This window comes from Bufo bufo, chromosome 11 (genome assembly GCF_905171765.1).
Source record: "Bufo bufo chromosome 11, aBufBuf1.1, whole genome shotgun sequence".
NCBI classification, from domain to species: Eukaryota; Metazoa; Chordata; class Amphibia; order Anura; family Bufonidae; genus Bufo; species Bufo bufo.
The window spans coordinates 100074475-100146563 of record NC_053399.1 but is presented as its reverse complement, the minus strand read 5'-3'; the positions used below and the strand labels follow the sequence as shown (position 1 = coordinate 100146563).

The window sequence follows — 72089 nt, the reverse complement described above, 5'->3', positions numbered from 1 at the left end:
GATGGAATTTCGATTGGGCTTAACCCCAGCTGAGCCCAGCTGGCATGCAGGTCTTTCGGCGACCGAATGGAGATCTGGCGTCCGTTTCTGAGGACCGCAATCCCGAACGGGTATAGCCACCGGAACGGGGTAGCTGCAGCTCTAAGGGCATCTAGAAGCGGCTTGAGGATGCGCCGTTTAGCAAGCGTGGACGGGGCCAGATCCTGAAAAAACATGATCTGCGTACCTCCATACTGCAGCTGCTCCTTCTCTCTGCCGGCTCTCATGATCGCTGCGGTGTCGATGAAGCTGAGGAGGCCGCAGATGACATCCCGTGGGGGTTCTGTATTCTTTGGCTTAGGCCTCAGCGCCCGGTGAATCCTCTCAATAATTATTCTCTCCGCTCTCTCAGGGCCCAGCAGGTCGGCGAATATCTCCTGCGCCACTTTCTCCAGCGCTTCGCTGGCGAAGGATTCTGGGAGCCCGCGAATCCTGAGATTCCTCCTGCGGCTCCGATTCTCCTGGTCCTCGACCCTCAGGAGCGCTTCGTTGAGCAGGTCAGTGTGGGAGCTGATCGCTCTGTAAGATTTTTCTTCTCTCTGAAGAGCCGCCTCCTGCGCGCCCTCCAGGTCTGACACCCGGTGACCCATGCTCCGGAGATCTTCTTTAATCTCTGATAAATCACTCTTGATCGGAGCTAAGGCCGAGTTAAGCACCTCCAGGAGTGCCGCTTTTGTGAATAAGCCCCTCTGCCTCCTCGATTTACAAGTGGAAGCATCTGAGACACTCCCGCCATCTGTGTCTTCCTCCATGTCAGATGCCTGGGCTGGAGCGGGCGCCATCTTGGGGGTCTGAGCCGACCGAAGCTTTGCATGTCTTTGCAGGAATTGATCCATGTCGGGCTGTCTAGATTTCACAGGAATAGGATCCGCTTGATCCCTGGAACGATCTTTGCCCGTTTTGCCCATCAGAGCTGTGCTGTTAGCTTAATATAGGGGTTAATTCGCCGGTAAGGATGAGGAGCTCAGCAATCTGCAGCCATCCAGCTACACATCCAGGCTCCGCCATAGTAGTTATATTCTTGTACATAGGAACAGTATTATAGTAGTTATATTCTTGTACATAGGAGGCAGTATTATAGTAGTTATATTTTTGTACATAGGAACAGTATTATAGTAGTTATAGTCTTGTACATAGGAACAGTATTATAGTAGTTATATTCTTGTACATAGGAGGCAGTATTATAGTAGTTATATTTTTGAACATAGGAACAATATTATAGTAGTTATATTCTTGTACATAGGAGGCAGTATTATAGTAGTTATATTCTTGTACATAGGAGCAGAATTATAGTATATTTTTGTACATGGGGGCAGTATTATAGTAGTTATATTCTTATACACAGGAGCAGTAATATAGTAGTTATATTCTTATACACAGGAGCAGTAATATAGTAGTTATACTTTTGTACTTAGGAGCAGTATTATAGTAGTTATATTCTTGTACATAGGAGTAGTATTATAGCAATTATATTCTTGTACATAGGAGGCAGTATTATAGTAGTTATATTCTTGTACATAGGAGGCAGTATTATAGTAGTCATATTCTTGTATATATGGGACAGTGTTATATTATTTGTTTTAGCCTTTAGTGCATTATATCTGGACAAAATTTATAATAGGAGATTAAACCTACGTCTTTCCCTCTCTAGTAGGCTTTATGTATTGTTCTTATTGCTTCTGTGAGCTGTCTATCACCCTTCTCTTCCCTCTCTATCCTGCTCTGTAATTCTTGTTATTTTCTATCACTCCCTGCAGTCTACATAATGTTCTACTTTCCTGTTACTTTCAATTGGACAATATTCATTGCTGTTCTGCATTTGCTTTGTAAGCTATTTCAAAGAACATATGCGGTTACGCCGGGGTCTACATTTTAGTGCACTGTGGTTAACACGTTATAAGGTGTGAAATGACATGTATCTTGTTGAACATCCCGCCAGCTGTCACAGGGCATCATGGGCACGAGGCGGGCGATGTGCTTGGGTGTGTGGTCCGCCTGCCTATCAGTAACATCTGTAAATTGAAGGTTAGAGGTGAATTTTAAGCTCTGTCCATGTCATACAGCCTTGCTAAGCATGAAATACACACGGACAGAGAAGGGTATAGTACACTGGCTCTGGTCTGGTCACTGTCCATCACCACCCATCTTGTACCCTGGCTACCAAGCTGGTTTGTATTAATCAGTTGCTATATTTACTCTATATATTAATTGACCAAACGACTGTATGTGAATAGAGACCTTGGTTGGAATGTAACATCGTTTCATTTGCGACTTTTCTCCTTTTTCTGACACCCCCAACACTTTTACAAATAGCGGGTGGGACACAGACAGGGTTTTCATGGCCTGACACATTAATCACCCTTTCTGAAGCAAGTCTGGATTATCAGCTGTCCAATTAAAGGAATTCTCCTGTATACGTATACATTCACCAGACGCTTCCAGCTGTGCCCTTGCAGGTGCGTCCTTGTCTCTGCACATCTCGCTGACGCTTACTGTGATATTGTGTCACTTGTTCATTTCATCCTATTTAGGAGGTTATAAGATCCTGTACAGCTGTGCCAACAAACATGAGGCACAGCCAAAGGGCATGTGTGGTGCCTACTCTTCCATGTGCCACCTGTAGGGGGCCTTGTGCCACTCCCAGGTATAGATGAAGTTCTGATTGCTATCAATCATTGGCTGCTGCTGATGGGGCAGCCCAGCCCCCTCAGCACTATTGGCTCCTTACCTGGTGACACCTAAGAATATCACCTGCGATCTGAGGACCACGTTAAGGACTAGATGTTTTGGGTACAAGAGAAGCAGAGGACGATGTCAAACATACGAGGTATGACCCAGATCAGACTTAGCTGCCACCCTTCTCTATTCATTTCTGCTGTTTTATCTGTAGTTTTTTTTAAGTAGGATTGTTATTAATATCAAGCAAAATGCAGGAATAATTGTAAGATGATGATAAATGTCAGGATGATGGGGGTAATGTATATTTCTCATACACACTTTTATATCATATGGCAATAAAATACTAATGTGGGCCCAGGCAGTCCAGGGGGCATCTCATGGAGACGGACTGTGCTGAACCAGGAGGACAACCTGTGGCTGCATCGTGCTGTAACCATTGATTCTTATTATGGGGTGTGACGGAGGAGGATTCAGGGCCATATAATGGATCCTCGCAGAACTATACAAAACCTGACAACTCTCATCAGTCCGATGCAGGTGATACATTTCCATTACTATCGTAAAAATATATGTTTATATATTATTATGATAGTAGCAAAAATGTGGATAAAATGCAGGCAGTATCCAGGGCGAGACGTGAGAGGTGACGAGGGGCTTCTATAACATCCCTGGACTGTAGCATCAAGCTGCACATAACACAAAACTGTAACTAAGTGACCCCCCGATGTATTACATATCCTGCTTCTGAAGACGAGGTGTATAATAGTCAGTGTCATCCAGTGACTATCGGGTCCTGTACACACAGTTATTTGGTTCTGTTTTTAGGCCTCCTTGGGTTTTGTTCCAGATTTTTTGGTTACTGTTGACGGATCCTGATCCTAATTCTGTCCCCAGGGTTTCCTCGTCGATCAGGATCCGCTTGTTACATCCTTTCTCGGTAATATCGCACATTATAATTATCAAGACAATCAGTTGTCTTCACAGGATCCCACCGCTACATAGTAATGACATGTATGTACACGTCACAGAACACAACAGTGAGCCGTGTACAAGACACTACTCCATCCCATGTGTTATCTGTGCTGTTACATGGGACTGCAGGCAGCACATGCTGCGTTATCTCTACTAGGAGATTTATCACCATTCAAAACATCGGGAAAATTACCTCTGCTACATCTGTATGGACCAATATCTATCTATCTGTATATCCATCTCATATCTATCTATCTATATATTATCTATCTATCTACGGTATATATCTATCTATATATTATCTATCTATTACCTATCTATATATTATCTATCTATCTATTATCTATCTATTATCTATATATCTATCTATCTATATATTATCTATCTATCTATTATCCATCTATCTATTATCTATCTATATATTATCTATCTGTCTGTCTATCTTTCTAATATCTATCATCTATCTATTTTATATCTATCTAATTATCTATAATCTATCTATCTATCTATCTCCTATTTATCTATCTATCTAATATCTATATATTGTCTATCTGTCTGTCTGTCTATCTGTCCATCTATCTATCTAGTATCTATTTTATATGTATCTATCTTATATATAAATATATATCTCTCATATCTATCTAACACACTAGATGAGGCAGCACTGCAGCTCTGGTGAAAGCTGGGAATACACAGGTGACCCCCTTACTTCACCAGACCTGCAGTGCTGCCTCATCTAGTGTTTTTGGATTTATCAGAGGGATTGTCTGACTGTGCTGCTGTCTTTTTTTCCTCCTATCTATCTATCTATCTATCTATCTCCTATCTATCTATAGAAAATAGATGAGCAGCACACAAATCTCAGACGGTGCAATTCCTTGAAACGGACCACGGACTTTGATCCAGCTGAGTATATGTGTCCAATCAATATTACAAGAAGTAGTAGATAGATAGTTATAGATAATTATACATATGAGATTGATATATGATAGGAATATACTATAGATAGATAGATATGTAAAGAAGAATCCAAGGCAGCACACAGATATCCGTGATAAAAAGGCTATTTTATTCACCCATGTGTAGACAGCCATGTCTACACATGGGTGAATAAAATACCCTTTTTTTCACGGATATCTGTGTGCTGCCTTGGATTCTTCTTTACCTATCTATCTATCTATCTCCCTACCTACCTATAGTATATTCCTATCATATATCAATCTCATATGTATAATTATCTATAACTATCTATCTACTACTTCTTGTAATATTGATTGGACACATATACTCAGATACACTGACGGTCACTGGTCTGTCCTTCTAGATAATGATCTTCATATGTCAGCCGTAGACCATGGACACAAAGAAGATTTTGTTGAATATAGACTATGGACTATGATTTTGTGTGGAGACAGGGCTAGGAGTCCTTGTCTTGGTTCACATACAGTATTTGAGTTAGGCCTCATGCACACGACCGTTGTTGTGTTCCGTGTCCGTTGTTCTATTTTCCGTGATTTTCTGCGGACCCATTGACTTTTAATGGGTCCATTGAAAACTTGGATAATGCACCGTTTGTCATCCACGTCCGTGATCCCAGTCTGTCAAAAAAATATGACCTGTCCTAATTTGTTCACGGACAACGGTTCGCGGACCCATTCAAGTCAATGGGTCCGTGAAAAATCACGGAGGCACACAAGATTGTCATCCGCGTCCGTTTTTTTCCTATCATTTGCATGGCAAGCTTGACTTTTTTTTTTTCACTTTCCTTCATGTCTGGTGATCCTCCAAAAATCAAGGAAGACACACGGAAACAAAAACAGAAATGGATCACGGAACAACGGAACCCTGTTTTGCGGACTGTGAAAAAATATAGCGGGGCTGGGTTAGATTGTCAGCTCTTCAGTGACATGTGCTGGGCTGTAGCCGTCCTCACATCACCTGTCCCTTTGATGAATAGCAGTTACACTTCGGCACCTGTGGCTGCGGTGGTGGGTGCTCGGCTGACACACTTTATGGCTGCTCTCAGCTTCTACCTCAGATAACTGCACATGTGTGTCATACATGACCAGGGCCTAATGTATTACATGTTCTACACATGTTTACATCTATGTAAAGCGAGGTGTAAAATGTGGGAAATTGATGAAAGGCTTTTCTGTAGACACTGTATACGGCGCCGGCCAGGAGGAAGCGCAGCATGTCCACCACCAGCTGCGGACGTCACTGACCACCTACCCTTACAATCTAATTCTGCTTTCAATTACATTTTACTGGGATGAATTTCTACATCAATATTTCTGAATGGATCTACGGGGTGTGCTCCTATACATGTTTTCATATTTCTATGTCAAAACATAATAAAGTATATATTTAAAAAAAAAAACGATATAAAATTTGACTTACCAGGGGTTGTGATTTTCATACCCCACGGACTGCCTCCCCTCCTGATCCATACTCACTGTCTGAGGGGGGTCACGAGCCAGGATATCCGCTTAACTGGTTCAGGGTAATTTCTGTCTTTAGGACCAGACACAGTTTACCCATTTTTACCACGCATTAGTTTAACCCCCTGTACATGTATGGATCAGAATGAAAGCTCCTGCAATCATGTGATAGCGGGTTGTCTCAGGGGCATCAACAGACCCTGATCACCCCGTGTGTTTCCCCTGGGACTTCTGTGGATGCGCCAGTCACAGTGGAAATAATTCAAAAATAACACGTCAGTGTCCCCCGGGGGTCTTTTAATGACCTCTTGGAGGGCATATTATGTGCCAAAAATAAATAAAAAAAAGAAAAGAAATTAATTAATATAATAAAATACAAATAACTGAAAAAAATTAAAACAATTTAAAAGCAAAAAAAAAATATAAAAAAAAAAATGAAAACAAAAACCATCGCCCTGTTCACACAAAATGATATATATATTATATAACAAAACAACCAACACTAAATAAGGGAACCCATTTTAATATTTTATTTTGGTGTCTGTTTAAATATTTAAAGAATAAAAGAGCTATATTTAAAATAAAATCTTTTTTGCACCAGTTTTCCAATAAAACAAAAAAAAGAAAAGAATTGCTAATAAAACATACAGTACTACTAAAGAGCCCGATATCTCAAGATGTGTCAAAAATTAATATGTCAAAATTATTTTGGTAGTCCACCATATAAAAAACGTACAACCGTACGAGCCGCCACTTGTAAAACGGTGTCTGGTCATTAAGGCATTTTCAGGTCTGGCCTTTAACCACTTAAGGACCACAGGTTTATACCCCCCTAGTGACCAGGCCCTTTTTTACAAATCGACACTTCACAACTTTAACGGTTTATTGCTCGGTCATGCAACTTGGCACCCAAATGAATTTTACCTCCTTTTCTTCTCACAAATACAGCTTTCTTTTGGTGGTATTTGATTGCTGCATTTTTTGTTTTTCTGATATTAATCAAAATAGACCGCAATTTTCTCAAAAAAAGTGTATTTTAAACTTTTTCTGGTAAAATTGTTCAAATATAATTACATTTCTATACAAGTTTGTGTCAGAATTTATTGTTCTACATGTCTTTCATAAAAAAAAAATGCAATAGGTGTATATTTATTGGTTTGCGCAAAAGTTATAGCGTTTACAAACTATGGTACAAAAATGTGAATTTCCGCATTTTGAAGCAGCTCTGACTTTCTGAGCACCTGTCATGTTTCTTGAGGTGCTAGAATGCCAGGATAGTATAAATACCCCCCAAATGACCCCAATTTAGAAAGAGGACACCCCAAAGTATTCGCGGAGGGGCATGGTGAGCTCATGTATGATTTAATTTTTTTTCACAAGTTAGCGGAAAATGACACTTTCTGAGGAAAAAATAAATAAATAAAGTTTCCATTTCTGCTAACTTCTGGCAAAAAAATAAAAAATCTCCCACGGACTCACTATGCCCCTCAGCGAATGCCTTGGGGTGTCTACTTTCCGAAATGGGGTCATTTGTGGGGTGTGTTTACTGTTCTGGCATTTTGGACGGGGCTAAATTGTGACCACCCCTGTAAAGCCTAACCCCGGGTTCACACCTGAGCGTTCTGAAAGGAGCGCTCTGTATGCGCGATTGTACGGGCGTTTACAAGCGCGCATACAGAGACAAGCGAACACACATTGTCGCACGTTCCCGAAAGTCTATGTACGGGAACGCGCGACAAACGCCCCAAAAAACGCTCAAGTACTTGTAATGAGCGTCGGGCGTTTTATAGCGCGATCGTACGCGCTGTAAAACGCCCAGGTGAGAACCATTACCATAGGGAAGCATTGGTTTCTCCTTGTTGTGCATTTTACAGCGCGTAGGAACGCGCTGTTAAACGCTCAGGTGTGAACTTAGGGTAAAGGTACTCATTGGACTTTCGGCCCCTTTAAGCACCTAGGCTGCAAAAAAGTGTCACACATGTGGTATTGCCGTACTCAGAAGAAGTTGGGGAATGTGTTTTGGGGTGTCTTTTCTTTTACATATACCCATGCTGGGTGAGAGAAATATCTCTGTAAATGACAACTTTGTATAAAAAAAATGTAAAAAGTTGTCATTTACAGAGATATTTCTCACACACAGTATAGGTTTATGTAAAAATACACCCCAAAACACATTGCCCAACTTCTCCTGAGTACGGCGATACCACATGTGTGACACTTTTTTGCAGCCTAGGTGCGTAAAGGGGCTCAAATTACAACGAGTACCTTTAGGATTTCACAGGGCATTTTTACGCATTTGGATTCCGTGAGGGGTATGGTGAGTTCATGTAAGATTTTATTTTTTGTCACAAGTCAGTGGAATATGAGACTTTGTAAGAAAAAACAAAAAACAAAAACAAAAAAAATTCCGCTAACTTGTGCCAAAAAAAATAATCTTTGATCTTTATAGCGCCGCAGCGATTTTACGGTGTTTTTGCAGTGATCAGAAAATAAATAATTTCTGTCACTGCGGTGGGGCGGACTGAACGCAAGTGTGCGCACAAGATCAGGCGAACACTGCGTTTTTTGTAGAGCCTATAGAACATGTCCTATTCTTGTCCGCAATCGCGGACAAGAAAAGGCATTTTCTATATAGTTCTGGCAATGTGCGGATCCGCAAAACACATATGGACGTCTGAATGGAGCCTTCCAGGGGGGTGATCAGGGAGTCTATATGGGGTGATTAGGGGTTAATAAGTGACAGGGGGGGGGTAGTGTAGTGTGGTGCTTGGTGCTACTTACAGAGCTGCCTGTGTCCTCTGGTGGTCGATCTAAGCAAAAGGGACCAGAGGAGCAGGTAGCAGGTATATCAGACGCTGTGAACAAAACAGCGTCTAATATACCTTTCTGGGGTTAAAAAAATCGCATCTACAGCCTGCCAGTGAATGATCGCCGCTGCGATCCTGAGAACGCGCGCTCCTGTGAGCGCGCGTTCACAGGAAATCTCGGCTCACGCGAGGAGGAATAACCCGGCCGCCCGCAGGACGCATCCCTGCGTTAGGCGGTCGGGAGGTGGTTTAGGGGTTAACGGTTATAACTTTTTTTTTTTATCATTTGAAGTGATACGGAACGGGTATCTTTCCATATCCATCGCTTTTTCGATAATTTGTAGGTTTATAGTTTGAAAAACTGAAAAAATATGCTTTCTTTTACATTTTAGTCCTTGTAATAATATGGTATTACCCCAAAACGGGTTATTTATGGCATTCATCACCTCCCATACATTTTGATATATTATACGTCTAATCAGGTCCTGACTAGCGGTATGATACGGGCAGGGCTGGTTCCTATGAGTGTTTTTTATTTGATTTCTATTAGTTTTTTCTACATTTCTTTTATATACTCTCTCAGAGGTCAGAAAAGCCCATTCGGAGACATTATTGTTATTTTATTATTTTACTCTATAACTGGGCAGCTGCCTTCGTAAAATTGGCATCCTGACGATCATGTGATCAGTCACGTGAACGCTGGAACCAGCAGAAGTAGCAGCAGTACCACCAGGGGCGGGCTGGGAGCTTATATAGTGGCCCTGGAAAAAATACGAAAAGTGGCCCCGTTTTGTAGTTGGGTCCAAACTGATGGAAGACAGGGCCAGCAATACCGTATTGTGGCCCATTATACCGCCTGACAGAGCCAAATACCACAGTCCATCACAAAACATTGCCTGCAGCACAAAATACATCCCCAAAAACTTCCACCGGCCGGCCCCCTGGGCATCGGCCCACCGGGAAAGTTCCCTGTAAGGTCTATGAGTGCCGCTGCTTTACAAAATCTGACCAAGGGATTGTGTAAATTGCTGCTTGTATGTAGACTGCTGCTGGTACGTAAATTCTCCCATAAATTGGTGACCAATTTGAGAAGGTGTCAGAAACAGGGGGACAAAGCTCCGCCATCACAGAAGACTGCTACACGGGTATATTGCCTGGCACTGGCAGCTGGGGCCAGTCTGACCTTTTTTGGGGTTCATGTTCCCGTCAGGACGAAGCAGATAAAAGGGAGAGTTACCGTCACTTCAGGCTGTCAGCGGCTCCTGAGTAATAACTGGCCGCAGGTCGGCTCTGCTGACTAAGAAGGAAATCTATTCTGTCACTTTGGTGCTTCGACACCCACAGGAAAAACCTTGGCTTATTACACGACTGTTCTAGGGGGGTTGAGTTGTGAAATATCCTGTCCAGGGGCCGCTGCTCTATGTAGTGATTGGAAATACTGCTGTGTACCTGAATGCAACGAGCGCAGTGTGAGAAACACGCTTACCTTGTCCCAGGTAGAGCCGCCTGCAGTCTACAGAGATTTATACAGACTTAGGGTTGTAATAATGTGGACATTTCTCTATGTGCACAGTTTTTAGCCAATTTTTGCAATTAATCCATATCAATTATTTATATGCAGATAATGCAGGAAAAAGATTCAGCCATTTTTAAGTCTTTGTTGACTTTTGCAGCTAATTGTTATCGCTCTAATGCATTTAAATGAGAAACAACCCTACAAATAGTCTATGGCTCCTATGCAGACCTATGCATCTCCATGGTAACAGATTTTTCGCCATATAAGACGCACTTTTATTCCCCCCAAAGTGGAGGGAAAATGTCAGTGCGTCTTATGGAGCGAATACTAATGAGGACGTCGGCGCTCTGTGACCTCATGCTGTACGGCGTCGGGACACAGCACATTGCAGCAGGAAGAGCGCTGGATCCCCAGAAAGGTGGCAGCGTCTGGGGCAGGAATGGTAAGTCTGATATAGAGGTCTGAATGGGGGTCTTAACATTGGGGGTCTGATCTGAGTTTCTGAATGGGGGTCTTATTAACATGGGGGTCTAATCTGAGCCCTGACTGGGTGTCTTATTAACATTGGGAGTCCGATCTGAGGTCTAATTGGGGGTCTTATTAACATTGAGGGTCTTATCTAAGGTCTGATGAAAAATATTTTTTTTCTTATTCTAAAACCTAGGTGAGTCTTATAGGTAGGTGCATCTTAAAGGATGAAAAATACGGTAAGCCCTGTGTAGTCTGATCCAGATGCCATTGGTCCAATACTTCTTAACATACACCTGGTAAATCAGCAGGAATCTCAACAAATAGTAGGGTGCATGACTGCAGGATCAGACTACACAGGGATTGTTTGTAGTCTGTTACCGTGGAGATGCATAGCTCTGCACTGAAGCTGTAGACACAATAGGAAACTTTTAATGATGACTTTTTGAAAAATAGCTTTTTTTTTCCATTCTAGAGGAATTGGAACACAAAATGTACAATTGTAAATGGATACCTTAAAACGTAACTTTTAATCTAATTAGAAGATAAATCCTTAGATGCATCAGATAAACACCACTCGCTGCGCCACTGGTAACCAGGAGCTAGGGATAATGGGGAGACTAGTACTGGGTCTCTTACAACTAGTCTGACCCTACAATGGATATACCCTAAGATGGCGGTCAGAATATCCTCAATAGAATCCCACAGCTGCCCGTGGACACCTAACAGGTCCTCCTTGTCCCTGCGCAGCAATGGAGACTGCCCAGCTTCGTCACACTGTGGTGGAGGGCCCTGTTACCAATTGAAGTATTAGTCCTTAGTTAACGTCCCAACGTGTTTCGTTGGACATTAGTCCAACTCATCAGGGGACCAACAAATTATGATCCCAGTATCTGAGGCCACAGTCAAGTGCCGATAACCGCACAGACCCAAAACAGCCTCTTCCCGCTGGGTCAAAATAAAAACACAGATCAGATAAAAAAGGGAGAGTGGGTCCCAATATACTGATCCATTAAATTAGATAAGAATAAATACTTACTTAGCCCCCAATGTCTTGGTCCACAAGGACACGCCAGAATACAGCTGTATCCTTGAGGACCGAGACATGGCGGGCTAAGATAAGTATTGATTCTTATCTAATTTTTCTGTCGATGTAGCCATAGGAGTGCTTGACTTTTTTGCATATGCTTTCATAGAACCATTTTAAGGTACGTATACAGTTGTGTTGAAAATAAAGCTCAAAATCCTTCTAATAGCTTCTATTTTCATCCCCACAAATGCATTGGGAACACTACACATTCTATTCCTAATCAAAACATGAAGAAAAATATCAAATTTGTGTTGTTCCTCTAAAAAAGAATTAAGAAAAGTGAATATTTCAGTTGTATACCCGCTGTCTCTGAGAACGGCTGGACGTCGGTGCTGCTCGGAGTCACCACCTTCTGCCCCTGTGACCAGGTATTCCAGCCCAGGATGATTGGACCACATTCCACAGTTCTTCTCTATTTCTTGGTTTTGCCTCAGACTGCATTTTTGATGTCACCCACAAGTTTTCTATTAGATTAGGATCCGGGGATTGGGCCGGCCGCTCCATAACGTCAGTCTTGTTGGTCTGGAACCCAGATGTTGCCCGTTTACTGGTGTGTTTGGGGTCGTTGTCTTGTTGGAACACCCATTTCAAGGGCATTTCCTCTTCAGCATAAGGCAGCATGACCTCTTCAAGTATTCTGATGGATTCAGACTGATCCGTGATCCCTGGTCTGTGATAAATAGGCCCAACACCGTAGTATGAGACACATCCCTATATCATAATGCTTGTCCACCATGCTTCACAGTCTACTGGGGCTTGGATTCAGTGTTTGGGGGTCGTCTGACAAACTGTCTCCGGCCACTAGACCCAAACAGAACAATCTTACTTCCATCAGTCCACAGAATGTCTCTTCAGGCCGTCAATGTGCTCTTTGGCAGATTGTAAGCTCTTCAGCACACGTCTTGTTTCCAGCAGTGGGACTTTGCGGGGGCTTCTTACAGATCGCTCGGCTTCACATCGGCGTCTTCTCATTGTAACAGGACTCACAGGGAACTTTACACCTTCTTTCATCTTCCTGGAGCGGATTGTTGGCCGAGTCCTTCCCATTTTGGCTATTCTTCTATCCATTCGAATGGTAGTTTTTCCGCTTTCTTCCACGTCTTTCAGGTTTTCGTTGCCATTTTAAAGCATTTACGATCATTTTAGCTGAGCAGCCGATCATTTTCTGCACTTCTTTATATGTTTTCCCCTCTCCAATCAACGTTTTAATCAAGGTGCGCTGTTCTTCTGAACAATGTCTGGAACGACCATTTTCCTCAGAATTTCAGAGAGAAATGCACTGTAACCGGCATCTACAACATCTGCTGCCTTCCTTCCTTAAATAAGGGCAATAATTGCCACCTGTTTATCAAAGAATGAATGACCTCACTCATTAAACTCCACACTGCTATTATTTTGAACATGCTCCTTTCAATAAGTGATTAAATTACAGAGAATCAGCAGCATGCATGTCCTGACTGTTGGGTCTGTTGGGTTTCTATTACTCTACTACACCTGATAGTAAATTATTTGCCATGTAGAAATATCATTTCTACCAAAAACAGTGATTGATCAGGTTAGTGAGGTCTGACTGCTATTATTTTGAACACAACTGTAAATTATTGATGAACTTTTATTGAAAAAAAATATTTTGCCATTGGTTTTGCATTTCTTATGTCATTCATCGTTAACTTTATTATATGTTTTTACAATTCCAGCTATACCATATACCAGTATGTGTTTTTTATACTTTTGTAAAATAAAGCCAATAATTAAAGGAAAACAAAATTATGTACCGTATTTTTTTCCCATAAGATGCACTCTTCCCCCTCCCCCAAAAGTGGGGGGAAAATGGCAGTGCGTCTTTATGGGGAGAATGCTGCCATTTTACATCGATAACACTGATACATCGCCGGCTGCGATGCTGCACAGCGCGGCGATGTATCAGGGGGAGGGAGAAGAGGCTGGCAACTGTTGGAATCGCTGCGGGGCCCGGGGCAGTCACTTTACTCTCACATGGGCCCCGCCACTCACAGCAGTATTCATATGTAAACTGTAATCCTTAACCTCTTCTTAACTTTAGTTAAAGTAGCGCTATCCCATGTACTGCTTCTTACTATCAAGCTCCCGTACCGTAGCAGGCAGAGCGACCAGCAGCGTAACGTCACTCATGTCACGTGTCTGCTCTGCCCGCTTCATTAATGAAGCAGGGGGAGCAGGCACGTGACGTGAGTGAGTGACGTTACGCTGCTGGCCGCTCTGCCTGCTACGGTACGGGAGCTTGATAGTAAGAAGCAGTACATGGGATAGCGCTACTTTAACTAAAGTTAAGAAGAGGTTAAGGATTACAGTTTACATATGAATACTGCTGTGAGTGGCGGGGCGTGGTTTATTGGGGGACACTGTTATGGGGGGATCTGTGGATGACACATATATATCATAGGATGCTATATATGTGTCATCCACAGATCCCCCTCCCATAACAGTGCCATCTACAGATCCCCCTCCCCATAGCAGTGCCATCCACATATCCCCCTCCCCATAACAGTGCCATCCACAGATCCCCCTCCCCATAACAGTGCCATCCACAGATCCCCCCATAAGAGTGTCATCCACAGATCCCCCTCCCCATAATAGGATGCTATATATGTGCCATCCACAGATCCCCCTCCCCATAACAGTGCCATCCACAGATCCCCCTCCCCATAACAGTGCCATCCACAGATCCCCCATAACAGTGTCATCCACAGATCCCCATAACAGCGCCATCCACAGATCCCCCTCCCCATAACAGTGCCATCCACAGATCCCCCATAACAGTGTCATCCACAGATCCCCCATAACAGCGTCATCCACAGACCACCATTTGTTCAAAAGCACACCTTTTGGTTCAAATTTTTTTCTTTCTTATTTTCCTCCTCAAAAACCTAGGTGCGTTTTATAGGGCGAAAAATACGGTAAACTTTTTTTTACTCACTATGGGACTTCACACTGCAATTATTGGATCACTCCTACAATGCCTCAGTATTGTCAGTATAGTCAGGAATTAGTGCCTGCCAGCAACAAACTGCAGATGGCAAAAGCACAGCTCCTGTGCCACCCACTGATGTAGCTGTATGCCAATTTAGAGTAAGTAACTAGGAAAGGGTTAAGAATGTGTTATATATTATTGTACAGGCTGCTATAGTTATGAAGATAAATATTTACCATGTTATGACCTTTTTCTTTGATAAAATATATTTTTATTATATTTTTTCCTTTTATGTATTTTATATATATATATATTTTAAATTTTTTAGCTCTATTAGAGGGTATGTGCCAATACAGTATATTTGTGTTATAAACAATTATCTGTCAGAGGCAATCATCACAGCCGTTCTGCCACAGGAGTTCGCCGTTCATCATTGCAATTTCTCCACAGTTGCAGTCGAATGCTAAACAAACACCACACCAGAACTTTCTGGGATTTGTAAAACACAAAGCAGGCTGCAAAGCTGAAGCTTGAAATCAGCAATACCTGGATGGAAGCTCATGAATTTCCTTTCAATAATACAGCACATCTGCATGCTGCACACGAGGCAAGGTGAAAAGAACTGTCCTGAAATGTATGACAGATCACTGCAAGGACTAGATACAAATATAGCAGTCACATCCAGCTGCAGAGCACTGTAAATAAACCCTGTTCTTCAACGTCCCACTCGAGTTTCTAAGAGCTTGTAGCACCTGGAGCCAACGTACAGACTCACACTACAATCAGACCACAGGACACAGCGGGGATCAGGAGGTGAGGCTGCAGATTACAACTGAATCCTCTAAAAATAGACGCAGTGAGATATGCTACCCACCCTCTCTAACACTGTACAGTGTATATAAAGAAAATGTCATGGAGAACCAAGTATAGGACGTGAACTAAAGCTCTAGTGTAAGGGAGCCTCACAAGACGTTACACAATATTACTATTACATATATACGCAGGGGTGCACCACCAATGAGGCCAGGTGAGGCTATCGTCTCAGGCAGAAACAGGTATGGGCAAGAGGGGGGCAGCAGAAGGGCCATGGGCAATGAGCGCTTTCATTGTGGCAATGGGGTTAAGAAATTGACATGGGGGGTGCTGTTTCAGTTTTCACTTCAGGCAGCAGAAAGGCTAGGTGCACCCCTGTATACAGTTGCAAGAAAAAGTATGTGAACCCTTTGGAATGATATGGATTTCTGCACAAATTGGTCACAAAATGTGATCCGATCTTCATCTAAGTCACAACAATAGACAATCACAGTCTGCTTAAACTAATAACACACAAAGAGTTAAATGTTACCATGTTTTTATTGAACACACCATGTAAACATTCACAGTGCAGGTGGAAAAAGTATGTGAACCCCTAGACTAATGACATCTCCAAGAGCTAATCGGAGTGAGGTGTCAGCCAACTGGAGTCCAATCAATGAGATGAGATTGGAGGTGTTGGTTACAGCTGCCCTGCCCTGCCCTATAAAAAACACACACCAGTTCTGGGTTTGCTTTTCACAAGAAGCATTGCCTGATGTGAATGATGCCTCGCACAAAAGAGCTCTCAGAAGACCTACGATTAAGAATTGTTGACTTGCATAAAGCTGGAAAGGGTTATAAAAGTATCTCCAAAAGCCTTGCTGTTCATCAGTCCACGGTAAGACAAATTGCTGCTACTCTCCCTAGGAGTGGCCGTCCTGTAAAGATGACTGCAAGAGCACAGCGCAGACTGCTCAATGAGGGGAAGACGAATCCTAGAGTGTCAGCTAAAGACTTACAAAAGTCTCTGGCATATGCTAACATCCCTGTTAGCGAATCTACGATACGTAAAACACTAAACAAGAATGGATTTCATGGGAGGATACCACAGAGGAAGCCACTGCTGTCCAAAAAATACATTGCTGCACGTTTACAGTTTGCACAAGAGCACCTGGATGTTCCACAGCAGTACTGGCAAAATATTCTGTGGACAGATGAAACCAAAGTGGAGTTGTTTGGAAGAAACACACAACACTATGTGTGGAGAAAAAGAGGCACAGCACACCAACATCAAAACCTCATGTCACCTGTGAATTATGGTGGTGGGGGCATCATGGTTTGGGGCTGCTTTGCTGCGTCAGGGCCTGGACGGATTGCTATCATCGAAGGAAAAATGAATTCCCAAGTTTATCAAGACATTTTGCAGGAGAACTTAAGGCCATCTGTCCACCAGCTGAAGCTCAACAGAAGATGGGTGTTGCAACAGGACAACGACCCAAAGCATAGAAGTAAAGTAACAACAGAATGGCTTAAACAGAAGAAAATCTGCCTTCTGGAGTGGCCCAGTCAGAGTCCTGACCTCAACCCGATTGAGATGCTGTGGCATGACCTCAGGAAAGCGATTCACACCAGACATCCCAAGAATATTGCTGAAAAGAAACCGTTCTGTAAAGAGGAATGGTCAAGAATTACTCCTGACCGTTGTGCACGTCTGATCTGCAACTACAGGAAACGCTTGGTGGAAGTTATTGCTGCCAAAGGAGGTTCAACCAGTTATTAAATCCAAGGGTTCACATACTTTTTCCACCTGCACTGTAAATGTTTACATGGTGTGTTCAATAAAAACATGGTAACATTTAACTCTTGGTGTGTTATTAGTTTAAGCAGACTGTGATTGTCTATTGTTGTGACTTAGATGAAGATCAGATCACATTTTATGACCAATTTGTGCAGAAATCCATATCATTCCAAAGGGTTCACATACTTTTTCTTGCAACTGTATATGTATATTAGAATATGCCTACTTTATGTGAACATATTGGTGATGTCAAACTGGCTTATGGGGTTCAGGTTAACAATGCAATGGGTCTGGCTAGTCTTGCTTTATTATAGAAGCACTGTGGCACTGTTATGGGTATGCTGGCTCTGGTATAGAAGCATTGTATCTGGCTCTGTTATAGAAGCACTGTATAAAGCTGTATTATAGAAACACTGTACATAGCTTAGTTATAGAAGCACTGTATCCGGCTCTGTCATACACCATGTTCCAAATTATTATGCAAATTGGATAGAATTGTCATAAAGATGTAATTCTTTTATTAAACTCATAAATGAGTAATGCCTTAATTGATGAAGCATAGGTGTCTCGATGAATTGTCTTGTGTGGCATGAATTCTAGTAATAAAATGACTTCTGTATCCCCAAAAACGGTTGCCATGATCTATCCAGCTGCACACAAAATTTCTTTGGAGTTGGTGACCCCTTGTGCTTCCATTGCATGGACTCTTGTTTGGTCTCAGGATCAGGGTGGTGGACCCATGTCTCATCACCCATAATGATTTGGGAATAGATGTCTCCTGGATTTTCTCTATGTATGTCTAAGTTCTCTTGGCTAAATTGCTGGTAACAAGTTTTTTGCTCAGGCATCAACATTCGTAGTAACCACTGGGAACTTATCTTTGACATTTAAACATCACGAATGATACTGGAAACTGTGTCAAGTGAAATAACTAACTCATGAGCTATAACACTGACTTTGACCCGACAATCTTCCAAAATTACGGCCTCCACTGTACGGCACGTTTCCTCTAAAGATGATTCGACAGGTCGCCCTGAACAGGTGTCATCTTCAATTAATTAGCTACCCAATTTCAACTGCTTGGGCCAAAACTTTACTTGGTAGTAGGAAGGTCCATCATCACCATATACAGCAATCATCCTTTTATGGATTTCTGTAGGTGTCTTTTCTTCCTTTGTAAGGAATTTAATCACGGAACAAAGCTCCAAATCTCTCACTTTTTTTTGTAGACTCACATTGTACTGCACTTGCCATCATGTCATTTCCAGTGCTTTCATCAGACTGAACTGCTACTGTGTGTGTTGCATGTCCAGACATGTCTCAACCTGCACAGACAAGCTAAGCCCTCCAACCCTGACAGAACATACTAGTGTAGATAACTTATTAAACACCCCTTGTAAAGCTCTGTTATAGAAGCACTGCATCTGGTTGTTATAGAAGCACTGTAGTTGTTATGGAGGCAGTGTATCTGGTTGTTATAGAGGCAGTATATCTGGTTGTTATGGAGGCAGTGTATCTGGTTGTTATAGAGGCAGTGTATCTGGACCTGTTATAGAGGCAGTGTATCTGGACCTGTTATAGAGGCAGTGTATCTGGACCTGTTATGGAGGCAGTGTATATGGTTGTTATAGAGGCAGTGTATCTGGACCTGTTATAGAGGCAGTGTATCTGGACCTGTTATGGAGGCAGTGTATCTGGACCTGTTATGGAGGCAGTATATCTGGACCTGTTATAGAGGCAGTGTATATGGTTGTTATAGAGGCAGTGTATCTGGACCTGTTATGGAGGCAGTGTATCTGGACCTGTTATAGAGGCAGTGTATCTGGACCTGTTATGGAGGCAGTGTATATGGTTGTTATAGAGGCAGTGTAGTGTATCTGGACCTGTTATAGAGGCAGTGTATCTGGTTGTTATAGAGGCAGTGTATCTGGACCTGTTATAGAGGCAGTGTATCTGGTTGTTATAGAGGCAGTGCATATGGTTGTTATAGAGGCAGTGTATCTGGACCTGTTATAGAGGCAGTGTATCTGGACCTGTTATAGAGGCAGTGTATCTGGACCTGTTATAGAGGCAGTGTATCTGGACCTGTTATAGAGGCAGTGTATCTGGACCTGTTATGGAGGCAGTGTATCTGGACCTGTTATGGAGGCAGTGTATATGGTTGTTATAGAGGCAGTGTAGTGTATCTGGACCTGTTATAGAGGCAGTGTATCTGGTTGTTATAGAGGCAGTGTATCTGGACCTGTTATAGAGGCAGTGTATCTGGTTGTTATAGAGGCAGTGCATATGGTTGTTATAGAGGCAGTGTATCTGGACCTGTTATAGAGGCAGTGTATCTGGACCTGTTATAGAGGCAGTGTATCTGGACCTGTTATAGAGGCAGTGTATCTGGACCTGTTATAGAGGCAGTGTATCTGGACCTGTTATGGAGGCAGTGTATATGGTTGTTATAGAGGCAGTGTATATGGTTGTTATAGAGGCAGTGTATCTGGACCTGTTATAGAGGCAGTGTATCTGGACCTGTTATGGAGGCAGTGTATCTGGACCTGTTATGGAGGCAGTGTATCTGGACCTGTTATGGAGGCAGTGTATCTGGACCTGTTATGGAGGCAGTATATCTGGACCTGTTATAGAGGCAGTATATCTGGTTGTTATGGAGGCAGTGTATCTGGACCTGTTATGGAGGCAGTGTATCTGGACCTGTTATGGAGGCAGTGTATCTGGACCTGTTATAGAGGCAGTGTATCTGGACCTGTTATGGAGGCAGTGTATCTGGACCTGTTATAGAGAAAGTGTATCTGGTTGTTATGGAGGCAGTGTATCTGGACCTGTTATGGAGGCAGTGTATCTGGACCTGTTATAGAAGCAGTGTATATGGTTGTTATAGAGGCAGTGTATATGGATGGACCTGTTATAGAGGCAGTGTATCTGGTTGTTATAGAGGCAGTGTATATGGTTGTTATAGAGGCAGTGTATCTGGACCTGTTATGGAGGTAGTGTATCTGGAACCTGTTATGGAGGCAGAGTATCTGGACCTGTTATGGAAGCAGAGTATCTGGACCTGTTATGGAGGCAGTGTATATGGTTGTTATAGAGGCAGTGTATCTGGACCTGTTATGGAGGCAGTGTATCTGGACCTGTTATGGAGGCAGTGTTTCTGGTTGTTATAGAGGCAGTGTATATGGTTGTTATAGAGGCAGTGTATCTGGACATGTTATGGAGGCAGTGTATCTGGACCAGTTATGGAGGCAGTGTATCTGGACCTGTTATAGAGGCAGTGTATCTGGTTGTTATAGAGGCAGTGTATCTGGACCTGTTATGGAGGCAGTGTATCTGTCTCTCTTATAGAAGCACTGTATAAGGCTCTATTATAGAAGCACTTTACACTAACGAGCAAAAGGGTAGCAATGTTTTGAACTTTTGACTTTCACGCTCCATCTGGTACAGCTTCGAACGTAAGACTACCATCATTTAATCCTCTTGGCTATCTCATACATAAATTAGACTTACAACTATTTAGCATATGATTAGTTATGCAGATTCTTGTCATGTAACTGCATTGTTACTGTTTTGCTCCTAAAATTCTAAATTTTAATTTCTATTCTTTTGTTAGTATTTTGTAAATCCACATTTGGCTTTCAACATTGTTTGAATCCTTCTGGGCATGCTTTCGATCAGATTCAAGCATGTCTCGACCGAAATCTGTTCCCGGGTCTCTTCTACACGTTCCCAATGTTGATGCATACTAGTTGACTCACTTGGGTACGAATACAGCTTTTTCTTCAACTCTATCCACAAATTTTCGATTCGGTTGAGGTCTGGGGACTGTGGGGTCTAATCCAGCACCTCAACTGCATTGTCACTGAACCATTTCTTCACCAATCTCGACGTATGCTTGGAGTCGTTGTAGTCACCAATCTCGACGTATGCTTGGAGTTGTTGTAGTCACCAATCTCAACGTATGCTTGGAGTTGTTGTACTGGTGGAACACTATGTCGTCCTTTTCATACCCATAGTACTCAAGTGTATGAAGTAACTCGTCATGTAAGATACATCTAGTTCAGCATTGAGACCACCATCGATCCTGGTGAAACAACCCGATTTGGCTGTGAAACAACCCCATATTATCAGGCTTCCTCCGAACTTGACAGTTCCTCCAATTTCTTAATCCGTTAGAATGTTTTTCCAGGATCCTTTTTTGTGGAGAGAAACAAATAAGGCTGTGAGCACGAGGCCTTAGGTTGGAAAAAACTGATATATCCGTCCAGTTCAGCCTTTTATCCTGTTAAATTGATCCAGAGGAAGGAAAACAGGTAGAAGTCAATTTCCTCATCTTTGAAGCAATTATTCTTTGCCAACTCCAGTCTGGCAATGAGAAAAACTCCCTGGATCATTGACCCTTCTCCAAAAATCTACTAACTATAACCTGTAAGATTATTACACTCCGGGAATCCCAGCCCCTTCTCTTTTACTGCGTTCACCATCCCAACCTCGTCAGGGAGAAAGCTCCAACGTCTCACTGCTTTTATAGTAAAGAATCCTCTTTTGTGTTGGTGTAGAAACCTCCTTTCTCTAGACTTAGAGGATTCCCCATTCTTATATCTACAGGCCTGGGTATAAATAGCACTGTAGTGCTGTAAACTGCCTGTTGAAGTAAAAACAATTCAAAGAAAAGTGAGTGTCGGTATTTTGTTCTACTACGACTACCACTTCCTGAATGCCGACCAACTGTACCTTTCACCTGTGTATAAAAATGTTTAACATACAAAATGGCTGCAGCATGCACGTGACCCAAATGTGACGTCACATTTTGGATCTGCCAGGGACCAGAAAGAGCAAGATCAGGGTCCTCTGTAAAGCGCGTGCACAGGAGCATGCTGCGAATGCTTATCAATTCTAACTTTAGTGTGATACCATCAACGTGACAATTATTATATATTTTTTTTAATTCAACAACTTTATTAATATACAAGGAAGTAATAAAGAGAAAAAAAAACACCAAGAAAATAATCATTAACATTTAATATAATTTAAACTAACTCCCCTTTACCCCCCAGTCCCATATTTTCCCGTCCCCGTCCCCCTTGCGATGCGTCCAGTGTCCTCCCTCCCCCCCGTCCCGTCAGAGAGAGGAATAGGGGAAAAGAGGAAAGAGCGAAAGAGAGAGAAAGGAGAAAAGAAAAAAAAGAAAAAAAGAAAAAAAAAAGGAAGAAAAGGGGAAGGGGACAATTAGGGCTCATGCACACGAACCGTTATTGTTTTGTGGTCCGCTTTTCACGCATCCGTTTGTCCGCATCTGAGTTTTTTTTCTCTGATTTAAGTCCTCTTCCGTTCTGTTATTCCACAAAACATAACCGTATGGTTTCCGTATTTGATTTGTTTTTTTGCGGATTGGAAACGGAAACGGTAACTTATTAATCACCAAACACATGAGCAATATGGGCTGAGCATAGCATTTCTACAGTATGGATCCGCAAAATACGGATGACATACGGATATTTTTGCGGACCCATTGACTTGAATGGGGCCTTGGACCATGATTTGCGGACAATTATAGGGCCTGCACTACTTTTTTTTGCGGAACGGCCAAGCGGACAAACGGAAACGGAATGCACACGGACTAACTTCAGCATTTTCTACAGCCCCATTGAAGTGAATGGTTCCGCATACGGTCCGCAAATAAACGGAACGGAGACGGAAAGAAAATACGTTCGTGTGCATGAGCCCTTAATCTGTTTAAATTATTACAAATATTTCTGATAATTTAACATGATGATGCAATATGAATCATGAAACTCTGTGGTCTGCACTAAAGAACCCGGCCTCTAGAGGGTGCTATGTACCACGTTCTGTCGTTGGGATCAGCGAATCGACTTCGGATGAAACATCCGAAGTCAATTTGCATAAAACTTTGTTCTAAAACTGTACGGACCTCCATGCAATATTATAATGTATTGGCTCAGGTGAGCCGAAGTTATTGCTTCGCAAAGTCTCGCGAGACTTCGCGCAATAACTTCATAAATTAATTTGTACTGTAAAAACCCATCTCCAAGGATGGAACCGAACCCAAGTTCGGGAAATGGTTTTTTACAGTACAAATTAATTTATGATGTTATTGCGCGAAGTCTCGCGAGACTTTGCAAAGCAATAACTTCGGCTCACCTGAGCCAATACATTCTAATACTGTACGGAGCTCCTGCTGTTTCATCCGAAGTCGATATGCTCATAACCTAGTTCTGTTATTTCGCAACACGGTCATAAACCTTGATAACCCACCATGGAGGTTTTTTTTTTAACACATTTATGTCTGTTATAGTCTTTTAGGTTGCCAACACTATATATTTCTCTGCTTGTCTTCTTACTTTGGTACCTTCTGTTTTAGCATCTGTATAAGGCCCCATTCACACGACCGCATTTATGGTCTGTATCCGATCCACATTTTTTGTGGATTAGATGGAGTCCCATTCATTTCAATGGGTCTGCAAAAAAATTAACTGTCTGCATCCGTATGTCAGATAGAACATGTCCTATTCTTGACAGTTTTGCATCTGCAAAAAAAATGGATGCAACACAGACGACCTCTGTATTTTTTGCAGACAGCAAACTACATATGGTGGCGTGAATGCACCCTAAAAGGTATACCATCTATACTCGTAGAGCATCTGGGTCTAATAGCAGTAATAGGAATGCTATAATGCCATGGTCTTAAGACAATCTGTAACAGGTCTGAGATAGCAGAACGGTCTTAGTTCGGCTGCAGTTCCCTGTGTTATCCAGTAGGTAGCGCTTTGCATTACGGATTGTATCACTGGTGATAGAGACATGAAGACTTCATTTATTATTATGGTAAATATTAGCCAAGGGATCAATTAGTGGAAAACTCGTCTATGCAAATATTTGTGCAGTCCCCAGGACTGGAGAAGATGAATAAGACGTAACCGGATGCCTGAGGTTTCACAGCCAGTGAGAAGGGGTTTGCTTGGCTGATGCAAGTCTTGTATTTCTCATCATAGTTTTTTTTTTAGTTAACACTTTCAATCTTAACACTTTCCACCCCAGGTAAAATAAAGGTAATTTCCATAGTAATGTAGAATGGTTACTCAGACTCAGAAGCATCTGAGAGGCAGCAATGTGGACTGTGGGAGGCGCCACTTGAGGCGTCAGAGGAAAGAGAAACACGTGAATGTCTTCTGGTTTTTTTTGCAGCCCAAATTGAAGTAATTCCGTGCAAAATCTGTGGAGATAAATCTTCTGGGATCCACTATGGAGTAATAACATGTGAAGGATGCAAGGTAAGACAGGAGGACACATCAGAGGTCGGACAGTAGGGGTTATCTGGTTTATATCATCATACAGTGAGAACAGCTTACTCACTATCTCTGCTTACTGTATGTGAATTAAAATATTCCCATTTACAATAACTGGCTGAGAACCTGTCCAGAGCTAATACTTATCATAGGTTTTACAATAGTTTGCAGAATAGACTTTTATGTAGGATGAACTGCAGACACACAGAACTATGTTATTATCTGCACTGATACAGGAGAGAGGTTTGTGCTGCTGATGTGCAGCTCAGCTCACGTATGATCCCTGGGGGTCTGACTGCTGGAGCCCCCACTGATCAGTGTGTGGTCATACATTTATCATTTCAGCTGACATGTCAGTACTAACCTCAGCAGTTTCCTCATCTGAAACCAGGGTGAATATATGTCATCTCTAATGCTTGCACTATTTGGCAGGGCTTTTTCCGCCGGAGTCAGCAGGGGAAGCCGATTTACTCATGCAGCCAGCAACAAAGCTGTCCCATCGACCGCTCCAGTAGGAACCGATGCCAGCACTGCCGGCTGCAGAAATGTCTATCCTTGGGCATGTCTCGTGATGGTAAGAACCCGATATCTGCCTTCAATGGCTCAGTACAGAGACATGGAGCATTCCGCTCTGCGTGATCGCTGATATGATAGATGGGAGGTGAGAGACGTCTTGTGTCGTCATCATCAGCCGCACACTTCATTAACAAGCTGATCTGTAAAGTACCCCGAGGCTACTCTCACACTAGCGTTTACGTTTTACGTTATACTGGACAAAAAAACGCTTCCGTTTTGTCCCCATTGTCAATATGGACAAACCTGAACTGAACAGAACAGAGTCACCAGAATGCATTCCGTTCCGTTTAGTTGCGTTTCCAGACCGGAGAGCAAACCGCAACAATGATGTATTTTGCTTTCCATCCTGGGATGCGGAGCAAGACGTCATGACGCCCAATGCAAGTCAATGGGGACGGATCCGTTTTCTCTGCCACAATAGAAAACTGATCCGTCCCCCATTGACTTTCAATTGAGTTCATGACAGATCCGTCTTGGCTATGTTAAAGATACTACAACCGGATCTGTTTAGAATGGATGCAGATGTATTACCAGTAACGGAAGCTGCCGGGTCCAGCAAAAATGCTAGTGTGAAGGTCGCCTTACTGGGTGTCTGCACCAAAAATCTGTCTAAAAACAAAAAAGAGGCCCAGACTGGCACAATCTGACACATCTGGGGTTTCTACATTGATTTTTGCTTGGCAAAGGGGTGGGACTTAGGAGAAGGGGTGGGGCTTCACAGGAAAGGGGCAGGGCTCAAGATGCACCATTTTGTGTTGCAATTCTGACATAAAAATCTGTCTCAAAGTAAGCCAACCAAAAGTCAGAGAAGGCGTCTATTCCTGTGCCAGATGTGAGCCCCTGTGATAAGTCTGCTGCATTTACACCATCTTTAGGATTAGTAAATCTGGGCCATTGTGTTAGTTCCTGTGGCCAAGACACCTGCTAGCTGATTGGGTATCCAGGCCCCGCCAATATGATATTGATGACCTACCTACGGATATGCCATCAATATCAACGTTCGTAGAAAATAACATGTTTGCCAATGCAAGGGACACACACTGCTGCGATGAAGTGGCATCCACATCATCGCTGCAGTCAATCACTGGCCATATATACTACAATCACCACTGAGGCCACCGGCTGCACGTACCGCACATCATCGCTGCAGTCAATCACTGGCCGTACATACTACCATCACCACTGAGGCCACCGGCTGCACGTACCGCACATCATCGCTGCAGTCAATCACTGGCCATACATACTACCATCACCACTGAGGCCACCGGCTGCACGTACCGCACATCATCGCTGCAGTCAATCACTGGCCGTACATACTACCATCACCACTGAGGCCACCGGCTGCACGTACCGCACATCATCGCTGCAGTCAATCACTGGCCGTACATACTACCATCACCACTGAGGCCACCGGCTGCACGTACCGCACATCATCGCTGCAGTCAATCACTGGCCGTACATACTACCATCACCACTGAGGCCACCGGCTGCACGTACCGCACATCATCGCTGCAGTCAATCACTGGCCGTACATACCACCATCACCACTGAGGCCACCGGCTGCACGTACCGCACATCATCGCTGCAGTCAATCACTGGCCGTACATACTACCATCACCACTGAGGCCACCGGCTGCACATACCGCACATCATCGCTGCAGTCAATCACTGGCCGTACATACCACCATCACCACTGAGGCTACCGGCTGCACATACCGCACATCATCGCTGCAGTCAATCACTGGCCATACATACTACCATCACCACTGAGGCCACCGGCTGCACGTACCGCACATCATCGCTGCAGTCAATCACTGGCCGTACATACTACCATCACCACTGAGGCCACCGGCTGCACGTACCGCACATCATCGCTGCAGTCAATCACTGGCCGTACATACTACCATCACCACTGAGGCCACCGGCTGCACGTACCGCACATCATCGCTGCAGTCAATCACTGGCCGTACATACTACCATCACCACTGAGGCCACCGGCTGCACGTACCGCACATCATCGCTGCAGTCAATCACTGGCCATACATACTACCATCACCACTGAGGCCACCGGCTGCACGTACCGCACATCATCGCTGCAGTCAATCACTGGCCGTACATACTACCATCACCACTGAGGCCACCGGCTGCACGTACCGCACATCATCGCTGCAGTCAATCACTGGCCGTACATACTACCATCACCACTGAGGCCACCGGCTGCACGTACCGCACATCATCGCTGCAGTCAATCACTGGCCGTACATACCACCATCACCACTGAGGCTACCGTCTGCACGTACCGCACATCATCGCTGCAGTCAATCACTGGCCGTACATACTACCATCACCACTGAGGCCACCGGCTGCACGTACCGCACATCATCGCTGCAGTCAATCACTGGCCGTACATACTACCATCACCACTGAGGCCACCGTCTGCACGTACCGCACATCATCGCTGCAGTCAATCACTGGCCGTACATACCACCATCACCACTGAGGCTACCGTCTGCACGTACCGCACATCATCGCTGCAGTCAATCACTGGCCGTACATACTACCATCACCACTGAGGCCACCGGCTGCACGTACCGCACATCATCGCTGCAGTCAATCACTGGCCGTACATACTACCATCACCACTGAGGCCACCGGCTGCACGTACCGCACACCATCGCTGCAGTCAATCACTGGCCGTACATACTACCATCACCACTGAGGCCACCGTCTGCACGTACCGCACATCATCGCTGCAGTCAATCACTGGCCGTACATACTACCATCACCACTGAGGCCACCGGCTGCACGTACCGCACATCATCGCTGCAGTCAATCACTGGCCGTAGATGCTACCATCACCACTGAGGCCACCGGCTGCACGTACCGCACATCATCGCTGCAGTCAATCACTGGCCGTCCATACTACCATCACCACTGAGGCCACCGGCTGCACGTACCGCACATCATCGCTGCAGTCAATCACTGGCCGTACATACCACCATCACCACTGAGGCCACCGGCTGCACGTACCGCACATCATCGCTGCAGTCAATCACTGGCCGTACATACTACCATCACCACTGAGGCCACCGGCTGCACGTACCGCACATCATCGCTGCAGTCAATCACTGGCCGTAGATGCTACCATCACCACTGAGGCCACCGGCTGCACGTACCGCACATCATCGCTGCAGTCAATCACTGGCCGTACATACCACCATCACCACTGAGGCCACCGGCTGCACGTACCGCACATCATCGCTGCAGTCAATCACTGGCCGTAGATGCTACCATCACCACTGAGGCCACCGGCTGCACGTACCGCACATCATCGCTGCAGTCAATCACTGGCCGTCCATACTACCATCACCACTGAGGCCACCGGCTGCACGTACCGCACATCATCGCTGCAGTCAATCACTGGCCGTACATACCACCATCACCACTGAGGCCACCGGCTGCACGTACCGCACATCATCGCTGCAGTCAATCACTGGCCGTACATACTACCATCACCACTGAGGCCACCGGCTGCACGTACCGCACATCATCGCTGCAGTCAATCACTGGCCGTAGATGCTACCATCACCACTGAGGCCACCGGCTGCACGTACCGCACATCATCGCTGCAGTCAATCACTGGCCGTACATACCACCATCACCACTGAGGCCACCGGCTGCACGTACCGCACATCATTGCTGCAGGGACCACTGGGGCATCAGGGGATTGAACAGGCAAATATATTGTAAGTGCTTGGCTGCTCAAATTAAATGAACTTTTTACTGTAAACTAAACATTAAAGGGGTTGGCCACTTTCGACCAATGTGTATGTAAAACTATAAGACACTTAATATAGCTTTCTGTGCCGTTTACTATATTTTATAAGTCATGTCCCCTTGTTGGGCAAATCTTCTATGCTGTCGCCACAGAGGTCCTGTCCATAAGATGGCCGCTGATGGAGGGTCATGTGACTATGCAAAAATAACTCATCCCTCAGCCTTCTCCCCCAAATACACCACATCTTCCATCTGCACTTGCAATGTTGAGAGTTTAGTACAGGTGTAGTATATTTTAATGGAGGAGACTGAGTGATTTGCCTGGTCACATGACCCTCCATCAGCAGCCATTTTGTGGACAGCACAAAATACTTGGCCAACAAGAGAGAATACCTTATGAAATATAGAAAATAGTGCAGAATACCAACAAAGTCTATATTAGTAAATGCCATATAATCATCGTACAAACACATTCATCAACAGCTGTTAGTCAGTGGCCAAACCCTTTTATAATTTCTACCATCCTCAACTTTTTTTTTTTTAGCAGTTAAGTTTGGGCGCATGTCAAAAAAGCAGAGGGCTATATTACAAGCTGAGGTGCAAAAACTTCTGAAGGAGCAAAGGACAGAGATCTCTGGAAGCCTACAAAGTTCTGAAAACCAGGCTGAACAACCATCCACTACAACACCAGAGCTGCCTCATTCCACCCAACCTTCTGCATGGATAGGTCACAGCAGGTGGGACTCCTCCTTCGCCCCGCGTAACTGTTCACTGACTAGAATGCAACTGCAGAGGGAACCCCTCATGCTCCACACCCCAGAAAAGGCACAGACAGAAGCTACAAATAGGAAAAGCTTTCTCCGAGAACAGCAGCTGAGACCCAATGTCTTCCACAATCTGCAATCATTCTGCAGCCTCAACTTCAGCAGCTGTCTGCCTCCGGAGTGCCTGCTATCAGCCACAGAGCTGGGTGAGTCGGTCTACTCTCAATCTAACCCTAGCACTATCATTTTTATTATTTTCAGTGTACACTAAATTATTCTTTGCTTTCTTATGGTATCGGTATACCTCAGAACTGCTAACGCAGAATGTGGTGTTTGCACACCAAGAGACATGCCAGTTTCGTCAGGAGAACCTTCAGATATTGAGATGGGAAACGTTCACACCTGAAGAAATGCAGAGCTTACAGCAAAAGGTAACCAGCTAATGATGACATTGAGTGAATAATGATTAACAGTGACATCGCTAGGACCATCACTATTCACACATAACCTCCTGTCTCTATGCAGCCCATGGACCAGATGTGGGAACGCTGTGTCTGTCACATTACAGATGCCATTCAATATATTGTGGAATTTGCAAAGCGGCTCAGTGGCTTTATGGACCTGAATCCAAACGATCAGATTGTACTTCTGAAAGCAGGTAGCAGAGGTCGTAGAGTCTGGATGAGAGGATTATAACTGCACATTTCCAGTCCCACAAAAGCCAATTAACCACCCTTTTCTGTGTCGTAGGCGCAATGGAGCTGCTGTTGATTAGAATGAGCCGAGCCTTTAACTGGTACAATAGCACTGTCTTTTTTGAGGGAAAATATGCACAATTGGAGCTCTTCCATTCTTTAGGTAAGACGCTTCTGATTCTAGTGTTCTGTTTTTTTTTTTTTACAAAATTGTAATCTCCTGTAAAATACACTGAATGTCTCCTTTATTCTTTCAGGCTGCCATGATCTCATCAGTTCCATGTTTGAGTTCTGCCAGTCACTCTGTGCACTCAACCTCTCTGAACATGAAATGGCCTTCTTCAGTGCCCTGACCCTGCTCGATCCCAGTAAGCCATCTGATCACTTACACAAGTATATACCAGGGCTGTGATCATACACTGGGCTGCACATGGAACATGACGTGCACCCTCTAGAGACATGGGGGAGTTATCAAGCCCTTCACCCCAGAATGCTGGCTTAAAAAAAAAAATCACAAATAGAGTTTTGTGACTTTTACGTTTATTTGCGCTAATTTGTGAAATTTTGCCATTTTTATACCACTCTCTCCAGTGATGGAGAGCTATGTCAGTTTCATTCCAGATTTAACAATTAGGACTTTAATTAGTTTAAAAAATGGTCTGAATCTAACTCCAGTAACACAGTGGTGTAGAATGTCGACTAACTTCTTCTTTTTTCAAAACAATTCCTGGATCGGAATACATTTGTAAATGCATGTAATAAAAAATTGGGTGTAGCCCCGAAGTTATTCAATATAATGTATCTGGTCCATCTTTCAAATGCCACCAACCCTATCTAATATTAGAGGCTGTGACCGTTACAGACACGTCCACTGAGAACGTAAACACCCCCCTACCAGCTTGAAATAAATGTAGCAGACCAATTGGAGCAATGAATGGGGAGATCTCTGGATCCATTACAGCTTTCTTAAAGGGGTTTTCTGACACTTTTTATCTAATGACCTAGATCAGGGATGGCCAACCTGTGGCTCTCCGCGCCATGCCCTGCTGTAGGCTGATAGCTGTAGGCAGTCTAGGCATGCTGGGATTGTAGTTTTGCAACAGCTGGAGAATTGTAGATTGGCCATCCCTGACCAAGATCATCAGTATCTGACCAGTGGGGGCCAACGGGCACCCTCACCGAAGTGTTTCTCTCTTGATGATCCTTACTGGCCATTTAGGCTTTTTCCAGTTGTTGAATAATCAGAATCATTTCTACATTTCTATGTGAATCCAAAATTTTCTGACTTTTCATAGGCCTCCCCTGGCTACAAGAGAGGCACAAGGTGGATACTCTATACAGGAAGATACACTTGGCCTTTAGAAACTTACTTCACAGAACACGTCGCGAGTTCATTTTAACAAAGGTAAGACTTTGTTACCTTAGTAACAGATCATAGCCAAAAAAAATCTGTATGCAACTACCCTATCTAAACTTCACACGTCTCTTCTTCTTCATTTGACCACAGCTCTATATAATCCTCACACGTCTCTTCTTCTTCATGTGACCACAGCTCTATATAATCCTCCCACGTCTCTTCTTCTTCATGTGACCACAGCTCTATATAATCCTCACACACGTCTCCTTCATGTGACCACAGCTCTATATAATCCTCACACGTCTCTTCTTCATGTGACCACAGCTCTATATAATCCTCACACGTCTCTTCTTCATGTGACCACAGCTCTATATAATCCTCACACGTCTCTTCTTCATGTGACCACAGCTCTATATAATCCTCACACGTCTCTTCTTCATGTGACCACAGCTCTATATAATCCTCACATGTCTCCTCTTTATGTGACCACAGCTCTATATAATCCTCACATGTCTCTTCTTCTTCATGTGACCACAGCTCTATATAATCCTCACATGTCTCTTCTTCTTCATGTGACCACAGCTCTATATAATCCTCACACGTCTCTTCTTCTTCATGTGACCACAGCTCTATATAACCCTCACACGTCTCTTCTTCATGTGACCACAGCTCTATATAATCCTCACACGTCTCTTCTCCTTCATGTGACCACAGCTCTATATAATCCTCACACGTCTCTTCTTCATGTGACCACAGCTCTATATAATCCTCACACGTCTCTTCTCCTTCATGTGACCACAGCTCTATATAATCCTCACACGTCTCTTCTTCATGTGACCACAGCTCTATATAATCCTCACACGTCTCTTCTTCATGTGACCACAGCTCTATATGATCCTCACACGTCTCTTCTTCTTCATGTGACCACAGCTCTATATAATCCTCACACGTCTCTTCTTCTTCATGTGACCACAGCTCTATATAATCCTCACACGTCTCTTCATGTGACCACAGCTCTATATAATCCTCACACGTCTCTTCTTCATGTGATCACAGCTCTATATAATCCTCACACGTCTCTTCTTCATGTGACCACAGCTCTATATATTCCTCACACGTCTCTTCTTCATGTGACCACAGCTCTATATAATCCTCACACGTCTCTTCTTCATGTGACCACAGCTCTATATAATCCTCACACGTTTCTTCTCCTTCATGTGACCACAGCTCTATATAATCCTCACACGTCTCTTCTTCTTCATGTGACCACAGCTCTATATAATCCTCACGTCTCTTCTTCTTCATGTGACCACAGCTCTATATAATCCTCACACGTCTCGTCTTCATGTGACCACAGCTCTATATAATCCTCACATGTTTCTTCTTCATGTGACCACAGCTCTATATAATCCTCACACGTCTCTTCTTCATGTGACCACAGCTCTATATAATCCTCACGTCTCTTCTATATGTGATCACAGCTCTATATAATCCTCACACGTCTCTTCTTCTTCATGTGACCACAGCTCTATATAATCCTCACACGTCTCTTCTTCATGTGACCACAGCTCTATATAATCCTCATACGTCTCTTCTTCATGTGACCACAGCTCTATATAATCCTCACATGTCTCTTCTTCTTCATGTGACCACAGCTCTATATAATCCTCACATGTCTCTTCTTCTTCATGTGACCACAGCTCTATATAATCCTCACACGTCTCTTCTTCTTCATGTGACCACAGCTCTATATAACCCTCACACGTCTCTTCTTCATGTGACCACAGCTCTATATAATCCTCACACGTCTCTTCTCCTTCATGTGACCACAGCTCTATATAATCCTCACACGTCTCTTCTTCATGTGACCACAGCTCTATATAATCCTCACACGTCTCTTCTCCTTCATGTGACCACAGCTCTATATAATCCTCACACGTCTCTTCTTCATGTGACCACAGCTCTATATGATCCTCACACGTCTCTTCTTCTTCATGTGACCACAGCTCTATATAATCCTCACACGTCTCTTCTTCTTCATGTGACCACAGCTCTATATAATCCTCACACGTCTCTTCATGTGACCACAGCTCTATATAATCCTCACACGTCTCTTCTTCATGTGATCACAGCTCTATATAATCCTCACACGTCTCTTCTTCATGTGACCACAGCTCTATATATTCCTCACACGTCTCTTCTTCATGTGACCACAGCTCTATATAATCCTCACACGTCTCTTCTTCATGTGACCACAGCTCTATATAATCCTCACACGTTTCTTCTCCTTCATGTGACAACAGCTCTATATAATCCTCACACGTCTCTTCTTCTTCATGTGACCACAGCTCTATATAATCCTCACGTCTCTTCTTCTTCATGTGACCACAGCTCTATATAATCCTCACACGTCTCGTCTTCATGTGACCACAGCTCTATATAATCCTCACATGTTTCTTCTTCATGTGACCACAGCTCTATATAATCCTCACACGTCTCTTCTTCATGTGACCACAGCTCTATATAATCCTCACGTCTCTTCTATATGTGACCACAGCTCTATATAATCCTCACACGTCTCTTCTTCATGTGACCACAGCTCTATATAATCCTCATACGTCTCTTCTTCATGTGACCACAGCTCTATATAATCCTCACACGTCTCTTCTTCATGTGACCACAGCTCTATATAATCCTCACACGTCTCTTCTTCTTCATGTGACCACAGATATATATAATCCTCACACGTCTCTTCTTCATGTGACCACAGCTCTATATAATCCTCACACGTCTCTTCTTCTTCATGTGACCACAGCTCTATATAATCCTCACACGTCTCTTCTTCTTCATGTGACCACAGCTCTATATAATCCTCACACGTCTCTTCTTCTTCATGTGACCACAGCTCTATATAATCCTCACACGTCTCTTCTTCTTCATGTGACCACAGCTCTATATAATCCTCACACGTCTCTTCCTCTTTATGTGACCACAGCCCTATATAATCCTCACACGTCTCTTCTTCATGTGACCACAGCTCTATATAATCCTCACACGTCTCTTTTTCTTCATGTGACCACAGCTCTATATAATCCTCACACGTCTCTTCTTCTTCATGTGACCACAGCTCTATATAATCCTCACACGTCTCTTCATGTGACCACAGCTCTATATAATCCGCACAAGTCTCTTCTTCTTCATGTGACCACAGCTCTATATAATCCTCACACGTCTCTTCTTCTTCATGTGACCACAGCTCTATATAATCCTCACACATCTCTTCTTCTTCATGTGACCACAGCTCTATATAATCCTTACACGTCTCTTCTTCTTCATGTGACCACAGCTCTATATAATCCTCACACGTCTCTTCTTCATGTGACCACAGCTCTATATAATCCTCACACGTCTCTTCTTCATGTGACCACAGCATTCTATAATCCTCTTTTAGATAATTTTTTTTTTTATTCTTCCCATGTCTTCAGCTTCCAGAAAAGGAGAAACTCTCCAGCATTTGCCAGCTCCACCTGGAAAAGCTGAACATCTTCAGACAGATGTACCCAAGAATTGCATGGGAGCGATTCCCTCCTCTGTATAAGGAGTTATTTATCTCAGAGACTGAAAATTAATGAGCAGAATTGGACATCCCATTTGCTCACAGCTTACATCTCCTGTCACGACATCCCCATGTCCCTGAATAACATTGTGCACTGGAGGACAACTATCCTGAAACATAAAGGGCTCTCTGTGTAGTCTGAATCTATTTATACCTATCCAGTAGAGAAATGATCTTATTTAGACGTCCATGTTCCATTGACAACCACCTAGTTGGTTAATGAAGAGCTTATGACTGGATCCTAGAATCTGAGGGCATTATATTATAGCCTATGGCAGGCCTGGGCAAAACCCAGGATGTAAGGAATGATACAGTAATTACCAAATGTTTTATATGATTATATGAGAGTTTCAAGCATTAACTATTGATGTTAAAACAAGAAATATATAGGTCCCTGACAAGATAAAGGGATCTATTAGCCCATGCAGAAAGTTTGCAAATGAAAGGAGTAGTGTTTTCATTTCCCTCATATTATATGGCCGATGACCAATAAGCTATTTGTGTTCTATTTTTTTAATAATAAAATTAATTCTTTATAATATTACCAGTGGAATTTTTAAGTTCCTTGTGGGTTTCCAGCTTAAGAAATTTTCTGCTAAGCATTCTTTTACATGGACAATATGACAAGTCGATCAGTGTATGTTTACAAGACCTTTGACGTATACTGAAGCAAACTTAAAGGGGGGCGAACAGTAGTTAGTATGATAATTTGTCTTCTTTCAGGCTGCATGTTGTCTGTAGGGCATCCCTGTTTACATGGGGACATGCATTGCCAATCAGTGAACCTTTTCAATGCCTGCCAGCTGACAAGATGATCATTGCCATGTGTATAATGGGCAATGATTGGGGATAAAACGTCCTTATGAATGCTCCTTTGTCCGATCATCTGAAAGGGCATTTTAGTTCCCCTGAGAATTACTTTTGACATTTTTACTGGTAAAGATATTTATTATAAATTACAAAGGATCATATACAAAAGATTAGAGTCTTGCTTCTCTATAGAAGACATATGTACTGTAGACAAAATGTCCCGGTATGTCACTTTGAACAAACTATCTACAACATGACCACTTCTGGCCAGTTCTGAGCAGATGGCACTGCTGGACATCTTCTGATTTCGAAGGAAAGTAAGTAGAATGATTTCTAATGCCACCAAATCATATGCCGGAAAAACCAGTGTATAGTGTAGAGTGGTTGTAACTATGAATAAAAAACAAATCTGTCTAGGAGGCTTCCTGCATATGGGGCAACCTAACCGCACTTAAAGCATAACCTCCATATCAAAAAGTGTCAGACTAGCTGATTCTGTGACATAAAAAGGTTTTATCATTGTCATTGTGAAGATGAAGATCGACTATCCAGCTCTAGAAGCATCATCAAACTGCCCAAAGATAAAGTATAGATATAGAATGTTTTTAATAAACAACCTAAATGATGACTGGAGGCAGATCAGAGATCCTGCGAGGGGGTTACAGCAGACGGCTGGGGCCGAGGACATCCTGTTTGGTCACACATCACTGAATCTCGGTGTGGTACCTATGCATGTCTTCCCCTTTCAGTAAGGGCAGAGGATATTAAATATTAATGGCTTATAGGTGTAGCATGTCTGTCTCAGCCTGGAGCCTGCTTTCCAGATGTCTCAGGCAAGCTTCATTCTGGTACTAATCGACATCCAGTCAATTCATAAAGCTGATCAGTGGGACGGAGGCAGGAAGGTTTCGGGTGCTGGACCGCACAGGAATAAGGATGTCCATGACATTATGTTTCACTCACTCATCATCCACAGCTTGCCAAAACCTATAGACCACTGGCCAAATCCCTGAGAGGTAAGTAGGCATCGAAGCTGTTCACTATAAGTCAGATTATTCAGTTTTTCTATCATTTGCAGTTACTGACAGTTTAAGGGCTCTTTCATACGGCGAGCTTTCCCTCCGGGTGCCGTGTGTTGTTTACAGCATCTGGACTGAATCCTGACCCATTCATTTCAATGTGTTCAGGAAAAATAGAAGCATGTTTTATACTGTGGGGTTTTTCATGCAATCCTGACTCCATCGAAATGCATAGGGCTTGCGTGAAAAACAGAAGGCATCCGGATGGTTGCTAGGAGATGTTGAGGGTTATTCTTCACACGCGTGAAAAATGCATAAAAAAACTGGTTGCATCCGCGTGGAACAAACTGAAACAGCGCAATCGCAGAAAAAAAATGATAAAACGTCATCGGTTTTTCTCTGATCAGAACCTGACACCTTATCGCTTGTGTGAAATAGGACTTAGGGTAGACTTTATCTTTCTTGTGTGGATTTTTTTTGATCCTGATGAGTTTCTTTCGTCATTTACTTCCGCACTAAATTTTGGTGAAATCACCAAAAGTGCTTTCGCTCATTGGTTCCTATAGTAGGAATCTTGGAGATCAGCCTTTCATGGGGAGAAACGGTTAGAGAATAATCAGATGCAAGGCAAAATACTGGATTGTATTATGTTTTATAAAAACAAATTACATCTACGGCCTTCCTCATCTCAGACAACCACTGTACTGACCAACCTACGTGGACAATGTACTGCTTGTATGATAAACCGATACAGCAAAACCAGGGGCAGCTGAGCTTCAGCACTGATAGTCATGGTCATGTGTGGACTATGGAAGGTGAAATAATAAAGATGACCTGGTGCTGGACAAAATGCAAAGGAGGGAAGCAACGTCAGTGGGAGGTCAGATTAACAGAGATAGCTCCATAATCCTAGTCCTTATAAGAAACATTAAACACGATCATGGTCACCTAAAAGACAGGTTGGTGCCTCAACAACTGGAAGAAAAAAATAGTTCAGTCTTCAGCAGTGAAAACGTTCTCCACGATAAGGCCTCTTTCACACGGGCGTCGCGGGTGAGGGCCGGATGCGTTCAGGGTGCATTGCAGGAAACCCGAGCGAGTAGGGACACAATTTCACTTAGTTTTGTCTGCGACTGCGTTCAGTTGTCCAGTTTTTTCCACGCGCGTTTTGCACGCACGAGATAAAAAACTTAATGTGGTACCCAGACCCGAACTTGTTCACTGAAGTTTTGGGTTAGGGTTAGATGTTCTGTTGACTTTATTATTTTCCCTTCTAACATGGTTATAAGGGAAAATAATGGCATTCTTTAATACAGAATGCAAAGTCAAATGTCAATTGAGGGTTAAAAAATTATAAAAACATTACTTACCTCATCCACTTGATCGAGCAGCCGGGATCCTCTTCTTTGTTCTTCTTGAAGGACCTTTGATGACGTCATCGAGCTCACCACGTCAGCGAAGGTCCTTTTGCAGGTCCTTCAAGAAGAACAAAGAAGAGGATCCCGGCTGCGCGATCAAGTGGATGAGGTGAGTAATGTTTTTATAATTTTTTTAACCCTCAATTGACATTTGACTTTGCATTCTGTATTAAAGAATGCCATTATTTTCCCTTATAACCATGTTATAATGGAAAATAATCAAGTCAATGGGGTTCCGGGTCGCTCATCCCTCGTCTCCTTAGCAACCATCAGTGAAAATCGCATCGCATCCGCACTTTCCCCAGCTCAGCTTGAGTTTTGAGAAAAGGAACTAACAGTTTAACCCATTGCTCAAGCAGCAGGGTAAGGGGGAAGGCTGCGTTAACCATTCATATCTCAGGCTCTGTAGGAGCTAAAGCTGTGGGCCTGGTCTTGTTTAAAAGCTGACAATTACGTTTCGGCTAATTTCACTGAGTCCCAACCTAACTTCTATAGGCTACATCCCCAATTTAAAGAGGACCTTTCACCTGAAAAAACATTGTGAGCATATACAGCGGCGCCCAGGGATCTCACTGCACTTACTATTATCCCTGGGCGCCGCTCCGTTCACCCATTATGTCCTCCGGTATCTTCGCTCAGTAAGTTATAGTAGGCGGAGACTGCCCTTGTTCTGCTGGGCGTCTCCTTCTCCTAGGCTGTAGCGCTGGCCAATCGCAGCGCAGAGCTCACAGCCTGGGAGGTTTTTTTCGGAGTCGGCGGGGAAGAGGGTGGGCCTGCAGGCCCATCTCATTTATCATTTTCTACGTCTGTTTTAGGTGTAGGAAATGTTCTAAATTTATGCCAGCAAGGAAGCTGGTAGTGGATGCACCGAAGTTATGTAGAGGCGGCACCTCTACTTCGGCAGATCCACCGCCAGCGCAGAGGTTATTAAGACCGGAGTCTAAAACTGACACCCAACGTCCTTACACTGTACCCAGGACGGTGCATCGCGGGCCCAGAGAAAACCAGGGAGTGGTGGGTACAGCCAGCACTAGCAGCGCTTTACTCACTGCTCCCCGTGCATCCTGCATACTAATGAGCTCTTCCATAATGGAAAGGCTCACTAGTATTTGATTTATAGGACACACTGCCATTTTCCCTCCATTTTGGTGGGGGAAAAAATGCATCTTATAAAGTGAAAAATACAGTATTTTGTAAAAAAAAAAAAACTTGTGTTTTTATTATGCAGGTATAACATAATAAAAATGACATAAATTTGCTGACCCACAGAATAAAAATATCATATTGCTTATACCACACAGTGAACAATGTAAAAATAAATCCCAGGAAAAAAATGCACCAAACGGATATGCCACTGACTATACTAGCTAGTCATACAAGCAGATATTAAAAGCTGAGACTTTTGCCAATATATTCCTGTCAGGAACATATCGGAACCCATCATGCACCACGTCACGGTCTCTCAGCATGGCAAGGGTCCTACCACTACGCTAACTATGGTGTGAACACGGTCTGAAGGTGATGAAATCCAGCTCACAGCCAAGCTTCCACACAACCGCCTAGCAGGACAACTAATTCACATTGTACCCTTGCCAAGCTGAGAGACCGTGACGTGGTGCATGATGGGCTCCGATATGTTCCTGACAGGAATATATTGGCAAAAGTCTCAGCTTTTAATATCTGCATTTATGACTAGCCAGTATAGTCAGTGGCATATCAGTTTGGTGCTTTTTTTCTGTGATTTATATAATTATATTTTCATCCGCACAATGCTCCGTTTTATGTAGGATGCCTTTGTGGTGCATGTGGACCGCGCCGGCATCCTCCATTGTACGCATTTTTTGCTGGGGATGGTCGTTTGCCGCGGTCCACATGCGGTGGGACTGCTCCCCCAATGTAAAACACGCTACAGTGTTTGGGGTTTGAGCAGTTCCCCCATATTTGCCACTATATTTCTGTGATTTTAAAAATAAATCCCACAAGATGTTTCTTATGTTTTTTTTCTCCCCCCCCCCCCCCCCTAAATGGTTACTAAAACACTAGAACGTCTCATAAAATTCAACATCTCATATAGCTCAACTGAAGAAAAAACCCTAAGGCGGAAATTATTGTCACTAAAGGGGTTAAAACACACTTCGGTCACCTGAGTTAAGTGGCCGCTATATTTACTTCAGACATACATTCAAAGTCTGCACAAAACGTGACATTTTTGAAAGGTTTTCCAATTGTAATATGACTGTTGGGCGGTTAAAGGGGTATTCTGGTTGTTAGAAGTTATCCCCTATCCATAGGATAGGAAATAACTATTAGATCGGTGGGGGTCCTACCACTAGGACCCCAACCGATCACGAGAACCCTGTACCCCCTGCAGCCTCCCTGAAATGAATAGAGAGGTTGATCGAGCATGCACGTGGCCGCTCCATTCATTTCTATGGAAGTTCCAGATAGCTATCTCTGAAATTCCCATAGAAATTAATGAAGCGGCAGTTCATTTTAGGGGGCTGCAGAGAGTACGAGGCCTCCGTTCTTGTGATCGGTGGGGGTCCCAGCAGTAGGACCCCAGCTGATCTAATAGTTAGCGGGGATAATTTCTAACAACCGGAATACCACTTTAAATAAAAGGTCCCTGTTGCTGTCCAGGAGCAGTGGCAGAAAGCTCCAACTCCTCAGCCCCGGCTACGCAGATAAAGATTGGGTTTCACTCTTGTCACAGAACAGGAAGATAATCTCCTTGAGTTTCAATCAACTGACTGCACTCGCTTCATGCTTCTTCTCGGTCGACTGTCTTGTCCTGAGGTCTTCACTGTAAGTAAATACCCTATGCTAAATTTCCTAGAAAATGATAATAAGAGGAAGCAGTGTCCAGACAGAACTTCACTTCCAGTCCAGAATTAAAGTTTTTCATTCATCACTGTATCGCACTATGGCCGGGCTCACACATCTGACACCGTGGCCCGCATTTACTAAAGCATAAATTGATAGGCTGCAAAAAATCCACTTCACAGGTCAATTTATTCTGCAATGTGTACTAAACTCCGCTGTAGATTTTTCTTGAGCAATTGCGCTGCATAAAATCAGCAGCTCATCCACCATGTCTGAATATAGCCTAAGACTATTCCTTACAGGTCATCTAGATATTCTAGTTAGAGTTCTCGACCACCAGAGCTGTTAGTAAGCCAAGATTTGAGTTTATGCTGCTGTGTTCAATGAAACGCACACCACTCTGGTGTCTCCTTGTACTGAGAGCTGAAATGATCCGGTGGACCTCTGACTTGTCACTTTTCCAGACAGAAATCTTGCTTTCTAGGCTGAGTACCTGGCAGGCAGCCATAGCACACTGGACTAGTTACAAATGCATGTAGATTTAGGTTATACCAATATAGTAACTAGTATCATCTAGCTCCAGTCAGACAGAAAAGCATGGTGGCTACCAAGCTCTCCTCCAGAACATGGAGCAGATTTTCTGTAGATGTTTGGTCTTCAGGCTTCTCGGTGTCGGTATTCCTCATACGTTTGCTGCAGACAGTTTCTCCTTTTGGCCTATGGTCATGGTGCTCTGCGGTGCTGCTTTCTTTTATATTGGTTATAAATAGTCTTCCAATGACCCATAGCTTCTCCCCCAAGGACACAGACTGGTATATTTGTATGTAGGAGGTCTGACGCTCAGACATATGGTCGGCTGATCTTTGTTCACCATTTATACAAACGGGCCGGAGGAAACCTCATCTCCTCTTTTCATATTTTCCTGGGTACAGTCATCTCGAGTCGCAGGTTGTCTCGCATTGCCAGCCAGGATCCAACAAAATTAGCAGATTAAATATTCAGCAGGAGGGGTGCTAAGATTTCACGATGATGCCATCAGAAACTCCGTTAACAAGAGGAACACTGGGACTTTCTCTGCTGCTTCTGTGACACGCAAGGGATCATTTGCCAGGGAGGACAGAGACAGCCTATTAACCTCCGTTTGCCGCGCTAATAGGCCAGATTATAGAGACTGCAACATGTGCGAGTTTACGAGGAACCAGTAGGTTTCGTCTTGTAAACCATTTCACGAGAACAACATGGAGCACGACCTGAAAAGACAGCCTGTACCCATATAGAAGTGTTCTGAGATTTACCGTAGACCAGTGGTCTGCCACTTATAGATCTTCCACTGCTGCAAAACTGCAACGCCCAGTGTTACCTAACCGCTGAGAGTTGTAGTTTTGCAGGAGGCAGAGAGCCACAGGTTGCCAGCCACTGCTGTAGTTTAAACTTAGTATTTATGTCAAGCCGGCCAATGTTGGTGAAACCCACTGATTCTGGTTAAATGTCTAAAGTGTATGGGGTCCTCTCGACTTTCCCCCAACAGCAGACATTTGGGGAGAACACAACTTTCCAATCCATAGATGCCTAGTAGCTTCCCATTGAGGACACATGTATGCTCAGCGGTCAGGATTAATAGCTGTCAGCGGTATATGGCCAGCCTAGCTAAAATGTAATACAATACTTGGAGCCCCTTTGTATAAACTATCAGATATCCCATTTGTGTAATGCAGAAACTAAACTCAAGAAGAGCGGGATCATTTTTCAGACTACACGTATAGATTTTGCTTTTTCCACTTCCATCTGTCATGCAGTGATGTCGCTGATTAACATAGAGGCTACTGCTGGGGAATATGGGAAAGCTTAGTGACACTGACTGCCTAGGACAGCAAGGAAAAGAGTATCATTTACAAGTGGTTATTTTGATTTTAGGTGGAGATGCTAAGAGCACGTTGGTATACGTAAAGGACATGAAACTAATACTTTGCTTGAATTAAACCTGCAGATCTGGAGAACGGCAGATGAATCACCAGCATGTCCACTCCTGAATATACTCCTTCTCTGTGAAGATGGACGTCGGGAGGTGTCCGCGGAGTCTGCATTCACCAGTCCTCCTTTTCTCTATTGGAATCTTACTTTTCGTTTCGTGTTCCTGTTGTCCTCCGCCTTGCGTCTGTCCTGCCCTTGACAATGCTACCCTGTGCAAACACATGCTGCTGAACCTAGTCCCCGTAGAAATCCCTCTGACTTCCCATTTCCTGGATCTTAGTTATAACCGTATCAGGTCAGTGCCACATGGAGCTTTTATCCATCTGCAGTATTTGCAAGAACTAGACCTGAGCAACAACCACGTATCCCGCATAGAACCAGGAGCCTTTAGTGGCTTGCCAAACATACGCATTCTGTTAATTCATCATAATCATCTGAAACTTCTCCCCCCCGGGGTCTTTACAGGCATGCCCGATCTGACGTGGCTGGATGTGCGAGCGAACCAACTGGTCATTCTGCTGGATCAGACATTTCGAGGGCTGAAAGAACTTAGACACCTGGAGGTCAGTGACAATCCACTACTCTTCATATCTCCAGGGGCTTTCCTAGGAATGCCACTGTTGCAGAGACTGGGGCTGGAGAAGACCAAACTGAGCACTGTACCAACTCATGCTCTTGCTGCTCTTCCACGTCTTTCAGAACTAAGGCTGGGTGGCGTTACCAGTACAGTGCTGTATGATCTCTCGTTTTCAGGGATGCCGCTCCTGAGAGTACTGGATATGGATCACTGGCCCTTCCTCAAGAATCTTGGTCCACTTAGTCTGTCTGGACTGAATCTTTCCTCCTTTTCGCTGACCCAGTGTAACCTAACCTCAGTACCTAAAGAGGCACTGGTTTCTCAAGTTCATCTTCGACGACTAGATCTCTCCCAGAATCCTATCACTATCCTTCAAGAACAGTGTTTTAGTTCCCTGAGAAGACTGGAAGAGCTTCGGCTTTCTGGAGGAAGACTGCACTCAATACCTTCAGGTTCATTCCATGGTCTTGACCACCTACGTCTGCTAGATCTGTCACATAATCCCCTTTGTTGGGTAGCAGAAGATGGACTGCCCCCTCCGGGAATGCTAGAAAGGTTATTGCTTTCCGGTACTAACCTTTCATGTGACTGCCGTCTTTGCTGGCTCTTGCATAAAAAAATTAATTTTGGGGGAAGCCCGCCAGTCTGTGCAGCTCCTGCAGCACTACAAGGAATGATTATCCCTGATCATTCAGAGAGGCTATGCCCAGAACTCTTTACCTGCCAACCTCCTAGGATGGTGGAACAAGGGACACAAGAGTTAAAGGTTAAAGAAGGTGACAGACTTATCATAACTTGTCAGAGCTATGGGGTACCAGAGCCATCCATACACTGGGTGCTACCACAGATGCCTTGGACAGGAGGTACTAAATCTACAGAGCTGGATGTGTCGGGAAGGGTCACCACAGAACTGCCACAGAACACATCACCACTGGCAGCAGAAGTGACCAGGTCCGTGTGGCCACCGGCACACTCCCGAAAATGGAGAACAATAAACATGACACTAATGAAGAAGTCTGTAGAGAATGCAGCAGGGAGGATATCCGTCCTACCAGGAGGCTTGCTTCAGTTTTTACCAGTACAGACCCAGGACTCTGGATCTTACCTGTGTGTGGCCAGTAACTTGGCAGGTAATGCTACAGCTTGGGTCCACCTGGAAGTGACACCATTTAATGGTAGCACTCTCCTTCCGCCACTCTCCATAGTACATACCCATCTGCTGGCTGTTATTACCGCCGGGGGCGTCCTGCCTTTCATCAGCTCTGTGACGCTCTGCTTCATCTTTATCTTTCTTTGGAGCCGAGGTCGTGGGAATATCAAACACACGGCTAACATAGACTACATCCCCAGGACTTCTCGGGGTACCTCACCATCAGAAGACAATAAATTCACCATGAAACTTATCTAGGGGGTTAGTGTAACGTGCTACCAAATCATATACATTTCTTACACTCGTGATACAAAATAAGTGCAATTATAAATTCTGCTTCTATGTAAAGTTAACACAAGTATTGCTTATCACACCTATGCACATACGGTATATACCCAGCCTGAAAGAACAGACAAGAAGCATTCATTTTATAGGGCACGGACCAAAGTATAAAAATTCTATGCCTCCTTCCGGAAAACATCACGTCTCTGTGATGTCAAAAACTTGCATTTAATGTAAATTCTTTTGTGCCTGATGAAAATGTATATATGTGTCATTGTCAGGTTTATTTGGCATCAAACGGGTAGTTTTAGATAAAGATTTCTTTTATTTAGAGAGTTTGTGGCTGAATTCTTACTGCGTCTGCAGTGTCCATCTGCACCAGGAAAGCTCCGTTCAGCCATGCAGAATACTGTATGATTCAACCTTAGTACTGATGTCCACCACCAATAATATCAGGACTTGTCTTCCCTTTTATAACATAAGTTTTACCTACAATCACCAGGGCAGCCTAGCATTATATGTCCTCACAATATATATATATATATATATATATATATATATATATATATATATACACTCACCTAAAGAATTATTAGTGCCCCCATACTAATACGGTGTTGGACCCCCTTTTGCCTTCAGAACGGCCTTAATTCTACGTGGCATTGATTCCACAAGGTGCTGATAGCATTCTTTAGAAATGTTGGCCCATATTGATAGGATAGCATCTTGCAGTTGATGGAGATTTGAGGGATGCACATCCAGGGCACGAAGCTCCCGTTCCACCACATCCCAAAGATGCTCTATTGGGTTGAGATCTGGTGACTGTGGGGCCATTTTAGTGCGGTGAACTCATTGTCATGTTCAAGAAACCAATGTGAAATGATTCGAGCTTTGTGACATGGTGCATTATCCTGCTGGAAGTAGCCATCAGAGGATGGGTACAGGTTCTCATTCTGTTTACCCCAAATTCGGACTCTACCATTTGAATGTCTCAACAGAAATCGAGACTCATCAGACCAGGCAACATTTTTTCATTCTTCAACAGTCCAATTTTGGTGAGCTCGTGCAAATTGTAGCCTCTTTTTCTATTTGTAGTGGAGATGAGTGGTACCCGGTGGGGTCTTCTGCTGTTGTAGCCCATCCGCCTCAAGGTTGTGCGTGTTGTGGCTTCACAAATGCTTTGCTGCAGACCTCGGTTGTAACGAGTGGTTATTTCAGTCAACGTTGCTCTTCTATCAGCTTGAATCAGTCGGCCCATTCTCCTCTGACCTCTAGCATCCACAAGGCATTTTCGCCCACAGGACGGCCGCATACTGGATGTTTTTCCCTTTTCACACCATTCTTTGTAAACCCTAGAAATGGTTGTGCGTGAAAATCCCAGTAACTGAGCAGATTGTGAAATACTCAGACCGCCCCCGTCTGGCACCAACAACCATGCCACGCTCAAAATGGCTTAAATCACCTTTCTTTCCCATTCTGACATTCAGTTTGGAGTTCAGGAGATTGTCTTGACCAGGACCACAACCCTACATGCATTGAAGCAACTGCCATGTGATTGGTTGACTAGATAATCGCATTAATGAGAAATAGAACAGGTGTTACTAATAATTCTTTAGGTGAGTGTATATATATATATATATATATATATATATATATATATATAGGCTAGACATGATTTCTCATAGGCCTCGGGTATTACTCCTAAATAATTCCATATGACAGTGAAGTAGAAAACATGTACAGATCAGTGGCTCCCTCTGGTGGCGGTGTTCAGTATATTTCCTGCATTTACAGTACAGGATGGCTCCCTCTGGTGGCGGTGTTTAGTATATTTCCTGCATTTACAGTACAGGATGGCTCCCTCTGGTGGCGGTGTTCAGTATATTTCCTGCATTTACAGTACAGGATGGCTCCCCTGGTCAGTTTTGTGTGTGATACAACTACTCCAGATCTAATGATAATCACCAAATGTCCAGTAAATGACCAGAAGGGAATATGGCGTCATTGTCACCGGCACTGTACATTAAAGTGATGGCAAATAGCTAGGATATGCCATCGACCCACTGATTCTAAGAATGAAGGAGACTCCGTGTAGCTTTAGTGGTTCTCCCAGCCGTGGCCACAGGAAACCAGTAAAGAGGACCCAGCGCCGTGCTGCATCCACTTCATTGTCAGGATGGTGGGGGTCCAAATAGTCCAATTACAAAGGGATGGCATAATATTATAAGATGGGGATATCCCTTTCAATGTGACATGGTCCAAACTGGTTTCCTCAGACTGTGGTGTCTGCAGCCTGTAATTGGCAGTATAGGCGAGTTCACACAGCGCAGCTGAAACCTGGACCCCCCCCCTCTGCACCACCAGCGAAATATCAGAGACTGGGCAAGGAGGAGACCATCGCTTCCAATAAGAAGCGAATGCCATAATGTCTGCGACACCCTAATGTTATGTGCCATCAGCTCCCTGGAGGACCCCCGTGGAGACCCCCTGACCGAGGACCTAACCTCCTGCGGCCACACTAGGCCTCATCTAACAGATTGTGTCCCCCCCCCCAATGTGGTGACATCTCTGTGTATATATATATCCACCGATCTGTAAGGTAAGACTGAGCAGGGGTCTAGTGGAGACCGCTACCCCCCCCCCCCGACCCCAAATAGAATACAGCAATACAGAACAGTCTACCTCAGTGAGCCAGCAGAGACGAAGGGTTAATGTTCTGAAACTAGAGGGACAGAGAAGAGGGAAGAAGAGATCGGGTAAAGGGTTAATGGGGGAGCTATCAGGGGTTAATGGGTGATATATTCTGCTAGTAAAGGGTTAAGGGAGGATATATTCTTCCAGTGAAGGGTTAATGGAGAATATTATTTAGGTGAAGGGTTAATGGAGAAACATATTTTGTCAGTAAAAGATTAATCAGTGATATATTCTCTTAGTAAAGGGTTAATGGAGGTATATTCCGTCAGAAAGGGTTAATACAATATATATTCTGTCAGTAAAGAGTTAATACAGGATATATTCTGTCAGTAAATGGTCAGTGGATAATATAATCTGTCAGTAAATGGTCAATGGATGATATATTCTATCAGAAAGGATTAATACAGTATATATTGTGTCAGTAAAGAGTTAATACAGTATATATTCTGTCAGTAAATGGTCAATGGATGATATATTCTGTCAGTAAAGAGTTAATACAGTATATATTGTGTCAGTAAAGGGTCTATGGATAATATATTCTGTCAGTAAATGGTCAGTGGATGATATATTCTGTCAGTAAAAAGTTAATACAGGATATATTCTGTCAGTAAATGTTCAGTGGATGATAAATTCTGTCAGTAAATGGTCAGTGGATGATAAATTCAGTCAGTAAATGGTCAGTGGATGATATATTCTGTCAGTAAATGGTCAGTGGTCGATATATTCTGTCAGTAAATGGTCAGTGGATGATAAATTCAGTCAGTAAATGGTCAGTGGATGATATATTCTGTCAGTAAATGGTCAGTGGTCGATATATTCTGTCAGTAAATGGTCAGTGGATGATATATTCTATCAGTAAAGGGCTAATAGAGACTATATTCTGTCAGTAAATGGTCAGTGGATGATATATTCTGTCAGTAAAGAGTTAATACAGGATATATTCTGTCAGTAAATGGTCAGTGGTCGATATATTCTGTCAGTAAATGGTCAGTGGATGATATATTCTATCAGTAAAGGGCTAATAGAGACTATATTCTGTCAGTAAATGGTCAGTGGATGATATATTCTGTCAGTAAAGAGTTAATACAGGATATATTCTGTCAGTAAATGGTCAGTGGATGATATATTCTATCAGTAAAGGGCTAATAGAGACTATATTCTGTCAGTAAAGGGTTAATGGATATTTTCTGACAGCAAAAACAATTCTTCTGTGAATTAAACGCTGTCGGTAAAGGGTTAATGAAAGCCGGGTACCGTATGATAAACATGTACCGAGATCTCGGCCGTCACGCTCCCGCTCCCTGAGGCGACCGTCCCGCTCTGAGCTTTTCAGCATCAGCATTGATCATTTTGATTGGCAGTCTGGAGAACCAATCACAGAGCGCCTCATGTGCCATGTTGTCAAACATCTATGAAGCCACGCCCCTGCACTTCCTATTGGTTCATCAGGAAAGTGCTACCCAATCAGAAAAAAACAGAGCGCTGTAGCCACGTCAGGTGACGTCACTGTCTCACAGACTACCGTATTCAGGTAAGTGTGTGATAGTTGCTGGTGCAGTTACTATGGCAACGGGGTCCAGGGCCGCACAGCTCTGTGTTCCCCCAAACTCTAGCAGCAGGCACCCACATACAGGATCATGGGGCTCATGACTCCCTGCCTACACTATACCAGTATCATCCATGTAGTGGGGCTCTGAGGAGAGGTATCACACGTGAGAGGATGAGATACACGGCTCAGAGGAGAGGTATCACACGTGAGAGGATGAGATACACGGCTCAGAGGAGAGGTATCACACGTGAGAGGAGGAGATACACGGCTCAGAGGAGAGGTATCACACGTGAGAGGATGAGATACACGGCCCAGAAGAGAGGTATCACACGTGAGAGGATGAGATACACGGCTCAGAAGAGAGGTATCACACGTGAGAGGATGAGATACACGGCCCAGAAGAGAGGTATCACACGTGAGGATGAGATACACGGCTCAGAAGAGAGGTATCACACGTGAGAGGATGAGATACACGGCTCAGAGGAGAGGTATCACACGTGAGAGGATGAGATACACGGCTCAGAGGAGAGGTATCACACGTGAGAGGAGGAGATACACGGCTCAGAGGAGAGGTATCACACGTGAGAGGATGAGATACACGGCTCAGAAGAGAGGTATCACACGTGAGAGGATGAGATACACGGCCCAGAAGAGAGGTATCACACGTGAGGATGAGATACACGGCTCAGAAGAGAGGTATCACACGTGAGAGGATGAGATACACGGCTCAGAAGAGAGGTATCACACATGAGAGGATGAGATACACGGCTCAGAGGAGAGGTATCACACGTGAGAGGAGGAGATACACGGCTCAGAGGAGAGGTATCACACGTGAGAGGATGAGATACACGGCTCAGAAGAGAGGTATCACACGTGAGAGGATGAGATACACGGCTCAGAAGAGAGGTATCACACGTGAGAGGATGAGATACACGGCTCAGAAGAGAGGTATCACACGTGAGAGGATGAGATACACGGCTCAGAAGAGAGGTATCACACATGAGAGGATGAGATGCACGGCTCAGAGGAGAGGTATCACACGTGAGAGGATGAGATACACGGCTCAGAAGAGAGGTATCACACGTGAGAGGATGAGATACACGGCTCAGAAGAGAGGTATCACACATGAGAGGATGAGATGCACGGCTCAGAGGAGAGGTATCACACGTGAGAGGATGAGATACACGGCTCAGAGGAGAGGTATCACACGTGAGAGGATGAGATACACGGCTCAGAAGAGAGGTATCACACGTGAGAGGATGAGATACACGGCTCAGAAGAGAGGTATCACACGTGAGAGGATGAGATACACGGCTCAGAAGAGAGGTATCACACGTGAGGATGAGATACACGGCTCAGAAGAGAGGTATCACACATGAGAGGATGAGATACACGGCTCAGAAGAGAGGTATCACACGTGAGAGGATGAGATACACGGCTCAGAAGAGAGGTATCACACGTGAGAGGAGGAGATACACGGCTCAGAGGAGAGGTATCACACGTGAGAGGATGAGATACACGGCTCAGAGGAGAGGTATCACACGTGAGAGGATGAGATACACGGCTCAGAAGAGAGGTATCACACGTGAGAGGAGGAGATACACGGCTCAGAGGAGAGGTATCACACGTGAGAGGATGAGATACACGGCTCAGAAGAGAGGTATCACACGTGAGAGGATGAGATACACGGCTCAGAAGAGAGGCATCACACATGAGAGGATGAGATACAGCAGGCAGTATCACATATGATAAGATTAGAGCAGGCAGTATCACACGAGAGGATTAGATACAGCAGGCAGTATCACACATGATAGGATTAGATACAGCAGGCAGTCTCACACATGATAGGATTAGGTACAGCAGGCAGTATCACACATGATAGGATTAGATACAGCAGGCAGTATCACACATGATAGGATTAGGTACAGCAGGCAGTATCACACATGATAGGATTAGATACAGCAGGCAGTATCACACATGATAGGATTAGGTATAGCAGGCAGTATCACACATGATAGGATTAGGTACAGCAGGCAGTATCACACATGATAGGATTAGGTACAGCAGGCAGTATCACACATGATAGGATTAGGTACAGCAGGCAGTATCACACATGATAGGATTAGGTACAGCAGGCAGTATCACACATGATAGGATTAGGTATAGCAGGCAGTATCACACATGATAGGATTAGGTACAGCAGGCAGTATCACACATGATAGGATTAGGTACAGCAGGCAGTATCACACATGATAGGATTAGGTACAGCAGGCAGTATCACACATGATAGGATTAGATACAGCAGGCAGTATCACACATGATAGGATTAGGTACAGCAGGCAGTATCACACATGATAGGATTAGATACAGTGGCAGTGACATGAATCACTATGAGGTCAGTTCTGTTCCCCAGAGCTAGCAATCTAATAGCCATTAAACCATCAGCTGAGATTCAGAGCCTACTACCCCCATCGTGCTCCTGGCGGGTGACGTCTCCTATAGCTGTGACTACAGACCAGTGACTCCGGAGGAGCGAGCCGCCATTACTGCTTACTCCAAATCCTGACACTTTTTGATAAAGTTGTCAGAGCGACAAGCCCCCCTCCCCCGGGGTCGGATACAGATTTCAGCTGCGCGGCTTTTGTCTCGACCATCACTCCCGTGTGTAGCGGCGCAGTACATGTCACTTCCTTCAGATGATGGGAGTTGTAAGTGATTCGGACCACCACTCAAATAGTGAAGTCAGATTGCCCATTACTGCCCCCTAGTGGCCACAATCCCAGGAACACCAGCACGCTCTTAGGGTTCCTCCACTGGGGGGCGCCGGTGGAAGGTTCCTGGGTCTCAGCTGTGATTCTTAGTGATGACATCATCTCAGGAGGAAACCTCTCCAGGGGGGGAGCAGCTGCCCGTCTGTGGACAGCGGAGCGGCCGCCCCTCCCGTATTATCCTGTTCGGAGGATAAGCCTCTTAAAGGAGTACACCCAACGCCCCTAGGCATGCCCCTTTAATAAAACCACGTCACTGAGAAATCCAAATACATTTTGCCCCCCGCTTATAAACCTCGTGGTGGGAGCAGGGATGGGTATATATCTGGACTGTGGGCACCCTGCGGGTACAGGCAGAGATGTACACCTCAGCACACTACACCTGCACAATGTGCTCTCCTTGCAGTGACTCTTCCGCCTCTGGAGGGACACGCCCGTGTGATCTCGGCCACTATTACTAGCAGACCAGTGGGACAGGTGTAAGGGGAGCTCCACGCCCAGGAAACCTGCCAAACAACAGAGGAGGCACCTGCCAAGCCGACCAGGATGTGCAGATCCTGGAAGCGTGCAGAGGGATCAGCGACGGGCTACAGTCCTGCAGAGCTTGCAATGTAGTGGTCGCACACATCTACAGGACACTCTATAGGGGTAGGACATGGCCCTCCCTGGGGACATGGACTCCTCCAGACCGGACCTCTTACTGGGGTGCATGTTTGAGCCACAGGACAATCTGTTCCACTCGGAGGGGTTTCCGGGGACTGACGCTGTGACATTCCCACTACCTGAACCCCATGGATTCCCAGGCGACAAGCTGTATGAAGACTGGCAGGTCAGCGGGCGGGCGGTAAGTTTGTGCTGGTATTGTGCCGAATAGATGTTGCTGCTTTGCGTTATTGAGGCCATTAGGTGGTGCTGCTTTTTGTTCTTGAGGTTATTGTGGCTATTAGGTGGCGTTGCTTTGTGTTATTGAGGTTATTATGCCCGCTAGGTGGCGTTGCTTTGTGTTATTGAGGTTATTATGCCCACTAGGTGGTGTTGCTTTGCGTCCTGGAGGTTATTATGCGCACTAGGTGGTGTTGCTTTGCGTCCTGGAGGTTATTATGCGCACTAGGTGGTGTTGCTTTGCGTCCTGGAGGTTATTATGCCCACTAGGTGGTGTTGCTTTGCGTCCTGGAGGTTATTATGCCCACTAGGTGGCGTTGCTTTGCGTCCTGGAGGTTATTATGCCCGCTAGGTGGCGTTGCTTTGCGTTCTTGAGGTTATTATGCGCACTAGGTGGTGTTGCTTTGCGTCCTGGAGGTTATTATGCCCACTAGGTGGCGTTGCTTTGCGTTCTTGAGGTTATGCCCACTAGGTGGCGTTGCTTTGCGTCCTGGAGGTTATTATGCCCACTAGGTGGCGTTGCTTTGCGTTCTTGAGGTTATTATGCCCACTAGGTGGCGTTGCTTTGCGTCCTGGAGGTTATTATGCCCACTAGGTGGCGTTGCTTTGCGTCCTGGAGGTTATTATGCCCACTAGGTGGCGTTGCTTTGCGTCCTGGAGGTTATTATGCCCACTAGGTGGCGTTGCTTTGCCTCCTGGAGGTTATTATGCCCACTAGGTGGTGTTGCTTTGCGTCCTGGAGGTTATTATGCGCACTAGGTGGTGTTGCTTTGCGTCCTGGAGGTTATTATGCCCACTAGGTGGTGTTGCTTTGCGTCCTGGAGGTTATTATGCCCACTAGGTGGCGTTGCTTTGCGTCCTGGAGGTTATTATGCCCGCTAGGTGGCGTTGCTTTGCGTCCTGGAGGTTATTATGCCCGCTAGGTGGCGTTGCTTTGCGTTCTTGAGGTTATTATGCGCACTAGGTGGTGTTGCTTTGCGTCCTGGAGGTTATTATGCCCACTAGGTGGCGTTGCTTTGCGTTCTTGAGGTTATGCCCACTAGGTGGCGTTGCTTTGCGTCCTGGAGGTTATTATGCCCACTAGGTGGCGTTGCTTTGCGTTCTTGAGGTTATTATGCCCACTAGGTGGCGTTGCTTTGCGTCCTGGAGGTTATTATGCCCACTAGGTGGCGTTGCTTTGCGTCCTGGAGGTTATTATGCCCACTAGGTGGCGTTGCTTTGCGTCCTGGAGGTTATTATGCCCACTAGGTGGCGTTGCTTTGCCTCCTGGAGGTTATTATGCCCACTAGGTGGCGTTGCTTTGCATCCTGGAGGTTATTATGCCCACTAGGTGGCGTTGCTTTGCGTCCTGGAGGTTATTATGCCCACTAGGTGGCGTTGCTTTGCGTCCTGGAGGTTATTATGCCCACTAGGTGGCGTTGCTTTGCGTCCTGGAGGTTATTATGCCCACTAGGTGGCGTTGCTTTGCGTCCTGGAGGTTATTATGCCCACTAGGTGGCGTTGCTTTGCGTCCTGGAGGTTATTATGCCCACTAGGTGGCGTTGCTTTGCGTCCTGGAGGTTATTATGCCCACTAGGTGGCGTTGCTTTGCGTCCTGGAGGTTATTATGCCCACTAGGTGGCGTTGCTTTGCGTCCTGGAGGTTATTATGCCCACTAGGTGGCGTTGCTTTGCGTCCTGGAGGTTATTATGCCCACTAGGTGATGCTGCTTTGCATTTCTGAGGTTACTGCCGTTGTATACGTGAGAGGCAGCGGCGTCCATACGTTTCGGTCCGGTCCTACCTTGGGCATTTATAGCAGGGTGTATAGTCACTGAGTATATATCTATATAGAAGGATTCCAAGGGTGCTGGGGCATTATGAGACTTGTAGTTCCAGAAATGATCCCTCCTGTGGCCACATCCGGTTGGTGTTTGTTATGTGGACGTTCAATTAGTGCTTATCGTGATTCTGTGTTTGGTCTTTAATGTCCTTAATCCATCGGCAAATATTAGCTTTGGCCTTGTAATGGCCGCAGGTTTACATAAAGGCTCCGGCGGGTGATCAGACCACACTCGTCCGCCAGCGTCACCAGCGACTAAGGCTACTTTCACACCTGTGCTGGTATCTGCACAGACGGATCCGCACCTATAAATGCAAACGATGGTATCCGTTCAGTGCGGATCCGTCTGCATAACAGCTTCTTCAGATCTGAGTTTTCACTATCGTGAAAACTTAGATCCGACAGTATATTCTAACACAGAGGCGTTCCCATGGTGATGGGGACGCTTCAAGTTAGAATATACTAAGAACTGTGTACATAACTGCCCCCTGCTGCCTGGCAGCACCCGATCTCTTACAGGGGGCTGTGATCCGCACAATTAACTGCAGTCCTGGCTGCCATGGTTACTTAGCTTATACTTACATGCGCTGTCTGTGGCCGGCCGGCGCTCCTCCTACTGGTAAGTGACAGGTCTGTGCGGCGCATGTAAGTATAAGCTTAGTAACCATGGCAGCCAGGACTGCTGTAGCGTCCTGGCTGCCATTATAACCGATCGGAGCCCCAGCGCTTAAACTGGGACTCCGATCAGAAATGCCGCTCCGCTGCCACCAATGATGGGGGGGGGGAGGGGGGTTGTTAGCCTGTGGCCACTGCCACCAATGCTTTTAATACTGGGGAGAGAGAGGGGGGTCTGGCCCCTGCTGCCTGACAGCACCCGATCAGGGGGCTGAGATCCGCACAATTAACCCCTCAGGTGCGGCACCTGAGGGGTTAATTGTGCGGATCACAGCCCCCTGTTAGGCCTCTTTCAGACGGGCGTTGCGGGTGCATTACGGGATCACCCGCGATTTTTCCGCGCGAGTGCAAAACATTGTAATGCGTTTTGCACTCGCGTGAGAAAAATCGCGCATGTTTGGTACCCAAACCCGAACTTCTTCACAGAAGTTCGGGCTTGGGATCGGTGTTCTGTAGATTGTATTATTTTCCCTTATAACATGGTTATAAGGGAAAATAATAGCATTCTGAATACAGGCTGCATAGTAAACTAGCACTGGAGGGGTTAAAAAAAATAATAATTTAACTCACCTTAGTCCACTTGATCGCCCAGGCCGGCATCTCCTTCTGTCTCCTTTGCTGAACAGGACCTGTGGTGACATCACTCCGGTCATCACATGATCCATCACCAAGGTAAAAGATCATGTGATGGATTATGTGATGAGCGGAGTGCCTTGAAACGGATCTCTCAGGCGGACCCTGAAACGCCAGTGTGAAAGTAGCCTAATGCCCCGAGGTGGTGGCTGCTATACGGCAGCCGCAATGGTTGTCATCCACATAAATAGGACTTTAGTTGTCAGAGCTCTGACAACTCTATGTATACACTCATTGACAAAAAAAATCCTGCCCAAGAAGTTGTCAGAATAAAGCTTTCTCTGTGTGACTGTAAAGATGACAGATGGAAGGGATCACAGTATTAGGCCTCATCCACATGACCGGATTGTTTCTCTGTATCCGTGCGGAATGGGAAAGTGCGGACCGCAAAACGGATACGGTTGTGTGGGTGCGGCCTTAGAGGAAAGAAGTTTATTAGGTAAAAGAATTGAAAGGAGGATCTAGGACCCTGTTAGGCTCCTCTAGCCTGGATACAGGATGAGATACGGCCTCTAGCCTGGATATAGTATGAGATACGGCCTCTAGCCTGGATATAGTATGAGATACGGCCTCTAGCCTGGATATAGTATGAGATACGGCCTCTAGTCTGGATACAAGATGAGATACGGCCTCTAGCCTGGATATAGTATGAGATACGGCCTCTAGCCTGGATACAGGATGAGATACGGCCTCTAGCCTGGATATAGTATGGGATACGGCCTCTAGCCTGGATACAAGATGAGATACGGCCTCTATCCTGGATACAAGATGAGATACGGCCTCTATAATGGATACAAGATGAGATACGGCCTCTATCCTGGATACAAGATGAGATACGGCCTCTATCCTGGATACAAGATGGGATACGGCCTCTATCCTGGATACAAGATGAGATAAGGCCTCTAGCCTGGATACAGGATGAGATACGGCCTCTATCCTGGATATAGTATGAGATACGGCCTCTAGCCTGGATATAGTATGAGATACGGCCTCTATCCTGGATATAGTATGAGATACAGCCTCTAGCCTGGATATAGTATGAGATACGGCCTCTAGCCTGGATATAGTATGAGATACGGCCTCTAGCCTGGATACAAGATGAGATACGGCCTCTATCCTGGATATAGTATGAGATACGGCCTCTATCCTGGATACAAGATGAGATACGGCCTCTATCCTGGATATAGTATGAGATACAGCCTCTAGCCTGGATACAAGATGAGATATGGCCTCTAGCCTGGATACAAGATGAGATACGGCCTCTAGCCTGGATATAGTATGAGATACGGCCTCTATCCTGGATACAAGATGAGATACGGCCTCTATCCTGGATATAGTATGAGATACAGCCTCTAGCCTGGATACAGGATGAGATACGGCCTCTAGCCTGGATATAGTATGGGATACGGCCTCTATCCTGGATACAAGATGAGATACGGCCTCTAGCCTGGATACAAGATGAGATACGGCCTCTAGCCTGGATATAGTATGAGATACGGCCTCTAGTCTGGATACAAGATGAGATACGGCCTCTAGCCTGGATATAGTATGAGATACGGCCTCTAGCCTGGATACAGGATGAGATACGGCCTCTAGCCTGGATATAGTATGGGATACGGCCTCTAGCCTGGATACAAGATGAGATACGGCCTCTATCCTGGATACAAGATGAGATACGGCCTCTATAATGGATACAAGATGAGATACGGCCTCTATCCTGGATACAAGATGAGATACGGCCTCTATCCTGGATACAAGATGGGATACGGCCTCTATCCTGGATACAAGATGAGATAAGGCCTCTAGCCTGGATACAAGATGAGATACGGCCTCTATCCTGGATATAGTATGAGATACAGCCTCTAGCCTGGATATAGTATGAGATACGGCCTCTATCCTGGATATAGTATGAGATACAGCCTCTAGCCTGGATATAGTATGAGATACGGCCTCTAGCCTGGATATAGTATGAGATACGGCCTCTAGCCTGGATACAAGATGAGATACGGCCTCTATCCTGGATATAGTATGAGATACGGCCTCTATCCTGGATACAAGATGAGATACGGCCTCTATCCTGGATATAGTATGAGATACAGCCTCTAGCCTGGATACAAGATGAGATATGGCCTCTAGCCTGGATACAAGATGAGATACGGCCTCTAGCCTGGATATAGTATGAGATACGGCCTCTATCCTGGATACAAGATGAGATACGGCCTCTATCCTGGATATAGTATGAGATACAGCCTCTAGCCTGGATACAGGATGAGATACGGCCTCTAGCCTGGATATAGTATGGGATACGGCCTCTATCCTGGATACAAGATGAGATACGGCCTCTATCCTGGATACAAGATGAGATACAGCCTCTATCCTGGATACAAGATGAGATACGGACTCTAGCCTGGATACAAGATGAGATACGGACTCTAGCCTGGATACAAGATGAGATACGGACTCTAGCCTGGATACAAGATGAGATACGGCCTCTAGCCTGGATACAAGATGAGATACAGCGTCTAATCTAGTCTAGATACAAGATGAGATACGGCTTTTATCCTGGATACAAGATGAGATACAGCCTCTAGCCTGGATACAAGATGAGATACAGCCTCTATCCTGGATACAAGATGAGATACAGCCTCTATCCTGGATACAAGATGAGATACAGACTCTAGCCTGGATATAAGATGAGATACGGCCTCTTGCCTGGATACAAGATGAGATACGGCGTCTAGTCTAGATACAAGATGAGATACGGCCTCTAGCCTGGATACAAGATGAGATACGGCCTCTAGCCTGAATACAAGATGAGATACGGCCTCTAGCCTGGATACAAGATGAGATACGGCCTCTAGCCTGGATACAAGATGAGATACGGCCTCTAGCCTGGATACAAGATGAGATACGGCCTCTAGCCTGGATACAAGATGAGATACGGCCTCTAGCCTGGATACAAGATGAGATACGGCCTCTAGCCTGGATACAAGATGAGATACGGCCTCTAGCCTGGATACAAGATGAGATACAGTGTCTAGTCTAGATACAAGATGAGATACGGCCTCTAGTCTGGATACAAGATGAGATACGGCCTCTAGCCTGGATGCAGGAGGAGATACTGTTGGGCATGGAAGCCCTGCCATGAAAGAAGACATGTTGTGTCAGGATGTCCTGCACATATCGCTGAGCTGTTATTGTCCTCGTATCACTACTAGGGGTCACCGACTGTTGTATATGATGGCTCCCCGATCATCACCCCAGCAGTTGGGGCAGTGAAGAGCTCACCACGAGGCCTCCATACTGGAACCAGACCATAAAGATGATACGGTTCCAGTCCATAGCAGTCCAGGTTTCTCATTCACGACACCACTGGCAAACGAAGGCGAGGGTGCCTGGCTGTCAATGGCAGGCCCGTAATGGGCGCTGTGACACCAATTTTCCTTCTGGAGCCTGTTTTCCGTGTGTGCATGCCCTCGTGTAGCCACTGCTCCCAACAGCTAGGTCAGGGCGGCAGCAAGTCCTTGAATCCACTATCCTTTGAGATGCGCCCCCTCTGAAAGTCTGGCAAAATGTCTTCCAGTGCGTCGTAGAGTCATGTCTAAGAGTCAACGATCTCCCACCAAGAGGTACACTACCCAAAAGTAGCTTCTGAGAGCCTGTTTATAAGGAAGCACTTTTGCGCCCTCTTGTGGCAAGCCCCAGTGTCTTATCAGATCTCACCTGTAATCATCTACATATCTGCCATACAGACATAGCTGCAGGACAGGTTTTACCACAATCTGACATGTCTATCTGGGGGCGGATGTTTTTGTCAGTAAGTGCACATTATATGGCAGGTGTACATCGGGGAGGAGAGACGTCTGTTCACAGGAGAGGGACCCTGAGGCTCGGGAGGCCGCTGCTCACCCCTTCTTATTAGACAGCATTGCTCCTGTGGTTGTGGGGTGTGACCCCTGTGACCTCTGATTTCAGGGACTCAGCGACAGAGAAGACACCGACGAGTTCCTGCAGATGATGATCAATCCCAACGATGTCTACAGCGCAGAGGCGGCCGCCAGCGAGTCCCCAGAGAGTGACAGTGGCTTCTCCGATGACCCCCATCCGGACACTCCAGCGAAATGTGAGGGGGGCACCCCACTGCCCCAGACCGCCCCGGTGTATGAGCTGGTCTACAACATCGGGGCCATGGAAGAGCAGAAAGCCCCTGGGGACATGAGCAGCGTCATATCCATACAGCTAGGTACCTCCAGATGTGTCCGCTCGCCCTCTGCACCCCATAATACAGGACAGCTGTGCCCCCCCGGTACACCCCATAATACAGGACAGCCGTGCCCCCCCCGATACACCCCATAATACAGGACAGCCGTGCCCCCCCCGGTACACCCCATAATACAGGACAGCCGTGCCCCCCCCGGTACACCCCATAATACAGGACAGCCGTGCCCCCCCCGGTACACCCCATAATACAGGACAGCAGTGCCCCCGGTACACCCCATAATACAGGACAGCAGTGCCCCCGGTACACCCCATAATACAGGACAGCAGTGCCCCCGGTACACCCCATAATACAGGACAGCCGTGCCCCCGGTACACCCCATAATACAGGACAGCCGTGCCCCCGGTACACCCCATAATACAGGACAGCCGTGCCCCCGGTACACCCCATAATACAGGACAGCCGTGCCCCCGGTACACCCCATAATACAGGACAGCCGTGCTCCCGGTACACCCCATAATACAGGACAGCCGTGCCCCCGGTACACCCCATAATACAGGACAGCAGTGCCCCCAGAACACCCCATAATACAGGACAGCCGTGCCCCCGGTACACCCCATAATACAGGACAGCCGTGCTCCCGGTACACCCCATAATACAGGACAGCCGTACCCCCGGTACACCCCATAATACAGGACAGCCGTGCTCCCGGTACACCCCATAATACAGGACAGCCGTACCCCCGGTACACCCCATAATACAGGACAGCCGTGCCCCCGGTACACCCCATAATACAGGACAGCCATGCCCCCGGTACACCCCATAATACAGGACAGCAGTGCCCCCGGTACACCCCATAATACAGGACAGCAGTGCCCCCCCCGGTACACCCCATAATACAGGACAGCAGTGCCCCCCCGGTACACCCCATAATACAGGACAGCAGTGCCCCCGGTACACCCCATAATACAGGACAGCCGTGCCCCCGGTACACCCAATAATACAGGACAGCCGTGCCCCCAGTACACCCCATAATACAGGACAGCAGTGCCCCCGGTACACCCCATAATACAGGACAGCCGTGCCCCGATACACCTCATAATACAGGACAGCAGTATACAGGATAGCCCTATATAGAGGAGGCCCGTGGATACGGCTGATATCAGCTCTGCCCTGTATAGAGGAGGCCCTTGGATACGGCTGATATGAGCTCTGCCCTGTATAGACGAGGCCCTTAGATACGGCTGATATCAGCTCTGCCCTGTATAGAGGAGGCCCTTGGATACGGCTGATATCAGCTCTGCCCTGTATAGAGGAGGCCCTTGGGTACGGCTGATATGAGCTCTGCCCTGTATAGACGAGGCCCTTGGATACGGCTGATATCAGCTCTGCCCTGTATAGACGAGGCCCTTGGATACGACTGATATCAGCTCTGCCCTGTATAGAGGAGGCCCATGGATACGGCTGATATCAGCTCTGCCCTGTATAGACGAGGCCCTTGGATACGGCTGATATGAGCTCTGCCCTGTATAGACGAGGCCCTTGGATACGGCTGATATCAGCTCTGCCCTGTATAGAGGAGGCCCTTGGATACGGCTGATATCAGCTCTGTCCTATATAGAGGAGGCCCTTGGATACAGCTGATATCAGCTCTGCCCTGTATAGAGGAGGCCTTGGATACGGCTGATACAAGCTCTGTTCTGTATAGAGAAGGCCCTTGGATACAGCTGATATCAGCTCTGCCCTGTATAGAGGAGGCCCTTGGATACGGCTGATATCAGCTCTGTCCTATATAGAGGAGGCCCTTGGATACAGCTGATATCAGCTCTGCCCTGTATAGAGGAGGCCTTTGTATACGGCTGATATCAGCTCTGCCCTGTATAGAGGAGGCCCTTGGATACGGCTGATATTAGCTCTGTCCTATATAGAGGAGGCCCTTGGATACGGCTGATATCAGCTCTGTTCTGTATAGAGGAGGCCCTTGGATACAGCTGATATCAGCTCTGCCCTGTATAGAGGAGGCCTTGGATACGGCTGATACAAGCTCTGTTCTGTATAGAGAAGGCCCTTGGATATGGCTGATATCAGCTCTGCCCTGTATAACAGAGGCTCAGGACTCTCTGGGTTTAATGGGTGTACATGTTTTCCAGCAGAGGACTGGCACACCCCTGTGCTCATACCGGACAGCTGTATAGTCAGCGAGCTGCCAGGCCTCCGGAAGACTGTGGCATTACCCGGCAGAGGCGCCACTCCTGACCTGCTCTCTATGGAGGCTCTGGTAAGGTATCCCTGTACTGTGCCCGCTCCCCTGTGCCTGCCTCCTGTATGTGCTGATATACGTCTCTGCCCGCAGTACCCCGAGCTCCACCTGACTGATGAGGAGAAGAGGCTGCTGTCACAGGAGGGCATAGCGCTGCCAAGCAACCTGCCGCTCACTAAGGTACTGCCGTGTATACAGGCTGCAGTGCCACTGATGGCCACCAGAGGGCATGTGGTCCTCATGTCATGGTACTATAGAGCTTTGGGGCAGTATTCACCCTCATCTCCTTCTCCTGCAGGCAGAGGAACGGATTCTTAAGAAAGTGCGGAGGAAGATAAGGAATAAACAGTCCGCACAGGACAGTCGCAGACGCAAGAAGGAGTACATCGACGGCCTGGAAAGCAGGTGGGAGCCCCCGCAGCTCGCAGCGCCCCCTGCGGTGTGTGGTGCAGACAATACTAAGTACTGTCTCTTTAATTACAGGGTAGCAGCATGTTCTAACCAGAATCAGGAACTTCACAAAAAAGTTCTGGAGTTGGAGAGGCACAACATGTGAGTGCGGGGGGGTGAGGGTGGGGGGCTACGGACGGGGGGCAGCAGGGGTCATCACACAGCCTGTCATTCCCCCTCAGATCCCTGATCACACAGCTCCGCAAACTCCAGGCTCTGATCAAGCAGACGGCAAACAAAGCTGCGCAGACGGGCACCTGCGTCCTGGTAAGATCCGCGCCACCCCCCGCCCTCACCCTGCCAGCCGCCTGCACTTGTCACAGAGCTGACACTCTCTTACAGATTCTCTTCTTCTCCCTGGGGTTGCTGATCTACCCCAATTACCACCCGCTCCGCCCCGGAGACGCCCCGAGTGACGGAGCCACCTACATGCCAACCGGAGGTAAGAGACAGACCGTCGGGCTCCAGAAATTGTGCCGCTTCCCCTTTAAGAAGCTGGAGGGATGGTAATGGGGGTCATGTCTTCTGCTGCAGTGATTTCCAGAAATATTCTGAATAAAGACGGATTCCTGGAGAGCACCGAGACTGCGCTGCCTGACAACCCAGCCCCCGAGCCACAGGACAAGAGGCAGGAAGCGGGGGTTGTCAGGCCTCCGGATCCCCCCGATACAGAGAGGACGCCCCCGGTCAGCTCCACCGAGAAAGACAGGCTGCCCCCCATCCCAGAGAGTTCTGCTCTGAAGGAAGAGTCGAAGACGGGGAGGACAGACGAGATGTGACCCGTCAGCGGACACGTGTATAGACTGCAGAGAGGAGGGGGCCGGGTGTACCCCAAAACCTGCACCGCCACACTGTGTATATAGCCTTCACCAAAACCAGCAGAGTGCGGGGGCGGGGCTGTGACTACCTCTCAGACACATGTCATTATACCAGTGATGTCATCAGCAGGGGGCGGGGCTGTGACTACCTCTCAGACACATGTCATTATACCAGTGATGTCATCAGCAGGGGGCGGGGCTGTGACTACCTCTCAGACAGGATGTACAGGCAGGTTGTCAGCAGTAATAGATGTTCCTGTAGTATAAGGTGTGGATCACATGTCATTATATCAGTGATGTCATCAGCAGGGGGCGGGGCTGTGACTACCTCTCAGACAGGATGTACAGGCAGGTTGTCAGCAGTAATAGATGTTCCTGTAGTATAAGGTGTGGATCACATGTCATTATATCAGTGATGTCATCAGCAGGGGGCGGGGCTGTGACTACCTCTCAGACAGGATATACAGGCAGGTTGTCAGCAGTAATAGATGTTCCTGTAGTATAAGGTGTGGGTCACATGTCATTATATCAGTGATGTCATCAGCAGGGGGCGGGGCTGTGACTACCTCTCAGACAGGATGTACAGGCAGGTTGTCAGCAGTAATAGATGTTCCTGTAGTATAAGGTGTGGATCACATGTCATTATATCAGTGATGTCATCAGCAGGGGGCGGGGCTGTGACTACCTCTCAGAAAGGATGTATAGGCAGGTTGTCAGCAGTAATAGATGTTCCTGTAGTATAAGGTGTGGGTCACATGTCATTATATCAGTGATGTCATCAGCAGGGGGCGGGGCTGTGACTACCTCTCAGACAGGATATACAGGCAGGTTGTCAGTAGTAATAGATGTTCCTGTAGTATAAGGTGTGGGTCACATGTCAGTGATGTCATCAGCAGGGGGCGGGGCTGTGACTACCTCTCAGACAGGATGTACAGGCAGGTTGTCAGCAGTAATAGCTGTTCCTGTAGTATAAGGTGTGGATCACATGTCAGTATATCAGTGATGTCATCAGCAGGGGGCGGGGCTGTGACTACCTCTCAGACAGGATATACAGGCAGGTTGTCAGCAGTAATAGATGTTCCTGTAGTATAAGGTGTGGGTCACATGTCATTATATCAGTGATGTCATCAGCAGGGGGCGGGGCTGTGACTACCTCTCAGACAGGATGTACAGGCAGGTTGTCAGCAGTAATAGATGTTCCTGTAGTATAAGGTGTGGGTCACATGTCATTATATCAGTGATGTCATCAGCAGGGGGCGGGGCTGTGACAACCTCTCAGACAGGATATACAGGCAGGTTGTCAGCAGTAATAGATGTTCCTGTAGTATAAGGTGTGGATCACATGTCATTATACCAGTGATGTCATCAGCAGGGGGCGGGGCTGTGACTACCTCTCAGACATGATATACAGGCAGGTTGTCAGCAGTAATAGATGTTCCTGTAGTATAAGGTGTGGGTCACATGTCATTATATCAGTGATGTCATCAGCAGGGGGCGGGGCTGTGACTACCTCTCAGACAGGATGTACAGGCAGGTTGTCAGCAGTAATAGATGTTCCTGTAGTATAAGGTGTGGGTCACATGTCATTATATCAGTGATGTCATCAGCAGGGGGCGGGGCTGTGACTACCTCTCAGACAGGATGTACAGGCAGGTTGTCAGCAGTAATAGATGTTCCTGTAGTATAAGGTGTGGGTCACATGTCATTATACCAGTGATGTCATCAGCAGGGGCGGGGCTGTGACTACCTCTCAGACAGGATATACAGGCAGGTTGTCAGCAGTAATAGATGTTCCTGTAGTATAAGGTGTGGGTCACATGTCATTATATCAGTGATGTCATCAGCAGGGGGCGGGGCTGTGACTACCTCTCAGGCAGGTTGTCAGCAGTCATACCGGTCACTGTAGGTGTGGGGGTCTCGGGCGTCCATCTTGCCTCCTCCTCCTCCTCTCGTTCTTCTGGCCTGGATCTTCCTGATATTCAGAGAGATGTTTATAATATTTATATGGGGGGGTCTCTATTATAGATGGGGGGTCCTGAGAAATTCTCCTCGTGAAACATTATAATAAAAGACTCTTTAGTTTGTACGTTCCTTCATGTGTGTGACTATGGAGGACGTCCGCCAGATATCCAGGTCATGTGACTCACAGGTGGGGGGGGGGGGCAGTGGGAGTCTCTGGGGCTGTGACAACTGGCGAGGGTCCCAACAGACAGACCCCCTCCTCACGTATCCAGGGGGTCGGTGACAAATGCTTCTGGATGGAATAGCCCTTTAAGGCTTATAGCAAGCTCCACCCATAGTCTAAGCCCCTCCCACATGATACTGTAATTAGAGATGAGCAAATTCCCGCTTATGAAATCCGTCATAGAATTGCGTCACGGTCCGTGGTAACGGAATCCATAACGCAAATCACCTTTTACCCACAAATGAAGCGCAAACGAATTTCATAAGCGGCAATTTGCTCATCTCTAATCAGAATCTATCGGGAGCCTGCCACCTGCTGGCCATCGGCGGTACTGCAGGCACCTGCTTTCTGTTCCCAGTCCTCGCCATCGGCGAGATCTCTTCTTGCTGTCATGAATGAGACCATTCGATTGTGACATAAAGGTGCCAAAAACCTGCCCTGAGCCAGGCCCGCTCCTCCCGCTCTGTCTGATACATTCTGCTGCTCATTGTGTAGAGAGGATACAACTGTAACAAACCCTCAGCTCTGAAAAGGGTTTCAGATGCAGGCAAAAATGTTCTCATTCAGTGACAGCAAGTGGAGCTGTGATTATGCTTGCTTACAGGGTAAATCAATAAGAACTTTAAGGAGACCCCTTTAAGACTGCACCGTCCCTTTAATCAGACCCATGCCCATTGTGTGGGATCAGATACCGGAGCGGACGCCGCTTATCTCCATCAGTGATCAGCAGTGACGTGCGGCTCATCTCTGTACATGGGGGGGGGGGGGGGGGGTGGTAGATATAAGGGGCCGGAGCCGGAGCCGACACCACAGCCGCCTGCACCCCGCCATGGAGACAGGGAGACCCCCCAACCACTGCGCCCTCCTGCTCCTCCTCTACCTGACTGCACTCATCCTGCCGGGCAGAGGCGAGGACCCCCGACTGCAGAGCAACAGCCTGGTGAGTATACTGCAGAACATCGCTCTCCTCTACACACTGATGTATCCTGCAGATTATTACACCTCTGGAGATCTGCAGAACATCGCTCTGTCCTCTCTACCTCCTGACAGATACATAGTGATATATCCTGCAGAACATCGCTCTGTCCTCTCTACCTCCTGACAGATACATAGTGATGTATCCTGCAGATTATTACACCACTGACCTCTCTAGAGATCTGCAGAACATCGCTCTGTCCTCTCTACCTCCTGACAGATACACAGTGATAGATCCTGCAGATTATTACACCACTGACCTCTCTAGAGATCTGCAGAACATCGCTCTGTCCTCTCCACCTCCAGACAGATACAGTGATATATCCTGCAGATTATTACACCACTGACCTCTCTAGAGATCTGCAGAACATCGCTCTGTCCTCTCCACCTCCAGACAGATACATAGTGATATATCATGCAGATTATTACACCACTGACCTCTCTAGAGATCTGCAGAACATCGCTCTGTCCTCTCTACCTCCTGACAGATACAGTGATATATCCTGCAGATTATTACACCTCTGACCTCTCTAGAGATCTGCAGAACATCTCTCTGTCCTCTCCACCTCCAGACAGATACACAGTGATATATCCTGCAGATTATTACACCTCCGACCACTCTAGAGATCTGCAGACCATCGCTCTGTCCTCTCTACCTCCAGACAGATACACAGTGATATATCCTGCAGATTATTACACCTCTGTAGAGATCTGCAGAAGATCGCTCTGTCCTCTCTACCTCCAGACAGATACACAGTGATGTATCCTGCAGATTATTACACCACTGACCTCTCTAGAGATCTGCAGAACATCGCTCTGTCCTCTCTACCTCCTGACAGATACAGTGATATATCCTGCAGATTATTACACCTCTGACCTCTAGAGATCTGCAGAACATCTCTCTGTCCTCTCTACCTCCTGACAGATACATAGTGATATATCCTGCAGATTATTACACCTCTGACCTCTCTAGAGATCTGCAGAACATCGCTCTGTCCTCTCTACCTCTAGACAGATACACAGTGATGTATCCTGCAGATTATTACACCTCTGTAGAGATCTGCAGAACATTGCTCTGTCCTCTACCTCCAGACAGATACACAGTGATGTATCCTGCAGATTATTACACCTCTGTAGAGATCTGCAGAACATTGCTCTGTCCTCTCCACCTCCTGACAGATACACAGTGATGTATCCTGCAGATTATTACACCTCTGTAGAGATCTGCAGAAGATCGCTCTGTCGTCTCCACCTCCAGACAGATACACAGTGATATATCCTGCAGATTATTACACCTCTGTAGAGATCTGCAGAACATTGCTCTGTCGTCTCCACCTCCAGACAGATACACAGTGATGTATCCTGCAGATTATTACACCTCTCTACAGATGTGCTGTGTGAGTGGCCGGTGACTAACCCTTTGCCTGCTGGGGGTGATTGTCCTTCCAGGCTGTGGCTCTTGGGGAGATGCTGGAGTATAATGACCCGGATGGCGGCGTGGCGCTGGAGAAGAAGGCCGTCCAGGTGCCCCGGGTGAGGATGTGTAGTTGTGGACTGCAGTGTATGACTCGGCCACAGAGCTGACGCTCTCTTCTCTGTACAGTGTGACGTGGGGGAGCGCTGCGCTCTGAAGCATGGACCCCGGATCGGGAAGCTGTGCGACTGCCTGCGCGGAGCCTCCTGTAACTCCTTCATGCTGCGCTGCTACTAGACGACATCATAGAGGGGCCCCCGTGAGCCCTGGGGGGCCCGGTGCACTGGATTGTGTGACTGTGCTCCCTGTCCTGTATCTACAGTGAGACGGCAGATCCCCTCCCCCCACCGTGTAAACGTCCTGGATGTGTTTTATATGATAATAAAGAATTATTACATCTCTCCTTGTGTCTCCGAGATCCTCTCCTGAAACCATCTGTGCTGCTGTGAGGAATCAAACAACATACAGGTTTTACCTCATCATTTTAGCCGATCACCATGATGACACTTCCTGTCACAGAGTTATCAGAGGTACACAGGGCTCCAGCAGCCAATCAGAATCCAGCAGGTCCCCTGATAACACTTCCTGTCCCCGTCCTCTGTACAGCAGAGTTATCAGAGGTACACAGGACTCCAGCAGCCAATCAGAATCCAGCAGTCCCCCTGATAACACTTCCTGTCCCCGTCCTCTGTACAGCAGAGTTATCAGAGGTACACAGGACTCCAGCAGCCAATCAGAATCCAGCAGTCCCCCTGATAACACTTCCTGTCCTCGTGCTCTGGAGAGCAGAGTTATCAGAGGTACACAGGACTCCAGCAGCCAATCAGAATCCAGCAGTCCCCCTGATAACACTCCCTGTCCCCGTCCTCTGGAGAGCAGAGTTATCAGAGGTACACAGGGCTCCAGCAGCCAATCAGAATCCAACAGGTCCCCTGATAACACTTCCTGTCCTCGTGCTCTGGAGAGCAGAGTTATCAGAGGTACACAGGACTCCAGCAGCCAATCAGAATCCAGCAGTCCCCCTGATAACACTTCCTGTCCCCGTCCTCTGGAGAGCAGAGTTATCAGAGGTACACAGGGCTCCAGCAGCCAATCAGAATCCAACAGGTCCCCTGATAACACTTCCTGTCCTCGTGCTCTGGAGAGCAGAGTTATCAGAGGTACACAGGGCTCCAGCAGCCAATCAGAATCCAACAGGTCCCCTGATAACACTTCCTATCCCCGTCCTCTGGAGAGCAGAGTTATCAGAGGTACACAGGGCTCCAGCAGCCAATCAGAATCCAACAGGTCCCCTGATAACACTTCCTGTCCTCGTGCTCTGGAGAGCAGAGTTATCAGAGGTACACAGGACTCCAGCAGCCAATCAGAATCCAGCAGTCCCCCTGATAACACTTCCTGTCCCCGTCCTCTGGAGAGCAGAGTTATCAGAGGTACACAGGGCTCCAGCAGCCAATCAGAATCCAGCAGTCCCCCTGATAACACTTCCTGTCCCCGTCCTCTGGAGAGCAGAGTTATCAGAGGTACACAGGGCTCCAGCAGCCAATCAGAATCCAACAGGTCCCCTGATAACACTTCCTGTACTCGTGCTCTGGAGAGCAGAGTTATCAGAGGTACACAGAGCTCCAGCAGCCAATCAGAATCCAACAGGTCCCCTGATAACACTTCCTGTCCCCGTGCTCTGGAGAGCAGAGTTATCAGAGGTACACAGGGCTCCAGCAGCCAATCAGAATCCAACAGGTCCCCTGATAACACTTCCTGTCCCCGTCCTCTGTACAGCAGAGTTATCAGAGGTACACAGGACTCCAGCAGCCAATCAGAATCCAGCAGTCCCCCTGATAACACTTCCTGTCCTCGTGCTCTGGAGAGCAGAGTTATCAGAGGTACACAGGACTCCAGCAGCCAATCAGAATCCAGCAGTCCCCCTGATAACACTTCCTGTCCCCGTCCTCTGGAGAGCAGAGTTATCAGAGGTACACAGGGCTCCAGCAGCCAATCAGAATCCAGCAGGTCCCCTGATAACACTTCCTGTCCCTGTGCTCTGGAGAGCAGAGTTATCAGAGGTACACAGGGCTCCAGCAGCCAATCAGAATCCAACAGGTCCCCTGATAACACTTCCTGTCCCCGTGCTCTGGAGAGCAGAGTTATCAGAGGTACACAGGGCTCCAGCAGCCAATCAGAATCCAACAGGTCCCCTGATAACACTTCCATTGTGCCTATAACAGGAATGAGGTTCTGGAGGACGGGGCCAGGAAGTGTTGTCATGGGAACACAGAAGACATGGGGCAAGTATAACATACGTCAGATGGCGGTCATTACATAACAGATTAATGTGATCTCCTCACCTCACAGCTCCAGATAATCACAGATTACCCCCATCATCCACCAGTGCACTCCCAGCATCCTACACCACGGCGGAAACAACCGGCCGGGCCCAGAGATACCCAGTGTACATATACACCGCTCAGGAGGCTGTATCACACAGGATTAGATACACCGCTCAGCAGGCTGTATCACACAGGATTAGATACACCGCTCAGCAGGCTGTATCACACAGGATTAGATACACCGCTCAGCAGGCTGTATCACACAGGATTAGATACACAGCTCAGCAGACTGTATCACACAGGACAGGATTAGATACACAGCTCAGCAGGCTGTATCACACAGGACAGGATTAGATACACCGCTCAGCAGACAGTATCACACAGGAGAGGATTAGATACACGGCTCAGCAGGCTGTATCACACAGGAGAGGATTAGATACACAGCTCAGCAGACAGTATCACACAGGATTAGATACACCGCTCAGCAGGCTGTATCACACAGGATTAGATACACCGCTCAGCAGGCTGTATCACACAGGATTAGATACACCGCTCAGCAGGCTGTATCACACAGGACAGGATTAGATACACCGCTCAGCAGACAGTATCACACAGGAGAGGATTAGATACACGGCTCAGCAGGCTGTATCACACAGGATTAGATA

At 46.0% G+C, this 72089-nt stretch overlaps 3 protein-coding genes across 6 annotated transcripts; all 3 read left to right on the top strand.

The window, feature by feature from the left end:
* The first annotated feature begins 24764 nt into the window (after positions 1 to 24764).
* Positions 24765 to 35684, top strand: LOC120981961 (nuclear receptor ROR-gamma-like). The gene is made up of 9 exons (XM_040411774.1): positions 24765 to 24847; positions 25295 to 25436; positions 29760 to 30185; positions 30289 to 30410; positions 30505 to 30637; positions 30730 to 30837; positions 30932 to 31042; positions 31970 to 32079; positions 35517 to 35684. The coding sequence occupies exons 2-9, from the start codon at positions 25424 to 25426 to the stop codon at positions 35658 to 35660; spliced, it is 1167 nt and encodes a 388-aa protein (XP_040267708.1). The 5' UTR covers positions 24765 to 24847; positions 25295 to 25423; the 3' UTR covers positions 35661 to 35684.
* Positions 35685 to 37339: 1655 nt separating this feature from the next.
* Positions 37340 to 45963, top strand: LOC120981968 (leucine-rich repeat and immunoglobulin-like domain containing-NOGO receptor-interacting protein 4). Of its 2 annotated transcripts, none has more exons than XM_040411787.1 (2): positions 37340 to 37473; positions 43705 to 45963. In XM_040411787.1, exon 2 carries the CDS (start codon positions 43769 to 43771, stop codon positions 45671 to 45673), a length of 1905 nt encoding a protein of 634 aa, XP_040267721.1. In that variant the 5' UTR covers positions 37340 to 37473; positions 43705 to 43768; the 3' UTR covers positions 45674 to 45963. The 2 variants fall into 2 exon arrangements, with proteins under 2 accessions (XP_040267721.1, XP_040267722.1); XM_040411788.1 differs by lacking the exon at positions 37340 to 37473 and having other exon boundaries at positions 43854 to 43983; positions 44154 to 45963.
* Positions 43203 to 64635, top strand: CREB3L4 (cAMP responsive element binding protein 3 like 4). Of its 3 annotated transcripts, XM_040411792.1 has the most exons (10): positions 43203 to 43212; positions 53062 to 53069; positions 60593 to 60962; positions 63089 to 63216; positions 63292 to 63378; positions 63497 to 63603; positions 63682 to 63750; positions 63831 to 63915; positions 63991 to 64090; positions 64183 to 64635. In XM_040411792.1, exons 3-10 carry the CDS (start codon positions 60734 to 60736, stop codon positions 64425 to 64427), a joined length of 1050 nt encoding a protein of 349 aa, XP_040267726.1. In that variant the 5' UTR covers positions 43203 to 43212; positions 53062 to 53069; positions 60593 to 60733; the 3' UTR covers positions 64428 to 64635. The 3 variants fall into 3 exon arrangements, with proteins under 3 accessions (XP_040267726.1, XP_040267725.1, XP_040267724.1); XM_040411791.1 differs by lacking the exons at positions 43203 to 43212; positions 53062 to 53069 and adding an exon at positions 53167 to 53552 and having other exon boundaries at positions 60695 to 60962; positions 63092 to 63216; XM_040411790.1 differs by lacking the exons at positions 43203 to 43212; positions 53062 to 53069 and adding an exon at positions 53168 to 53552 and having other exon boundaries at positions 60695 to 60962.
* The last annotated feature ends 7454 nt before the right edge of the window (positions 64636 to 72089 follow it).

Excerpts from the sequence above, each read along its gene's own strand:
- LOC120981968 (XM_040411787.1), top strand. The coding sequence starts at position 43,769 with ATGGACGTCGGGAGGTGTCCGCGGAGTCTGCATTCACCAGTCCTCCTT.
- LOC120981961 (XM_040411774.1), top strand. Across the intron at positions 30,838-30,931 it reads GGAGCTCTTCCATTCTTTAG|GCTGCCATGATCTCATCAGT; the intron begins GTAAGACGCTTC and ends TTATTCTTTCAG. Across the intron at positions 31,043-31,969 it reads CCTGACCCTGCTCGATCCCA|GCCTCCCCTGGCTACAAGAG; the intron begins GTAAGCCATCTG and ends GACTTTTCATAG.
- CREB3L4 (XM_040411790.1), top strand. The coding sequence starts at position 53,364 with ATGGCCCTCCCTGGGGACATGGACTCCTCCAGACCGGACCTCTTACTG. Across the intron at positions 63,217-63,291 it reads TGCTCTCTATGGAGGCTCTG|TACCCCGAGCTCCACCTGAC; the intron begins GTAAGGTATCCC and ends CTCTGCCCGCAG. Across the intron at positions 64,091-64,182 it reads CACCTACATGCCAACCGGAG|TGATTTCCAGAAATATTCTG; the intron begins GTAAGAGACAGA and ends CTTCTGCTGCAG.